Here is a 72,089-nt window from a genome sequence, read left to right as displayed (position 1 = left end):
CCAAATAAATTGCCAAGGAGAAAGTTTCTGAACACTCAACAACCAAAAATTAATTTGAAATCTAACACATAACGATCCCCGGTTGGCTGCGAAAGCGCCCCCTTGTATTCCACTGCCTTCTCTGCATGTACAGTGTGTACACTGGGCATGTTGTCCCACCACACAATACCAACGAATGTTCATAACTACCACATGTGATGAACTGCAGTGTTTAGAGCAGACATACTGTTTTCTGCTCTCACAGAAACATAATGCTTTAATTCCAGAAAACAAATGTTTTCCCACAATGGTTCCTGAGCATGTAAATATCAAATCAGTATACGCTTGGATTGTTTTGTATTGAATGATTTGTTTTTTCAACATTGCCCTCTGGGTAGTTGACTTGAATTTCATTTTAAAAAAATCACTAAGTGGATTTTGGCTTTGAATTAGAAAAGAATTTCCAATAATTTCTGCAATGGCCCTGAACATATTTCTGCCATTTGCCCTGTGAGGAGAGAAATTCCAAGTGATGTTCTCAGCATTGATGCTTACAAAAGCAAAATATTGGGCAGCTCTGAAAAAGTTTAAAGATACTCTGTGTCCTGCAGGATCAGCCAAGATTTCATTCTTTATGTGAAAATAAACAGGTACGTTCATCTCATTTGTATCAAATTGACCTCCTCTTTAATTAGTGGAGATTAGATAGATAGATAGATAGATAGATAGATAGATAGATAGATAGATAGAGGCATATTAATATATATGATTTAAATATATATTTGATATATATTTGACTTAGTGGAGATAGATAGATAGATGATAGATAGATAGATAGATAGATAGAGGTATATTAATATATATGATTTAAATATATATTTGACTTAAAATAAATTTATTTATGATTTACCAGCAAATGTTTCATTTGTATGCCTATTTTATGTAGCTATATACCAAGGTCATATAAAAAACATCTTGAGAAAATAGGAGCCTGGAGAAGAGAAAGCTGAAGAGGTCTGGACAGAGACCCCCACACACACTCCCAGCGGTTCCCAGCAACAGACAGGAGCTTCCGTGAGAACAAGGCTGCTGAACCTTGACGAGTGAGGAGCACCGTGTGTAGGAGGCGCTTCTGTAGCCGGGCTTTTGAGTTGGGCCAAAGAGCTGAGGGGGTTTTGGCTTCTTGAGTACCTCTGTTGAAATTCCCTGGGGAATTTTGTTTTATGAAATTCCCAGCAACTGTGAACCTCACTGGCTAATGATTCAAAGCCTATAGAGCTCCCTGGTAGGTGAAAAAAAAAAGTGTATTTGAAGTCTGCTGGAAGACTTGTGGGAGGGAGTTGAGTTCATCCATGATCCCCATTATATATTGACAGAAGCAACCTCTTCAGTTTTTGTTGCCAATTACTTTTGCTTCCAAAGCCAAAGGAAGTTATTTGAGGTGAGCCTTTTGGATTGAGCCCACCTATCACCAGGATCCCAGATGGTGGGTTGTGCAATTTTCAAGATTACCTTAGAAATGATGTTATAGGCTAAATTCTTAACACCAGAGGTGCTGGCGTATATCACGGCACATTTGATGAATATCAGCACAGAATAACTTCTGACTAACAGAGAAGTGGGTGAAGGGTTCGATATTAACAGATAGTAGAACTGCCAAAGCGGGGAAAGGTTGTTTGTAACGGCTTTCCAGTCAAAGCCTTCACAGTACCCCACTACTGTGGGTGTATCTAAACTTCTTTGTCAGTTTAAGGAGGATGGCCTATGAAATTTACTAGACTAAGATGGAGTAGAGGATGCAGAATAGCTCTTCAGCAAGTGACATTTGTAAACGGAGTGAGTCCTAGACTCAACCCTCAACTTTCTGTATATGTGTGGTACTGTAGTTAAAGAGGTCCTTCCACGTAGCAGCTAAGAAGCAACTAAAACCATTCGAGGTGCCCCCTGAAAACCATTGTTTAGGAAACCCTTCTGAAGGTTTTCCTCCAAGATGCTCTCACGGTGTTCTCTGATTTGCTTCTGAGGTTCGGGCTGTCTGGATCTTAAACCATTCCTTCAGCCCTGGACACTTTAATAATTATATGATCTTGTTTAGGTTCTTACTGAAACAAACCAACTGTATTGTAACATTCTGAAGACAAGGAGAGACATTTGGATGTGGGCTGTGTATTTGACGATATCAATAACTTACTGTTAGTTCTGACAAGTGTGGCAATGGCCCTGTGGCTATGTAGGAAACCACCCATATTTTGAGCAGTCCACACTCAGATGCACAGGGTGAAATGACATGATTCTGGGCTTTGCTTTAGTATACTCTAGCCAAAGAAATTAAGAAGTAAGGAAAGGCCATGGATAAAGTAAAAGTGGGAAAATGGTGTTAACTCTGGAGTTTAAGCAATAGCTATTTTGAAGTTCATTATATTTTATCTTCCCTGTTTGGGGACATGCTTGAATTTTTTTTCTTAGAAAAATTGCTTTTTAAAGGAAATAAGGAATCTCATGCCTATAGTCCCACTATTCAGGAGACCGAGGCAGGAGAACACTGAAATAGTATTGGATACAATGAACCCAATGTAGGCTACATGTTCCAAAAAAATCAAAAGCAAACTAAGATGGACAGAAAGACAGAAACAAATACAAATTTCAGAACATCACCTAAAAGACAAAAAGTAATCTGAGAAACCCATTTCAAGCAATAATAAAAGATGCATATTGTTGACAGATAAAACCATCAAAATCCTGATATATCCGAGTGCCCTTCATGGAGCCACAAGTCAATAGCGCAGTGTCAAATATATTTCAGTGCAAAATATTGAAATACAAAAGGAGTAGACATATAAAATTTCAAGTTTTTATCATTCCCTTTAGCCTAAAATAGCCTACCTCCATTCATAAAATATTTCCTAAATTTATATTGCACTTAAAATTAACAATGTTGCAAATTCCTCCCTTCAGGGCTCAGGGAACCCTGCAGAAGCGGAGGCAGAAAGGGTGTAATAACCAGGGCGGATGGAGGACACACAAAAAGACAAAGCCCTCCAAATCAACTTGATCAGAGCTCATATAAGCTCACAGAGACTGAGGAGGCATGCACAGAGCCCGCTCAGCTCAGCACCAGGAGCTTTGCGTGTATGTTATGACTTTCAGTTTAACGTTTTCACGGGATTCCTGAGCGTGTGAGTGAGTAGTTCTCTGACTCTTGTGCCTTCTCTTGGGCTTTTCTCCTTCTCTTTGTTTGTCTTGTCCAAGTCCAATGTGGTAGTTTTTATACTATCTTATTGTGTTTTATTATTATCCTTAGAAATCTGTTTGTTTTCTAATGAGAAGGGGAAAAAGGAAGTGAATCCAGATGGGAGGAGACGTGGGGAGGAACTGGGAGGTGTACAGGGCAGGAAAACTATAACCAGGGTATATTATGTGAGAGAAAAAAATCTATTTTCAATAAAAGGGGAAAAAAGAATGTGAAACTCCAGAGGCTGCAAAAAAATGTTGTATTTATTGATTTAAATTTTTAAAGAAGATAGATTTGTTTCTTTTCCTTAAAGAAAATGATACAACATCCTTGGATTGAATAGTAATAATAATAATAGTAACAAGCCGATGTGAGGTGAGGTGGGGCCAGGAAGAAGGGAAGTTGGGTGAACTGCAAAATGGAAGCGAACCTCATATTTTGAAAGCGTTGTTTTCTGGCAAGATTCACAATCTTCCTCCCACACCCTGGTGTGCGGCCAGCGTCTGGGGGAAAGTATTGCCACTCTAAGCAAGATTCTGAAAGAAGCAGCCACTGGTGGGGGGTCTTTCTCAGGCTCCTCAAAGAGTTCTAAAAGCATTGAAATCTGAAGAAAAGCCACATGTAACAGTGTGACTGAACACAGGGAGGCATTATGCTAAGTGCAGGAGACAACACCCACCAATCCATCAACTCCCCCTCGAGTACAGAATGCAAAATAGCGAAACTCACAGAAGTAGAGAGAACGGAAGGAACGAGATGCTGGCGAAGGGTAGAAAATTTCGGTTCTACAAAGTGAGCAGGTTTGGGACGTCTTGTCTATGGCACGGCAATTGTATTTAACAACACGGTAGTGTGCATTTGCTATTTGTAAAGAGGGAAGATCTGCAGTGTCCTTGGCATACAGAACCAGTAAAGGCAATCATGTGATATGATAGGTAAGCTAACTAACTTGTTGGTGGTAATTGTTTAACCATATGTGTAGCGGGAATCTTAAAAGTTCTTATTAATAAAATCAAACCTGAGGCCAGGTATTGGGGTAAATGCTGGAAGATCAGAGAAGCAGAACAAGCCACAGCTACCTCACCTCACCAGTTCCTCAGCTGATCCTGTTTCCTCAGACTGGAACTTCTGAGTCCTCATCCAGAATGGGTCTCAGCTGAACTGCTTCTCAAAAGCCTGAAAGCTTAACCAGCCAAATGCTTCTAGTTTCTGGTCTTCATGCCTTATATATTTTTCCTTTCTACCATCACTCCCTGGGATTAAAGGCTCGCTTTCTGGGATTAAAGGCGTGAGTCACCATGCTTGGCGATATCCTTGAACAGATGGATTTCTGGCTCTGGAATGCTAGGATTAAAAGGTGTGAGTGCCACCATTTTCTGGCCTTTGTATCTAGTGGCTGTTCTGTCTCTGACCCCAGATAAGTTTATTAGGGTGCACAATATTTGGGGAACACAATACCACCACACATATGTGTATAGATCAAAACATCAAGCTACAGTGTTGTTTTTATCTAAGTTGTTCTATTTACCAATAAAGCCTTGGGAGTCAGATGTTGGGGTGAAAACCTGCGAGATCACAGAAGCTGAGAAGCAACCAGATCACCTTTCTTTTTGGCAGGAAACCCAGCACAAGAGCTTCTCTCCACCCATCCCAAACCAAAAAGGACTGCTAATCTCTAAGTCCCTCCCTACTCTTTCCTGTGTGCCTCTCTATCCATGTCCCTGGCTCCTCCCTATTCTCTATGGCTAATTCCTGTCAACTAGTTGCTGGCTCCGCCCCCGATCCAGGGTTAATTTTGTTAACACAGTCTTAGAGTTTCACAGTGCAATCAAATATCCCACAACATTATCTATATACCTTAAATATATTTGATTCCTATTTTTCAATTATACTTTAACAAGACAGAAAAATAAAGACTGGGAAGAGATGTGTTCATCCAACCTAGCATTGGCTTACTCCATCTTTTATGAGCTGGACAGTCCTATGCTGCTAACCCCTCAAGCAGAGAGCTCAGGAGCAGGGGGCTAAGTTGGATAAAATATTGCATGGAGAACAGTCAGATATTTTTCATGCCTCACAGTCTCAACTATTCCTCCAGCTTTGACACACAGCCAGCCCTGGGTGTCAAAGCACGGATCTCTTCGACCGGCTCAGTTGAGAATTTACTCAAGGTGATGATTTAGCATCTTGTTAGACGAATGGATGTGTGTGGACCTTTGGACAGTAGAGCTTTGACACTAACATGTGGAGCATTGAGGACAGAAATGGAGGTTTCCCTAGTTGAAGAGAAAAGGTGAACTTGGAGGAACAGCGAGAAAGCATGGCATTCGGTCAGCCAAGTGCAGTTGTGTGTAGGGATTCCAGAACGGGGGAGTCATTAGGCCAGTGCACCAAGATTGTAATGTAGACAGCATGTGGGGAAGGGAGGAGGTCCAGCTGAGGAAAGACAGAGGAGGGTGAGGTCGGGAGGCTGATGGCCAAACTAGAATACCAAAACAGAAACATCGTGTGTCATGTAATGTAGTATTGTGGTTTAAATACGAAATGTGCCCTTCCATCCCTGCTCACGTGTTGGGAGATCCTCAGCTGATGGCACTATTTGGAGAAGCTGTGGAAATTTTACCAAGTGGGACTGAGATGGAGAAAGTAGGTCACTGAGGGACACGGACTTGAGGGGTCTCTTGTCCCCAACCCCTTCCCGTCAGTCTCTGCTTCCTTTGTATAATGAAGTGAAGAAGCTCATTTACCATAAGCTCCAACCACCGTGTTCAAAGTGGATTAAACCAAGGAACCATGAAATGACCCCTCTGAAACTGTGAGCCAAATAGATCCTTTCTTCCTTTAAGTTGTTTGTGCCAGGGATGTAGGAAGGGGCTACTCTAGATTACAGTATTGAGGGTGTTAAAAACAGGACCGAAGATGTCCCAGTGAAGAGAAGCTCAGTAGCTTCAAATAAACAGGACATGCTGGAACAGTCTACTGCGTTCACGCCACCGGGTGTTTGAAGGTGTATTATGTCTTAGGGTTTCTATTGCCGTGAGCATGGCAACTCTTATAAAGGAAAACATTTCACTGGGGCTGGCTTATGGCTTCAGAGGTTTAGTCCATTGTTATTGTGGCAGGAAACATGGCAGTGTGCTGGCAGACATGGTGCTAGAGAAGTAGCTGAGAGTTCTACATCCAGATCTTCAGGCAGCAGGAAGTGAAAGCCACACTGGGCCTGGCTTGAGCTTCTGAGACCTCAAAGTCAACCCCCAGTGACACACTTCCTCCAACAGCAGCACACCTATTCCAACAAGGCCACACCTCCTAATTGTGCCACTCCTTGTGAACCTAAGGGGGCCATTTTCTTTCACACCACCACAGTATATCTCTATATATCCATCGTTTGTCTGAATTCTCATAGTAAGTGATATTATTACTATCCCACTCTAGAGACTGAGGCTTGGGGCGGTTGAACATGAAGCTAGCTAAGCAAAGTCAATATTTTCCTCTGGATGTGTGTACCTACTCTTCTTAATGAATTGCTTCTTAATGATGCTGGGATGAGTGATGACGATGGAATTCTTATTAGATAGTGACATCTATAATAATAGGAACCCAACCAACTCTTGAGAGGTAGGATCGACAAGACTTGGTAAGCAGTTGCCCATGGAAATACTTGATTCACCGTGTTGGTGAAAGAAAAAATAATATTCCACTAATCCATATAAAAAGCCAAAGGAAGGTTGGCTGGAATATAAAAGATTACTAATTTGCCTTTGGCTGCATTGAACTGTAAATGGCATTGATTTGTTTAGGGAAGAACATCTTCCTGAAAGCTGGAAAATTAATTCTTTTATGGAAGAATATGAAGCTAGAAAGGGAAACTGGAATGTCACGTGTAAGATATAAAGGGTTAAATGGGCAAAGTTGGGGAAACAGAAGATCAACCCAGACTTCCTGTTCTCTCCGCGCAGAATAGAGATGGCTTTTTCCTCAGCCATGTCTTCCCGAATTATCTACCCCACTCAGAAATGAAACAAACACAAGACCAAGTTTTATGAAAAGCCACGTAGAATAATTCCTAAACCTCCCGTCTCTGGGAGGAAAAGAGGCGGGTTTTGTAAAAATCGGGATTCTAAATAAACGTACCAAGAGGCAAGCTGCTCTGTCTCTGCTTTGCGTTTCCTGAGGAAATAGAGTGTGAAGGCCTGGGTCTCCCTGAGAGCCACCGCACTTCCGACCAGGGCCAACACAGCTCAGGAACCTTGGAGGTGAGGCCCTGCAGGGGAGGAGTAGTCCATCCCATCTGTTCTCTCCTGCACCAGTCTGAATAACAGAAAGGGCAACGAGAGGACAAAATTCCACCGGGGACCTCTGCAGAAGGCAATAAATGTCGGTGTCAGCAGGGAAGAAAATGAAGCAAAGGCAGGCCGTCTGTGCGACTTGTAGCTCACCACCTCATCCTTCTTCTCCAACAGACAGGTTCCCATCACCACGCTGACCTATTCATCCCTCTGGTGCGCATTTTTGTGTCAGATTGCGTGTTCTGCATGCTTCTGCTGTGAGCATCCGGGGATCACAGTGGAATGGCTGGCTGGGGTTACAGGAAGTAAGCTTGCTGTCCGAGAACTTTACAAGCTTTACAGACAATGCAAAAACACAAGTAATCCCCTGACAGAACACGTGTCCCTGCCGTGACAGCGCTCCCGGGGACGCTGACTGCCGAGATGAACCTCGTGCGTGCGAAGGGAAGTCCGGCTAGGTGGGAAACATGACAACCGTCTCAGGGATTACTCGTGAGTACCTACTGCATGCCAGCAGTCAGCTCACATGCCATCTGGGGAGACAGAAAAATCGATGTTCCGTGGTTGGTTAAAGATGCTGACAGGCCCATGTTCCATGAAGGAGCCACGGAGCAAACGGCAGCATCCGGGCTGAGAGAAACTAAGTCGAGTTCTTTGCTACATCCCGGAAGTAAGAGCGGGCATGGACTCTCGGACCTGCATCTCTGGTGCTATTGTGACCTATACATGCAGGGGGGAAAAACATGTCAAAGTGGTTCACACTTGTAATCCCAGCTACTCAGAAGGCTGAGGCGGGAGGGTCATGAGTTCAAGGTCTACCTGAGTGGCAGAGTGAGGTCAAGGCCAGCATGAACAATGTTGTGAGACTTTGTCTCAATATTTAAAAAGCAGAAAGCGAGCTGGGCATGGAGCGGGGAGATGCTCAAGAGCTCCCATCCCTAACTAAGGAATTATTGATAGCTGGTATTTTCTGGTAGGGGTAGAAACACTTTTTCCTTAAGGCTGTGACCCCTGGTGACTTGGCCGCACCCCAGGAGATGGTCCCCCCCATCTGTGAGCATCTGGGCAGCATAAATTGAACTTGACATGTTATTAAGACAATTAAAAAGTACATCAAGTTGGGAGGGGAGGGAGGGAGGCAGGTTGGATCTGGGAGGAGAAGTTATGGGGAGGAGTGTGGGGTGAGTATGACCAAAATACACTATATGAAATTCTCAAAAATAAGAATAAAAGCTTTGAAGTGGGCTAGGGATATGGGCTAGTGGTGGAACACTTGCCTGGCAGGCACAAGACTCTGAGTTCAGTGCCCAGTACCGCAGAAAAAGTGCGCAGCTCCTTTCCCGAGTGAGGTCACCTTGTAACCGGGTGCTGCATCCCTCCTCACACCCTCTTTAGCTCTCCTAGTAACCCTCTCCTGTCAGGAGCAGCACGGATCTTTCCTGTTTGCATGCATTATGTACCAGGGCTCAGTACACACTGCCTGACCTTACCTGACCAGTACACACTGCTTGACGTTACCCTTGTGAGGTACATTCATGATGTTTTCTCTATAGAGGGTTTTTCTTTCCACTTTTGTATTGAGCATTGTGTAACTATAACCCAATATCCTCACTCGTTCTCAAATGGACACCAGGGCCCTTTCTCCTATTCTTTTGACAAACTGTTTTTCCGCACAAACATTGGAGAGCCATTTGTTACCGGTTTAGACCTAAGGCTCTTGCCTGGTATTCTTTTGTTTTGATTCTGAAATTTTATTAGGCTATTTAGCTTTTTGGTTGATTAAAACGGTGGAGGGAGATGTGTGTTTTTCTCAAACAAAAAAGACAAAGAGCAAAAAACAAAATTTCTTTTTTTTTAAACAATGCTGTTAAGGACGAAGGATTTTCTTCCCTGGCTCTTTAGCCAGGCCTGTGAACCGAGTCAATGGGTCTGTGTCAGCTGTGAGGTCTGCTGATCTAAAACAACATTGCGTGTAGATAGAACTCTGAGTTCCCAGCCTGGCTCAGACTTCTGGCCTCACTGGGTTTTCTTGGGCTGCCACCCAAGTTCGTCAGGAAGGCTTCTTCTCCACGGGGGTCAGTGAAAATCACAGCTCTGGGGAGCTTCGTCTGCACAGCCAGTGCTTTTCATCTTGATTGCACAATAATGGGGTTCTCGAGGTTGCGGTTTCCTCCATATTAACCATTCTCCCAGCGGCCACTCTCCGGAGTTCTGAAGAATACTGTCAAGTGATGATCAAGGGAAAAGGGGACATGACCAGTTTTACTTAAAGACAGACATAGAGACAGTCACCCATCACGCGGGTCTTCCTGTTTTTCAGGCATATGACATCCATAGGATGCCATAGCAACGTCCATAGAAGTACATGCCACCTGAGCAGGGCCATAGGGAGTAAGGACAACTGTCACTGGATCTTGTTCCTCTCTGGTCAAGCTATGTTGACCGCCGGTGCAGTCGTTCAAGGCTAATTTCTGAGTAATAAATTAGACTATCCAGCTGTTGTTTTCTTTGGTTATTGAAAGAGCCTGACATGCAATAATAATGTCAAATATTTACTCAACACTGGGTATGTGTGTCAGGTCTTATTATGCATGACAAGGATCCACAAAATAGATGTGTATTGGTTACTTCTCTTGTTGATATGGTCAAATATCCACCAAGAATTAGCTCAGGAGGAAAAAAAAAATATTTATTTTTGCTCCCAGTTTGAGAGCACAGTCCAGCACGGCAGTGGAAGCTTCTCGTGGCCATGGCAACAGAGACACCAAGTTTCTTGCTCACATCTGAGTGAACCAAGAAGTAGAAAGGGGCAAGACACAGGGCCAGACTAAGACCTCAAGGCCCCAGCTCTGAGGAATGCAGCTCCTCCAGCTAGGCCCCCACTTCCCCAACGTTCTAAAGGTCCAAAAGAGCTCCACCAGCTGGAGGCCAAGTATTCAAACACACGAGCCTGTGGGAACCATTTGACATATAAACTATGACCCATCCTCACATCACCAGAGGCCGGTCTCCTCCTAATGGCGGCCTCAATACCATCCCCTTGTCCTTCCCATGAACTTTCTTCCTACAATTAGCCCTTGTCTCTCCTGCATAATGAAAATTTCCCTCTTTCTTGGATGGTTTCCAGGACCTGACAAACACGTCCTCCTTTAAAACAAAAAGAAGAATCCTTTGACATTCTATCCCCTCCAGACACGGCCTTATTCCTCAACTCAATCACAACACAACCTCTTCCTGCAAACGCTGTCTGCGGTCACTGTTGATCTTCTAAGCACCACCACCAGCACCACCTCCACCACCACCACCTCCACCACCACCACCCCACCCCACCTCCACCACCACCACCACCACAACCTACCACCACCAACCTCCACCACCACCCACCACCTCCACCACCACCTCCACCACCACCACCACCACCTCCACCACCACCACCACCTCCACCACCACCACCACCTCCACCACCACCCCACCACCACCACCTCCACCACCACCACCACCACCACCACCACCACCACCTCCACCACCCCACCACCACCACCACCTCCACCACCACCACCACCACCCACCACCACCACCACCTCCACCACCACCACCACCCACCACCACAACCTCCACCACCACCACCTCCACCACTTCTACCACCACCACCCCACCCCACCATCCCACCCCCGCTCTTGCCTCCACCTACTCTACCGGCATTCTTTATTTGCCTGCTCCTTCAAGGCTGTGAACAGTCTGCTTTGCCCAATCCAAAGGCCCCTTTGGTGTGTCTCCATTTTGCTCATCTTTTCAAAAGCATTTGGCCATGTTGACTGCTCTGTTTCTTAAATCTCTGTCCCTAGCAGAGACTTCCCACAACACGCTTTCTCCTCCTTTTCCCCCTCTAGGAGCTACCTGTCGAGCCTCAGCCTTCCTGATTTTCTCTAAACGTTGGAATGACTCTAGGCTGTGTCCCACATCTTTCCCAGTGTCCAGCTAGACTCATCTTTCTGGGCCAGCCCTCTCAGGTACCCCTTCTTCGTGCTCATTAAAAGCAGCCTAAGACTGGCTACGGTCTAAGTTACATCCAAGTATCTCCTGTCTCTGGCACATCACAATCTCAGCTCTGATTGAGAAAGGAAAGTTCTGCTCTCCGCTGTAGGAACTTCAAGTGTAGAAGCTCTGAACAGAAGTTACCAGAAGATGGGCCTTCCGCTTGAGAGACAGGAGACCCTCACAGTCAAATGACAAGTTGAGGAGAATCAAGAGGCTGGAATTTCAGTCAGGACCCAAGAGGTAGGATCGTCAGGGAAGGAAGCTAACAGCAGCAGAAGATGCTAAGCCAGTGTTTCTCAACCTGTGGGTCACGACCCCTTTGGAGCCAAATGACCCTTTCACAGGGGTCACATATGAGATATCCAGCAGATCAGGTATTTACATTACAGTTCGTGACAGTAGCAAGTTTACCGTTGTGAAGTAGTAACAAAAATATTTTTTATGGTTGGGGTCACCACCACAGGAGGAAAGGGTCACAGCATGAGGAAGACTGAGGACCACTGTTCTAAACCTTCCAGAGGAAGTAGGAAAAGGAATGAAAGCAGAGTGCCAGACACTGAAAACAGTTCAGCCATGTCAACATTTCACCCAGAGCACTCCAAAATGAGCACAACTCACTGAAGATCAAGCTTGAAAGCTGTCTTTATACCAACACAGTCCAGTTTAGCAACAACAAAAATGCCAACCACTTTTAACAAAATATATTTGAAGCATGTAAGATGAATTAATAAAAATCAATTCACATTATCAATAACAAAAAACCAGAGTCAAATATTGGGGTGAAAAACCAAGAGATCAGAGGAGTAGGACAAGCCACAGACAACCTCACCTCACTGACACCTCAGTCTCCAAAGAGACTGTCTACCCAAGCCTATATGCCTTTCTGTCCTGCCATCTCATTTCCTCTCTTTGCCCAGTACATCACTTCCTCTTCCTGCCCAGCTGTCACTTCCTGTCTGTCTGTACAGACCTCCAGACCTTTATGGTTAGTGCTGGGATTAAAGTTATGTACCACCACACCTGGTTCTGTTCCCAGTGTAGTCTTGAACTCACAGGGATCCAGAGTGCCTTCCAAGTGATAGGATTAAAGGCATGTGCTACCATTGCCTGACCTCTATGTTTACTGTAGTGGCTGGCTTTTCCCTCTGATCCTCAGATAAACTTTATTAGGGTGTACAATATATTGGGAACACAATACATCACCACAGAAGCATGAACAGTTTTGATCTTTTATAGGCATAATACAAAAGCTTTTAGTGTTGCTCATTGTTATATCATTGCATATGCCTGGGCAAGTCTCACAACCTGGCTGGCCTTCATTATCTTATTTCTGAGCTATGAATAACTATGCCCTGCCTATTAGACAAGGGAGCTGATGTGGTTTTTTTGTTTGTTTGTTTGTTTTGTTTGTTTGTTTTGTTTTTTTGAGACAGGGTTTCTCTGTGTAGTTTTAGGGCCTGTCCTGAATCTTACTCTGCAGACCAGGCTGACCTCAAATTCACAGAGATCCTCCTGCCTCTGCCTCCTGAGTGGTGGGATTAAAGGGGGGGGCCCCGCACGTGCGAGACACTATCTTTAATATTAAATTATTCACTACAATATTGGAGAAAAGCTTGTCAAGTAATAAAGTAAGAAACAACTTCTATACACTGGAAGAGACTGGAAAGGATGAGATAAAAAATGAGAAACTAAAATTGATCTGTGAAAAAGAGAAATGGAGAAGTTAGGGAAGACTACATTTTAAAATTTGTAAACTATGATGACGCCTCTAAGCTGAAAAACAAACAAAAAAAACTTCTAGTTGGAGGAGAGGACATGAATAATTTCCTGACTGGTAGCAATCGTGGTTCAGTTGAAAGAACAGTATTGAACTTCAAATGAAAACAATGTTGGAGAAGATAAGCACAGGGCACATCCAAGACGTGGAGGGGGCAAGCTGTGGTGGCAAACTCACTCCAGTGCTCAGGACACTCCCTGAGTGAAGGGGGTGGTTCTAAGTAAGGAAATGCATGCAAGGAGAGTCTAGATGAAATCCCCAAAGGAGCATTATTCAAAGAAAGATTAAGGCACATAGATACAAACCAAAAAAATACTTTAACAGTTGCTTTTTATAGGTACAAAAAATATTTTAACAGTTTCCCTTTCATAGATACAAAAAATATTTTAACAGTTTCCTTTTCATACATACAAAAAAATATTTTAACAGTTTCCTTTTCCACGGTCTGCTTTGGAATTCACCCAAAGCCAACTGCAGGCCTGCCTGTGGAGATCCTGTCTCTCTTCTTACATCTCCCCGCTGTCTTTCCACCCACAGCCTGTGTTTGCAAAGTCTAAGAAAAAGGGAGTGAAATTCGAATCACCTTATTTCCCTGATGACTGGCCTTTTGGCTTAGGGTTCTGAGCTGGGAGACGTGGCTGAAGTGAGGTTTGTAGAATGCGGGCTTCTTGTCTGGTTGATCCTCCTGTGGGCTGTGGCATCCTTAGGTCCCCCAACCTACCACATCAAGTCTTGTTTAGGTACAGAAGAGAAAGACTCAGCAAACATTTGAACAGTTGGACCCTGCTGTGTTCCTTCTAAATAGTCCTCAGTGGAATTCTAGCAACTTCCCAGGAAATAATGAGTACTTCATTCTGACTGATGCCTCCTGGGTGTGTGTTCACCGGGAACTGGATCCAACTAGATTTCAAGTCTGCATCAGCAAAGACTTTATGATGCATCTGTATTATAGAATGCCAACGATAGTGTAACTAAGGGGAGATCTTGTTTATAAAAGTTTATGTGACGATATGTCTGTGTGTTTGTCTGTGTGGAAGTGTGCACACATGAGTGAAGGTGCCGGTGAAGGCCAGAGGAAGGCATTGGATCCCCTGAAGCTCCAGTTACAGGCACTTGTGGACATGTGCATGTTGATATCTCAACAGCATGAAGTGCTCTTAACTGCTGAGCCATCTCTCCAGCCACAGTAAATAAAAGGCATTCTAAACTGCTCAGCAAGCTAAGTTGCTTTCAAACATTTTAACAGTAAATATCCACACACAAGAAGCCACAATGAATACAAGTGGTATTTCTCTGCTCATTAAGACGAGCTCAGCCTGGGATCTCAGGAAACATCTTCCTCGCTATGAGTGCGGACCGTCACATACACGGGTTAGCTCTAACATGGCTTCTTTGTATTATTTTAATATTTCAAGTCATTCCCTAATCTGGCCTGCTTTTCACACACACACACCAATATGTCAGGTTCTGATTATGACTTACAAAACTATAGAACAAGGCAGAAAAGAACATTTGCATCTGATGTATATAATATATATTATATACATAGAGAGCAAGAGAGAGAGGAAGAGAGAGAGAGAATAAAAGCAAGTTTCCTGCCACCATAAAGTTCCTTCTATATCACCATGACCCACAATCTGGGGCAAGACAACACACCAGCACACATCTGGAGATTCAGCAGCCTCATGGGGCACCCAAGGAGTTTGCGGGGGAGATCCCAAGCGGTCGAGAAGAAGTATGTCATATCTCTACCTAGAGAAAGGAAGAGATGTAGCACAGTCAGGAGTCCCACGTTGTCACAGATTTTAGCACAGCCCAGGAGTCCCACATTGTCACCGACTTTAGCACAGCCCAGGAGTCCCACGTTGTCACCGACTTTAGCACAGCCCTGGAGTCCCACGTTGTCACCGACTTTAGCACAGCCCAGGAGTCCTATGTTGTCACCGACTTCAGCACAGCCCAGGAGTCCTATGTTGTCACCGACTTTAGCACAGCCCTGGAGTCCCACGTTGTCATTGACTTTCACCCGTGAACTTACATTCCACTGGGCTCCCACCCGCCTCCAAAAAGCGGGCCGTTCTATTCCCAAATTCAGCTCAAGAACTTATTTCATCAAGATAAATCTTCTGAGAAAAGCCACCCAAGACAGAGAAACTTCAGACCCAGTGAGGACCAGAGCTCTTCGAAGATGAAACTCACCTGACTCGGAGAAGAACATTTGCCCTACATGTTGTCTACTATTGGACTTGAAACAGTTTACAGTCCTTTGGTTATTGAATCACCTCCCCGGATCTGCATCCTTTCATTTTCCTTGCAATAATTACTTCATAATCCTATTGTCTGTATCCGAGGGATTCAGGTTAGGGTGTGACCAAAAAAAAAAAAAAAAATCAAACTTAGTTATTCAAGCTCCGTACCCCTAGAGTGACCTTATTCCTGACCAGGGTGCTTCCTTGGTTCTGAGGCAGGAGAATTAAAAACTGCGGTGGAGGAAATTCCAGAACTTAACATAAAAGGCGGCAACAATTGGAAGCCTGGCAGCCCTCAGCCTGCCTGGGCTTCACTCAGCCAAAGGCGCATGCCCAGAAAACCCTGCTGTTAAAAGAACTTGACAGATTGGGAAACCGTGCTAAGGATCCATAAAAGGTCACTGTGGACCTGGCTTTGTCCCTTTTTTTGTCTTCTTGGACCCGGGCCATGGATGAGAGGTGGCACACCTCTAGGCTGTCCCATGTGCCCCTTCATAAACCGTCCCCTTTCCCGTAACTACCCACGTGTCCCTGCACCATTTGTTGTAAAGCAAGGAGCCGGGAGCTCCAGCTGGGGCCTTCTGCATCTGTTAAAGATCCGGGCCAAACATTATCTGCAAAGACAAACTGAGGCACTGCACTTAGGTCTGTAATGCAGCTAAGTGGTCGACTCTCAATGTCGTGATTCGCTGTTCATTTCCCCCATCCCTCTTCCCACACCGTTCTTGAATTATACATTCTCACTTGGATTTTCCAGCCCCTAGCACAATCCTGATTCACTGCTTGATTCATCCTCCCTCCGGGAACATGAAGAAAAGACAGTCATTGTGTCTAGTTCTCCTTTTACACATTCAAGATGACTTAATTTCTAGGTGAAACCGAAACTGGCCGCCTCTTGATGAGTGTTAATCTTTATTTTGACCGCAGAATCAACCCAATGGGCCATCGTGTATGTAAGTGCACCCGCAAATCAGCCCGTTAAACGGACAATGCCTGAAGCTGTAGATACGCCATCCACACTGCACGCAGCTTTGTTCGTTTGTTTAGTCTGCAGCAGGGATCCAACTGCCTCTCCTCAGTCCAGAGCGGGGATGCTGAGACCTTGTACAAACAGCATGCAACTTTCCAAGCTTCGGGAACGTCCGACTGAAGCTTTGACTGGAAGGAGCCTGTGGTACGTTTGCATGAGAAGCTGTTATTTAAAACCTCTTTCACATGTGATGAACTCATATCCACAATGTTTGGGCTCAACATGCATGAGGACTTGGCAGGAGTCTGTGGGAGGCGTTCCCTGTCAAGGGAAGCAATAGAAGGAAAAAAAGACTGGATCACATGTTCTCTTCTCTCTCTCTCTCTCTCTCTCTCTCTCTCTCTCTCTCTCTCTCTCTCTCTCTCTCTCACACACACACACACACACACACACACACACACACACACACACACACACACAGGGTTTCTCCTATTTAAAAATAAAATAGAGAATAATGTCTCCTCTCAGTCACTAATCCTTAGCTTCCTACTATAAAGTGTCCCAATAAAACATGATGAACACTCCTGTATTTTTTGAAGAGCAAAGTAGTTAGATGTTAACCAGGATCCGTTTTATTGTTGTTATGTCAAAGTCACAGAAGTTTAAAATGCCCATGGTTTCTGAGTTACCCCACACACGGCATACATTTTGTTTCTTTCAATGACATCTGAAAGCACTACACATTCTCCTCTGACATGGGGCTTTCTGGGGCCTGCATTGTTAGCTTTGAGGCCGCTGGCCTTTGGTATTTACCAGGATAATATTGCCTTGAAACACAGGTCTAGGATTTTACTCTCAGCTGTAGACGGCTCTTCCAGAAGGTTGCTGGAAAGGGTTAGACGGGTAGTTTATGCCTGAGGCTCTCATCCTCACGGAGGTGGTGGTCTATCCAAGGTTCCGGTTGAACCTGTGGGTCATTCTGGTTAGAGAGCTGTAATGGCTGCAAGAAACGCAGGCTTAGGCTGCCTTGGTGAGCCACGGAGGTTTATTTCACTCTTGGTAGGGGACTTAGCAGGGTTTTCAAAGACTATGGGGATATCTAGTTTTGAAGGAGCAGGCAGCCTAAGGGGATGCAGGGGACATGCCGAAGGCTGGACAGGAGTGATGTTGGTGAGTATGGAAAAGAAGGAAAAGTAAAAGGAAGTTCTTTAGGAAGAAGAACTGATACGTCTTTTGTGAATTAGCTTTTGTGTTACTGTAACAAAATTCTCAGGGCAGCTTGGGTATGAAGAAAGGACATTTCTTTAGGTCAGTTTAAGAAACTCAGCATTTCAAGATGAAGTTGCTCCATGATTTTGGCCTTTAGGGAAGGCGATAGATGACATCACATCGAGTAGGAGTGCTGTGGGAGCAGAGAGTCACATTTTAAACCAGCAGAGACTGGGGCAGGGGCAGGGGCGGGCTTGTGCTTTTTAAGTAGCCATTAGTGAGAATTACTATGAGCCAGACATGGAAGTTCACCTATAATCCCAGAACTTGGAAGACTGAGATAGAAAAATTATGAGTTTGAGGTTAGCCTGGGCTACATAATGAGAGTCTATCTCAAAGCAAACAACTACCATAGGGTTGCCTGCTGTTGGTTTGGTTGGTTGGTTGGTTGTTTAGTTTGTTTTTGTTTTTGTTTTGTTTTGTTTTTCCTTTCTTTCTTTCTTTTTTCTTTCTTCCTTTGTTTTTTTCTCTTTTGGCTCTTAGAAGCCTGACACCCAGCTCCCAAATAAATCACATGGAGCCTTATTATTTCTTATGAATCCTGGCCTTAGCTTGGTTTGTTTCTAGCCAGTTTTTCTTAACTAAATTACCCCATCTACTTTTTGCCTCTGAGTTTTTACCTGTTTCTATTTCTGTATATCTTTTTCTTTCCTTCTTTTTCTGTGTCTGGCTGTGTGGCTGGGTGGCTGGCCCTTTTTTTCTTTCTCCTCGATCTTCCTTTCCAAATTTCTCCTCCTATTTCTTCTCTCTGCCTGTCAGCCCCGCCTATCCTTTCTCCTGCCTAGCTATGGGCCATTCAGTTCTTTATTACAGCAGTCAGGTGTTTTAGACAGGCACAGTAACACAGCTTCACAGAGTTAAAGAAATTCAGCATAAAAGAATGCAAGACATCTTTGCATCATTAAACAAATGTTCCACAGCATGAACGAATGTAGCACATCTTAAACTAATATTCCACAACAAGTTACCCTGATCTCTTCTGAGAGCAGTGGCCCCAGGGACCTGATGATCCATCTCTTAAAGGTTCTACCAGTCCTCTGTATCAGCTCTGAGGCCTTGGACCAAGCTTCTAACAGATGAACCTTGAGAATCACTGAAACCACAGCCAATCAGCAGCATCTTCATAAGAGAGCAGATAAAGGGGATAAGTGAGCCACAGAAGTCACTTCAAGGATTTCATCCAGAAGCTGAAAGGAAAGACCTGTTAGGAGAAGAAGCCTGCTCGCAACAGGTCAGATAGAAGACTGAATTCAGGGAATCTTAAAGCTTGAGCAAGTCCAGCTTCCTTCTGGCACAATGGAGACAAAGCTGAGGCCCAGCCAGAGAGGAGTGGACACAGAATTTAGTTTTTTCAGCTCGCTGGCAGTCCTTGGTCTCTTGGGGTTATTATACAATTGTCTTATGAATAAGCCACAAATCTTTGTTGTTGTTGTTGTTGTTACAAATAATAGAAACCCCAACCTAATTTAACTGGCACCTGTAAAGGAAATGTGTGGGTTCACCTAACTGTGAAATCTGGAGGCTTCAGGTAAGGCTTGATCTTACAGTTTAACAAAGCCCCTCAGCCCCTGGTTTCTTCTTTTCTAGTCTCTGCCCTGTATCGTTTATGGTTCTAAGACAGCTATGAATGCATCTCCAGGCTGTGGAATTCCTCACTTACATCCAGTAGGAAAGAGAAGGCACAGCGTTCAAAGCAGAGCCCCTGAGATTCGCTCTAATTGGGTTTTCTGAGTCTTGTGTCCACTCAGAACCAATCACAATGACTGCTGTTGTTGGTTTATTTGGGTCTGAGTGGCTGCTGGCCTGGGGTGGGACTGGAGATAACCCCAGCTACAGGGGTAGTAGCAAATTCCCTGCAGTGTGAAGTCTCTTGTCGCTGCCATGACTCTGGGCATTGTGGAGAGTTTGGAAGACCTTTGAAATTTGCTTCGAGATTACTCCCAGCTTGGGAATTTTTTTTTCCAGCAATATTACATAAGGAAGTCTTCAGCAACCACCAGTCCATGCTCCTGAGGGCCGTTTGACCACAGAATGTCTTCAGTTCAAAACACATTACTTGTGGGAAGAAAGGCACCACCCAGCACAGACACACCCGTCCTAATGTTCAGTAAGTTTAATTTCTGACTTCTAGGCACTTCCTCATCAGTGCTGTCAAAACATAAGGAATCCAGTTTAAAAAACCTGAGGCGGAGACCACAGTCCAGCCCCCCAGAGCCCCTGGAACAAAGATGTCTGAGCAACATGTCTGAATCTTGTCCATCTGGCTGGTGTAGACAGATGATATAACCTTTAAAACATTGCCACTCACCAATCAGAACAGACAAACAGACAACCCAAATGGTCACTGATCCTCTAGGTTACCTTTTCTTACCAGGTAACTATCAGTTTTGCTCTGCTGATTGGCTCAAGAAAACTCAAGGACACAAACTCGTGTGAAATTTTCTCCTTCTTGAAAGGACACTAATCTCATGACAAAGCCCTTGTCCCACAGAGCCTCACCTGGTATTACCACTCACTCCTCAAGGGCCCCATCCCCAAATACCACCACACTGGACCTTAGAGCTTCAACATATGGGTCCAGCAGGTGCATTAGCATTCAGTTGGCATCATTATAGGAGAGACTTTTCATTCCTGTTCATCTTAAGCTAAGGTATTGTTAGTGTGATAGGTTTGCTTTGTTTGTTTGCTTGTCTGTTTGTTTGTCTCTGGAAAAGAAGAGCCAGGCTGTATGACATTCCCTTGGGGATCCTCTCCCGGCTGGATATTACAGCAGTGTACATGGGAGAGAGTCTCCAGATGGCCACGTCAGAACTTTACACTGACACTTAATGATAAAGTTTTCAGATCAGGCCAGGTTCTCACCCATTACAGTCAGTAGCTCCACAGCAGATGTGGGACCAAGAACTACTCCAGTGACCAGAAGCCACACCAATTTCCTGTCTCTGATCTACCCCTACTCACTCTTATATCCCCCAAACTTGACTACAGAGCTGTCCTTCTTTCTGACAACTGTTAATTGCTGCTAGAGTTTGAGGTTGTATCCCTCCACGCCCAAAAAAAAAAAAAACCCTGTGTGTTAATGACTTGGTCCCCAGTGGGTACTATTGGGAATTAGTGAAGCCCTTGAGAAGTACAGTTTTGTAGCAGGTCCTTGAGCCATGGAGGGTGTGCCCTTAAAGGACACTGTGGCAGGTTGACATTTTTTCTCTCTTTTGCTCTCTGATTTATGATGTAAGCAAGTCCCACCCCACACATTCTGCCACATGATCTGTTAAGATCAATCCACATGAGTCTGTTTAATGGATAATTGGGATTCATTAAGATATAAACTGGGCAAATACACTCACGAATACAGAACCTAGTAAACAGCTGAAGTTATCCTCTGTTCTGCCCAGGAGTGAATGCACCTGGCTGTCCAGTGTCTAAGCACACCAAGAAGAGTAGCATGACCCCTTCTTCTTTCCTTTTAAGAGGTCACGTGCCCAGGCAAGAGATCATGTATGCAGACAAAAAGCATCACTTCTTTTGGGCTAGATAGCCCAAGGTCATGGATGGAGCAAATATCACTACACTTCCCATTATGAACCAGGTAGAATTATTGTTGTAAGGCCCCATCTTTCTTCTGGAGGCTTCAGAGATCACTGTTTGGAGAATTTATTGTTCAATGTGGAAAACTTAAACATTATTAATATCAAAATGAATGAAGAAATGTTCCAAAGAGTCAAGAATAAGTATGGTGAGAAATAGAATTTTGACTCCAATAGTCCCTAGATTTTTGGTTTTCTTCTGTCCCACACCAGGTGACTCTTCTGATCTGAGACAGAATTTCTTGATTTTTTCCTTTTAAAAACATGCTTGGGCTTAGAGAAGGAGAGAGCCACAGTCCAACTCCAAAGCCAGCTTTGATTTATAATTGAGTCAGAGCCACAACTTTTCTAGGAGTAAAGAGATATTGATGTTTAGGCAGTGAGATATTGCTATGTAGAGTATATTGGTACCAATAGGTTTGATTATTCTTTACTTATAATTTTTTTCTGGATAGCCTTTCCTTCTGCTTTAGATGTCTAGAAGTCCAAGGCCTTTTGACTTCTTGAAGGTTGTTATTTCTATTATCCTATAAAGACAGAAAACCAGAACCCTGCCCCAACCCTTGTTTGCTGAGTTTTCCTTACAACTTGTAGAATTGTCACATCGGTGGATGAGTCATATTTCTCCTTATCAGGTTTCTCCTGTTCGAATCAAATCTTTATTAATTTTGATGTATCCATAGCTTTTTCATACTTCAGTTGGAAACAAAAGCAAAACCCCTTCCCCAACATAGGACATGGTTTCTGGTTTCCATTCTGAGGTCAACCCATCTTTGAAAGCAGACAGGCTGATTTTAGCTTAGTAGTTGTTTTAACTTTTTTATTATGTACCTTGGTGTAAGAGTGTCAGATCCCCTGGAACTGGAGTTACAGATGGTTGTGAGCTGCCATGTGGGTGCTGGGAATTGAACCCGGGTCCTCCGGAAGAGCAGCTAGTGCTCTAACCATAACCATCTCCCCAGGCCCCGAACTTGTGTTTTTGATATGCTAGTTATTCCAGGTGTTTTGCTGCAGTCATGTAACACTGACTAACAGTTTCCCAAAGGGGACTATATGAGAGTGACTTCAGGTATAGATGGTGGGACCATCTGAAAGGGAAATGTTCCCGACAAGCACGTGTGTTTTCACACTCGGCCCCTCGCTGGTAACAATCTTTGGAAGGTTGTAGAATCTTTGAGACATGAGGCTCTAACTGATGGGCATAGGGTACTGAGGGTGGCCCTTGAGAATTGTAGCCCAACCACGCTTTCAGCCCATGCCTGCTTCCTGTCTCTGCTACGATGTGAGCAGCCTATAAACTGCTCAAGCCAAGCATCACAAGGCAAGCCCTGAAAAAAGGAAAAAGGTTATAACTAACATAAGAAAAACTATATACAAAAGTACAATAACTATATACAAAATATACAAGTAATAAATACCTAAACAATGTCTAGTCCGTTTGTATTTGACAAATTCAGAGAATTATCTATCCTATTTTGGTAAGTCCAAAATGTATCTAATTCACTTTCTATCCTAACTAATCTTCAACTATAACTAACTAATCTTCAACTATAACTAACTAATCTTCAGCCTGAGCCCAAACCATTCCTACCATAATTGGCTATATCCCCTGAAAGAGGAGATGAAATAAATCTTCCTCCCTTTAAGTTTCAGCTGTCAGATATTTCTGTCACAGCCACAGCAGAAGTAAGAAACACAGATGGTGAGAAGTCTTAGTCAGGCCGAGTCCAGGCCCTAGCACATCCCCGGGTCCCAAGGTCAGCGTGACAGACTGCAGACGGAAGTTCCTCTGTCCTGCCTAGCCTCACTGTCTGGATGAAACTCTTCACTTGTGGTCCCGCAGCTGCTTATAAAATAATTACTCAGAGGCTTATATTAATTACAGACTGTTTGGCCTATGGCTCAGGCTTCTTGCTAGCTAGCTCTTTCATCTTAAATTAACCCATTTCTATTCATCTATGTTTTGCCACATGGCCGTGGCATTACCAGTCTGTTGACATGTTGCTCCTTGGGTGGTGGCTGGCGTCTGCCCTGACTCTGCCCTCTTCTCCCTGTATCTCTCTTGGAATTCCCACCTGACTCCGATCCTGCCTTACTACAGGCCAAAACAGCTTCTTTATTAACCAACAATGGCAACACATATTCACAGTGTACAGAAAGACCATCCCACAGCCTCAGACCTGAGGATTTGTTTTGCCCCCAATCCTGGCCCTTTGACAATGACATCATCTTCTCTTGCTCTTTTTCAGTTGAGAAGCATACTTTTCAGCATTCTCCCTGACCCGGGATGTTCTTGTCACGTGAATTGTTTCTGTCTTCCATGGCCTCTGAGAGACAGTGCAGGGCACTTAAAGCAGATTGGATGACTGGTGGCTTTCACTCATTCATTATTGCCCAGCACCACGGCCATCTTTCCAGGTTGATCTTGATCCACGACTTCAACTGTTCTTGGGGCACCAGTGGATTCTGAAGTCTTTCTCGTCGGTTACTAGAGTAGCACAAGCCACCTTGTGAGGAAGACTAGAGGTAGCCAAACATTCACTGAAGGAAAAGCTAAGCAGGTCTAGGGCAGTCAGCATCTTCACATTCCAAGGTGGACACCCAGCCCTGGGAGAAGGGATTCTACTCTGTGGCTCCTTGAATGCACAAAGCACCGAAACCTCTCCTTAGGGTTTTTTTTTTCTTCTTGAGGAGGATGTTATTGGCCATGTGTATGCTTGGGTGTGTGGGTGTGTGGGTGTGTGCACACTCAATCACTTCTCCAGTACCAGCTGTCAACAGCAACCCCCAAGTACTGGACACCGAGTTTTCCTCCAGTTTCTCAAAAATGACCTTTTTCCTCCTCTGAGGAGCAGCTGATGTGCTTCACAGAATCCTCTCTGTCCTCCCCTGGCTCAGACTCCCCAGTGCTCTGAAATCTGCATTTTTCTGACTCTCCCACCCACCCTCTCTGGGCCAGTCTCCCAGGCTCCCGTCATGGTCATGCAAAGTTACTCAACACCCAGCGGGAGCTCACTCACCAGAGCAACAGAAGTGTGGTCCAAGGGCTGGTTCTGCACTGCCACCATGGGGCAAAAAAGGACTGAAGCTCCCAGGCCTCCGTGCCCAGCCTGGGTTACCTTCTCCCTGCCCCGACCCCACCCAACACGACTCTGTGCCCACCACATACCATTTACCTTCCTGACCAAATTTAGGAGTCGGGTAGAGAGGATTCTATGCTGTAGTCTGTCTGTCTGTGATCAAGGAACATCAGAGCGTCCCAACTTAACTCTCCCAAACTGGCTCTCTTTTTAATTCCTCTGCTTTCTCTTTAATACCATTTTCTCTTTGATGACTCGGTTTATACGGTCTGAAGAAACGGGTTTTCTTTAAGGCGGTCTGAACTTACTCCGTCTATCTAGCCTCTTCTTCTAACTACGTAAAAACAGTGATGCCATCTCACTGCCCACTTCCTCAGAGCTGGGGTGAGGTGTAAGGACCGAAATACACATCAAATCTCCCACATGAGCCTTATCCATAACTGGAGTTCAGCTCGCGTTAACAGCAGCACTCTTGGGCCTACCCATATGTTTACTATGACTAAAGTCAACGCAGATAAGAATGCTTCTCAATCCTGGATGCACGACACTGCCACCCGGGCATCTTTGCAAAGTACTTATAACTGGGATCTCTGTGCTCTCCCCTCTGAGCTATGGGAGTGTCCAGACTCCCCTGGTTACTGTTGGATAGTTTGTAACACATTCAGTTTTCTTCCCCTTTTTCTTCTCTGTCTCCCCTCTCCATGAATTGTTAGGGTCATTTATTACCCAGAAATAGACTGTCATACCCCCTCCTTTCATAGTGTGACCCTCTTCTGTCCCTGGCCTTCATGATATTGTCATTTCACATAACTTTTCTGACCAGAACTAAGAGGTCTTAAATGTGTGCCCCTAAGAGTGTGAGTGCTTAAGCCTCATTTGATGGGTGGCTGAGTCCATAGGCTTTGCTAAAGCAAGAATGCCTTCCAAATAGTAGCTAAAGCTCAGTAGAACTGTCCTGAGCTTTCGTCTCCTAGAAAGCAAGCTCCCTCTTCAGGACCCTGGACAATCAGGTGATAGGAACACACAGTAGGGCTCTTCTTCCTCTCTCTACGATGGCCTTCCCACCAAGTGTTGGACATGACAGATGCTGACAGGTCCTTGCTCTTTAACAGTAGATCCTGCTTTTAAAGGGACAACCTGGCAACTCATGGGTCCTTGTGTTTGGTCCTTTCTGATTGCGCAAAGAGAAGCAAATGCCATCAACACTTTAAAACATATACTTAAAAAATGAATATTGAGCTAGGCGGGGTAGCAGACACCCATACTCCCAAAACTTGGGAGGTAATAGGTCAAGTGCTAAAGGTCATCCTCCAATACGTAACAAGTTCAAGATTATCCTAGGCTACATGAGACCATGTCTCAAAATAATAATAGCAACTTTAAAAATAGTATCTATCCACTGGTAGACATTCTTGACATAGCCACCTTTCTTTGGCATTATAGCTACACTTTTCACACGTAACTCTTTGGAGTGTAAGGACGGGAAAAGCCAGCTTGTGCATGCGCATTAGCCATTACTCCTGTTTATTTGATGTGCATCTACTCATCATGAAGCTAGAAGAAAACTCATCAGCACTGCCCTGATACACTCAAAAGCTCTTTGGATGCAGGGCATAGCAATAAGTCCAAGCAATAAGATTTAGGCATTCCACATTTTATTCCTGACCAATATTGTAATCAGCTAACTTCAATGAAACTGGAATAATAAATATTAAAGAGAAAATGGAGGAGTTATAAAAGAGCCAGTTTGAGAGATTTAAGCCTGTATGCTAAGTGGATTGGTATAGATGGGACACTCTTATGTTCCTTGACCACAGACAGACACTGGCATGGGATCCCCTCTACCAAATTCCTAAATTTGGTCAGGAAGATAAACGGCATGTGGTAGGCACAGAGCAGTATTGGGTGGGTTGGGACAGGTAGAAGATACCACAGGTGGAGTGTGGGGCATGGAGTTCCAGTCTTTCAGAAAAGAAAACAGTAGCAAGAATTAGAATCCAAGCTCCACGCCTTTGGCAACTGTGACTGAGTGCCTATTTTTTGACAGAGCCAGCAAAATCCCAGCACTCGGGAGGCAGAGGCAGGCGGATCTCTGTGAATTTGAAGCCAGCCTGGTCTCCAAAGCAAGTTCCAGGGCAGGCACCAAAACTACACAGAAAAACCCTGTCTCAAAAAAAAAAAAAAGAAGAAAGAAAAGAAACGAAAGAAAAAAAATTCCCGAGTTTCTTTGAAGGAGGTATTGCATTGCTGTATCTTATCTTAACCAGACTCTAGTCTCCTAAGGAAAGTAGAATAAGTGCTCTGAGAAAGTCTCGAGATTGCTAACACCCACCACACTGGGAGGCACAGGCCCCCAAAGGTCCCTCCTCAGGGCAGGTGGCACAGCTTCATTGCCTGTGCCTTAGGAAAGGAAGGCATCAGGGCGGTGTGACTGCCGAGCAGCACTGTCCTCTCAGGGCTAAAGTAATGTTGCCCTCAGTTTACCTCATGCCTCCGAGTTCTTTCTTCGTCTCCAGGCAGCCACTTTGCACCTCTACAGCGAGCCAACTCCTTCTACTCACTCTAGATTGAGAGATTTTCCAAGACGAGGGCTTTCAAGATTTCAAACCCGGACAGATGTGTGCCACTGAGATGCGACAGTCACCTCATCATTCCCAAGGGACTAGTGAGACAGCTGGATCAGCTCCTGGCCTCCACCCTGGAAGGAAAGAGGCACCCCGTATCTTCTCAGTGGAAGACCAGAGGACAGAATAAGAATATGTTTGGGATGGGCGAGTCAGGCAGTGATTAATATGGATTTAAGAGTCTTTCTGTGATGCTGATAAACTGTCCAGCACATACAACCAAGGTAATTGCATGCAAAGCCGGGGGAGCTGACGTGCACAGAAAATACACAGCTGTGAATAATTTGCTCATTCAGCAGAGCCCTGGTCTCCCAGCAGCAAAGCCTGGCAGCAAAGCCTGGCTCTCTCTCCCTATCACAGAGAGCCACATAAAGCTGGTGTAGACTTGAAATTGCTCCAGCAGATTCTCCAGGAGTAGTGAGAACCACAGAGAGTTTCACATCGGCACCACCAGTTCAAGCCAGGGCCTACTCACAGCTTCTCTCGTGAATATTCAAGGGAAAGTGTATTCATAACTACTTTCATGAATGTCAGTTTTGCAACAGTCCTGTCTGTGCGTGGAGCCTGACCGCTGTCACAGCTGGGATTAAGATCACAGATTTCCTGAGTGTTTTCACTGGGGAAATCCCACTGGTTTCCTATTTCGCCACTTCAAATGTGACTCTCACCCTTCCCGGGACTCCAAGAAAACCGTTCAGAGTTTGAATATTGGGTGTGACGGACTCCCCTAGGCGTCTAGTCTCTCAGAGCGATTTTTATCAGAGGAAGACAAAGACTGATTCGGTCGACGTCATGGGCCATCAATAACGTTCACACACTTTCAGCTGAGTCTTCATCACCAGGCTCTCCACCTTGGCAAAAAACGGGCAGACTGTCGCATCTCAGTTGAGCGGATTCAGTTACACACTTCTCTCTGCTTTTGTCTCCCTAGGCTTGTAGCTCAGCCACATTCCTGGTGAGAAAGTCTGCATCGAAGAAGATAACCAGGCTGTCACTCTTACTAAGCAAATGTATTTATTTTTTTATTTAATTTTTTACTAAGCAAATTTAAAGGTCTTGATTCTTGCTCTTCCTGCCTGATGAGGTCACAACTTTAGATTACCTTCGTTCCTGCCCTCCATCCGCTCTCCACTGCATTACGATGCCCTTCAAAAGGTCTCTCCTTGTTGCCTCAACTGAAGAGGTTCACGTTCAAACCTAGGTTCTCCTCAGCTGTGTGAGTAGAATGGTGTTCTCCACCCCCCAACTTTACGTCTACTTGTAGCGCCAAAGTTTTGAAAATAATAGTTTTTTTCGAGACAGGGTTTCTCTGTGTAGCTTTGGAGATCTCTGTCCTGGATCTCACTCTGTAGCCCAGGCTGGCCTCGAACTCACAGAGATCCGCCTGCCTCTGCCTCCCAAGTGCTGGGATTAAAGGTGTACGCCACCGCCACCCAGCTGGAAATAATAGCTTTACAGATATAATTAAGTGAAGGTGGGAAATGAAATCACCCTATGCTGGGGGAACCGAAATCAAAAAAAAGAGTGCCCTTAAAACCCTCCCTAACGCGACTCCCATTCACCTTGCCGGTCTTAGCCCCATGGGTCGCCCGCACTTATCCACTCCTGGTAATCTGGCCCTTTGCTACCCAAACACTTGGTTTCTATTGGTCCCCCATGCATCCCTGCCATGAGTCATTTCTCTCCTTGGAAACATAGGATGGATGTTCCTTCTCCTTCCACACAAGCCTGTCCAAACGTCGCTGATCCTTCAACATACTATCTGAATCTCAAAAGGTTTTCCTGATGTAGCCCTACAGGGTACATCGTCAGAAAGACGCCAGCCCCATTCAGATGTGGCCTCATGCTGTCCTGGTGTTTTGTCCTGTGGTCTGGGGGTGTGGGGGTAGTCCCCACTGGATTATGTGCTCTTGGAGAATAGAACCTGGGAGTCAGATTTGGAAATCATTCTTGGGCTTGTCTGTTTGGTTTTGCTCTGGTGCTGTTTTGTTTTCTGGTGTATCCCTCCAGAGCCTTGAGCAATATACAGAGTAAGTGATGTTAGAGTAAGTGGCAAATAGCCCGTGTGACATAAACAGGCGAATAGCATGCTACTCTTCCGGAGGGCAGTCTCCCCATCCACAACCGGCAGCAAAGCGGGCTCTGTGTGACTTCCTGGCTAACAGTTGCAGACGGACTTATAGGCAGTGAAGAGGGGAAATGGCGGGTGCATTTCTCAGGCTGCACTGTCCTTTTGTTTATAAAGACTTAGGAGATGCCTATGAGGTCACCAGACATAAACGGGGATGTTCGGAGATCCCACAGGTGAGGAGGGTCAAGAAAACCCTTACTTGGGTCATGGTTACTCTCCCTGTCACCTCAGGAATTTCTTCCTGATGGATTGCCTGGAGTCACACTGAGTCCAAACCACACAACAGGCACAGCTGTGCACAGCCACACACAACCACACACAGCCACATACAACCACACACAGCCATGCACAACCACACACAGCCATGCACAGCCACACACAGCCACATACAGAACAGCTACACACAGCCATGATCAGCTACACACAGCCACATACAACCACACACAGCCACATACAACCACACACAGCACACACAGCCACACACAGCCACATACAACTGTCAGCATGCACAGCACACACAGCCATGCACAGCCACACACAGCCTGCACAACACACACAGCCATGCACAACCACACACAGCCACATACAACCATGCACAGCCATGCACAGCCACACACAGCCATGCACAGCCACATACAACCATGCACAGCCATACACAGCCCCACACAGCATGCACAACCACACAGCCACAAACCATGCACAGCCATGCACAACCACACACAGCCATGCACAGCCACACACAGCCATGCACAGCCACACACAGCCATGCACAGCCACACAGCATGACAGCCACATACAGCATGCACAGCCACACACAGCCATGCACAGCCACACAGCATGCACACCACACAGCCATGCACAGCACACGCACCATGCACAGCACATACAACATGCACAACAGCACAGCCATGCACAGCACACAAGCATGCAGCACACAAGCATGCACACCAACAACATGCAGCACACACAGCATGCACAGACATGTATCAATGGCAAGTGATCGTTCTAAGCAGAGTCGTGTGTCCAGCTGAAGGCTTGCAGGTTTTGCTTCAGAGACGTGGCTGAGGGGTCTGGGGACTCAGAGTAAGCCCTTTAGTCTAGGTGCCAGGAAGAAATGTGCACAGGCCTCACCTCCAGTGTCTCTCAATCCTTTCTGCCCTTTAAAGTTACCTTCTATGTCCCTGATACTGGTTCTCGTTCTCCTCCTCTCTCTCTCTCTCTCTTCTCTCTCTCTCTCTCTCTCTCTCTCTCTCTCTCTGTGTGTGTGTGTGTGTGTGTGTGTGTGTGTGTGTGTGTCTGTCTCTTTGTGTGTCTCTCTGTCTCTGGTTTTTTTGTTTTGTTTTGTTTTGGTTTTTTTTTTTTTGGGTTTTTTTTTTTTTTTGGTTTTTTCGAGACAGGGTTTCTCTGTGTAGCTTTGCGCCTTTCCTGGAACTCACTTTGGAGACCAGGCTGGCCTCGAACTCACAGAGATCCGCCTGCCTCTGCCTCAGCACTGTGTGGTAACAGGCACTTTGCATCTAACAGTTTCTACACTGGGTTTGTTTCCGTGCTAAAACTGGAAGACCTGAAGTTCAAGGACCCAATTCTAACCCACAGCCAAGCCAAATCTGTGGGCGGGAGGTACTTCCTGCCTGACTAGATGTGCTCCTCGGCCATCCAGCTGGGGCACAGGAAGAGGACACCCTCTCTGCAGCTCCTCCTAGTGAAATTCTCCAGGCATCAAATAACCCAAAGCTCAAACAAACCGCTGTAGAGATTTTAAAGCAGGACATCATCCCAGTTCATCATGGGATGCTTGAAACTAAACTAAGAAATGTCTTCCGTCTCTTAGGAACAGACTGTGGAGAAAATGGTGACCTCCACAAGGTACACACAGAGTTCTCTGGAGTTCTTCCTTCTAGGGCAGAGAGCCAAGCACGGCCTAGCCAGCTCCTTCCCTACCAAACTTACTTCTAAACAGTAGCTCACTGTAACATACTTCATTCTATTTTCTGAAGCCCTCCTTCAGCCTTGTGTATTGGCACACGCTAACTATTAGCATGCCAAGAGAAAAGGTCCCTCGCAGTCTGGCCATTTATGGACACAATACTTGGGAGAGAAAACCCTTCAAGTTCTGTCCTGTAAATTAAGAAATTTCTCTGTGTGGGCTCCTGCTGAATTATCACCAACACCATGTGCACAGTGCAGTCACGTGACTGAATTCCTTCCAGATCTAGCTCCATAATTCACTCTTTGCCACACGGTCCCCTATTCTTAAACTTGACTTTCCTTAGTAACTGTGGAATTTTGATTGTATATAAAAAGAAACAAGCCGTTCACTACTCCAAGACATACAACACTGTGAGAAGTGAATGTTGGCTTTACAGACTATAGAACTAGGATCCATGACAGCATCCACAAAGGCTGTGTGCCCAGGTCAGGTCAAAGGTCTTTTAGCTCCTCTTTCTGTATTAGTCATTTACTCAATGGGGTCGGGAGTTTGCAATCGTTTTTAGTTTCTTCTAAGGCCCCTTCTTGGTACCTCAATAACAGACACATGGATGGGTGGGTAGATAGATAGATAGATAGACAGACAGATAGATAGATGATAGATAGATAGATAGATAGATCGATAGATAGATAGATAGGCTTGTGAGTATATAGGTATATAATATAATATCATGAGATAAATTGTTCCCCAAATATTTATACATACAGACCCTAGACCCTTGTACCTCAGGAACTGTATTTGGAAATAGTGTCTTTAAAGAGGTTACTAAGGTCAAAGAGATAAAATAAGTGGTCTTAATTCAATTGAACTGGTATCCTACTGAAGAAGAAATTGAGACCGCAGACATACAGAGGGAGAAGACAACTGTTAATAAATGAAAAGAGAGAGTTCTTAAGAGCTGTCAATCCTACCAACACCTTGATCTTGAACTTCCCAACCTCCAAAAGTAGGAGACAATAAATTTCTGTTGTTTAAGCCACTCAGTGTGTGATACTGTATTATAGAAAATTAGCAAACTAAAATGATAGGTAGGTGGATGGATGGGTAGACAGACAGACAGACAGACACATAAATAGATGGATAGATTAGATAGATAGATAGATAGATAGATAGATAGATAGATAGATAGATAGATAGAATCTGGAATTAATATACTCATTCTACTAAAAATTATGGTAGGGCTTGGGGGATTGGCTTGATTGGCAAATGCCTGCTTCACAGATAGGAGGATAAGAGTTAAACCCACAGCATCCACATAAAAAGTCAGGAATCACGGCAAGAGCACTGGGGAGGCAGAGACAGGAGGATTCCTGGGCTCCCTGGCCAGCCAGTCTAGCTTAATTAGTGAGCACCAGGCCAACGAGAAACCCTGTATCAAAGGAAGCAGACGGCATCCCAGAGGATGACGCTTGAGCTGAGGTTGTTGTCTGTGTGTACACACAGGTGTGCACACACACACACACACACACACACACACACACACACACACACACGCACACCCTACCCTACACATGCATATACACATTTTTTTAAAAGATTGTGATGCTCATGGGACCGAGATATAGCTCATGAATAAAGTGAACGCTGAACATGCAGAAGGACTTGGGTTTATCCCCAGCAGCACACAAAAAAGACTTTGGTTCCTAAAATGAGCAAACTAAGAAGCATCTCTTTTCGCAGTGCTGGTCCGGCAGTTCATAGGTCCTTTGTGGGTGCTTTCTGCATATTACAATGACTTGGGGGGGGGGGTGCTAAAATGTAATGAGTTGGTTCAGAACCCCAGGTCCTTACTTTCTCAAGCCACACTACTCTCTCACCGCGTACTGTCGCAAGGGCTCTCGAGAAAAAGACGAAGAAACTGAAGAGTGATGTAAACGCGCTGCCAACTGCACCTTGACCCCTCCTAGCCCCAGTGATCGTCTATGGCTCAGAAACCTGAGCACCTCTGGCCCAAAGCAGCAGGGTAGCCAGCTTGCCTCTTTCTTTCTCTCTCATCAAGACCTTAACAATGCAAATGTATAAGGAATTAAGATTCCCACCCCCTCACAAAAAAAAAAGGAAAAGAAAAAGAAAAAGAAAAAAAAACCACAGGACAAGCTCAAGCTCCTTCTCCAGTGGCTTGGACCCGCTGCCCTGAACCCTCCTTCTATGGTCTTAGCCTGTTCTTGCTGAGATATGGCAGAACAGGACCCACCCATGATAACAGATCTTGCTCTTAAGCATCTGGGACCTGGGAAGTATTCCAAATGAGAAAAGGAGGAAAAATCAAAGCGTCAACGCCATCAGTTTTTTTCAAAGCCTTCTCTTCGCCTCAAGAGTTGCTTCCCACTAGCTGTGAGCCTTGCTCTATTTCCCCAGCCACAGAATAAGGGAGAGAGGGAGGGGCACAGAAGGAGTCGCCTGGAAAAGACACTTGTTTGCAAATACAAACGGGACGTCCTAGATTTGGATTTTCTATTAAGTTGTGTCTCATCAATAGCTCCCAGCCCAATGCCTGCTTATAATACAAGCTGATCAAATGTTTAAAAGGAGGGAGAGAGAGACAGGCAGAAGGAGGGGGAGGGGAGGGGAGAGGGGAAGGGAGGGATGGAAGAAGGGGGAGGGAGGGATGGAGGAACAGGGGAGGGGAGAATAGAGAAAGGAGCTGGGGGCGGGGAATGGAGGAAGGAGAGAGTATCCAGTGATTCCTCTGGAGAATTTTTATCTGTTCAAGTAGAAGTTTCAATGACTGTTGATTGCACCAGGCTGAACCCTTCAAGTTGCAACAACCATATATTTATGGGATCAACCCAACAGAAATGAACATGCATCTTAAATGCATCTCACCAGCAAAGAGCTCTCAGAAACAGCCACCCAGCCACATGGCCAGGAGGGGTGACTCTCAGCACAGAGGGTCTGAGATCCTGCCACCAGTAAACAGCTGAGACAGTCACTGGAGGGGCTTTCCCAAGTGCTACTGTCACAAATAGTCAGATTAATATAGGGGCTTTTTTTGTATTTATTCAGAAACAGTCTTGCTCCATGTGAAACATTCTAGTTGTGCTATCTACAAACATTCCCAGGCCATTCCTCTGAGCTGCTGTCCCTAGATCAGTCTTGAATTCCATTTGGTCTGAAACAAAAAGAAAAGCAATTCCATATTGCTGTGCTCCCCCAGGGAGCGCTGGGTGTCACTTAAAGCGAGCGGACGCTGTTTGCTATTTCCTTACGCTACCTAACCGTGATAAGAACTTTTTCCTTTTCATTCCCTTTCCCACTAGGCTGTTAGAAGGCCACCCATTGCTCTGACCTTGAAGGAACAGCCTTTTGCACATGGTCCACTAGGTTTCAACAACTGTGGAGTTCTACTGAAAGTCGAAATTTTGCAGTCAGCGGTCTGGAGCCCTTCCAGACCCATCATCCTTCAAGGACCCAGGAGCTACTCCAGATGGCTGTCAGCATCCGTCTTTTCACTTTCCAGCCAGCCGTCAGGGGTGGAGGTGGGCTTGTCTGTTTGAGCATACCCATCCACTTCCCGATTCTATTCAAGGAGTCATCCTTCATCCAAATCCGTGCCCTAGAATATCTACCAAGCACGTCCTTCTTCACAAAGGGGCCTGGGTGCAAACAGCAGCGAGCGTGAGGACGGGACATGTGAACGGCCTGGGTGTGGGCTTTCCCATCCTCGCCGGAGGTCCACTGAGCCTCCCCGTCTGCAGATTGGGGCTGAGCGCTGCCGCACATTGTTCATATAAAGAAAAAGCGGCTGTTCCCCCTGACTGGCCCTTCCCCGCTCCCAATGTCCGTGACCAACAACAGCCCCAAGACTCTAATTGCCGCAGCCTATTAGAAATAATGAGACTTAACATGGCAGACGCCAAGGGCAAAGTGACATCTTGCAACATGAAAGGTTAATATCAACATATACGGCTAGGGAGAGCAAAGGGCACAGCAACTGGTAGCTCATTACGACCGACTAACCCACACCGGGAACATGTCAGTGCCGCCCCCCGCCCCCCACGAGGCTTTCTCAGGATGTGACAGCAAAAGTTACAAAAGATAGGGACCAGCCTGTGGAAAGCCCTCAACTAATGAGCGCTGAAAATCGTTTGAAATATCCCGATGACCTCACGGACGGTGATGTTGATTTATGATGGCTACAGGAAGCTCCTTTCTTGTCCGGCAGCCCATTGAGAAGCTTTGCCGAGATGTAACTAACAGGCCGTGAAGGTGTCTCCATCTTCGCTGACATGGCCCGTGCCTTGGACAAAGCAAACATAAAAGTTAAGTCCCGCCCCACGCATAGGTTGGAATTTCGTTTCTAGACACGGTCTGGAGGAAAGAGGGCCCGGAGGGAGCCGTCAGCTACCATTCCTGCTGTTGCGAGGGGTGTTTGTGAGGATTTGTGTGACTGACCGCATGACTGCGCTGGGGGGGAGCCAACAGCGAATTGAGGTCTTGAACACTTGACAGAGCAAGCCCGCGGCTCTGCGGCGGAAATTCTATAGAAACTTCGGGTGTAATTAAGTAAAGTTTCCCAAGCGTCTATACCTCAGTCACGCAATGCCAGTATGTGGCACAGGGAAGGATTCCCACCACATCAGAATGCATCTATAAACAATGGAGACATTTCAAACGCTTTCTGAGAGGGAGACGTTCACAGAAGACAACAGACCGCTCTGTTAACCATCATTTAGAACCTGTGCCTCTGCCAAGAAATCCCTATCGTGGACAGCCCACCTGTACCTCACAAGAGAGATGAGACGTGCATCCTGTTTGGCTTTCTTAGTTCCTCTCTAGTAAAACGGAGTAATGCCTGCCCACTGGTTGCCTCACTTAGAATGACAAAGCTCTTTGGTGGCCAGATCTGCTATGGATCATGGGTAAGCTGTCCCCTCAATACCCAAATGGTTGAATGCTTGGTCCACAGCTGATGCTATTATTTTAGGAGATTGTAGAGTCTGTAGGAGGTGGAGCCTCGGCAGAAGATGCGAGTCACCGGGGATTCAGGTATTGAGGGTTGTGGCCTAGCTCCACTTCTGAACTCAAGTCCAGTATGTCCTCTGCTTCCTGACCTAGCAGATGTGAGCAAGCTACCTCAGCCACCTACAACCATGGAGCCACCTGCCACATCCACAAACATGGAGGCACCTAACTGTGTCCCCTCAAACAGTGAGCCCCAATAAATCCTTCCTTTCTGAGCTGCTTTCTGTCAAGACGAGAGCAATAGAATGCAAAGACTAGTAAAGGACATATTTGTAAGACAAAGTGTCTAGTAGTGGTTTAGTATTGGTCACTTAGGTGGTAAACACTTTTGTAGGAGCAAATAAAGATGACTGATAAGCGTTACGAACACAGACCTGGTACCAGCTGCAATGGGGTTAAAGTTGGATGGAATTATATGAGTGGGGGATACAGTAGAAAGGCTAAAATAAAAATTATAGATTAAATTCACAAATTGATCGGGACCCAGCAAAGAGTTTTAAGAGCCAGAGTTCTAACCTTAATCTACTATGCACCAAAACTTACATGTAATTTTTTTCATTCTTTGAAACAGACTCCAACACAGTTTATCAGGCATTGGGTTGAGTCATTTCCTTGGTTTAGGCCAACCTTAGACTTGCCTCCATGTATCTTGACTGCGGAGGCAAGCAAACCCAAGATGTTACTATTTCTCTTAATGTGAAGTCCTACCCTGAAAAGGGAAAACATTTATATGAGAATAGAGGACTGAAACAGCCCCAATACTAACCTTTGATTTCTAATACATACTAAGTTCTGTTCCTGCTAGGACAACAAACTCATTCTCCAAGTGGTGACTTGAGGACTCGGCAGCTTCTTCCATTTTGAGTCTGTCGCCGTCTTCAATGTGGACTTTGTAACACACTTCCACATGAAGTATATATTCAGAAATTAAAACAACATAAACATACATTTTAGGCCATAGATGAGGACGGAGACATGATATGAGGTAATAACTGCGCCTTTGAAGTGTTTGTTTTCAGTGAAAAAAAAAATGAAGGAGAAGAAGAAAGGAGGAACGGGGAGGAGGAATGAGAAGGCTCTGGGGGTTCTGAAGAGTTGTCCCCAACTTTCACCACAGTGATTAAGCAATCACGAGACTGCCGGTAGTTGAGAATTAGTATCAAATACCTCATCCCTCCTCCTCCTCAACTCCTCTGGCCTAAATGAGAGAGAGAGAGCACACGCATGGGTTCAAAAGCATTGCACTGTTAAAATAGCAGCAACCTTGGCCAAACTCTGCCCAGGTTTCAACATGACCCCTCGCAAACTTCCTAGGTGTTTCTGTGAAACCTGACAAGCCGATCATAAGATTTATGTCGGAATCCAAAGAAGCAAGGCGGGTCAAAATAATTTTCATAAAGAATACCGTTGAAGGACTTCTAAACGTCAATGAACCCTCTCAAGGTGATGGTAATCCAGACTGTGTGGTGTTGTTCAAGGACAAACATGTACATTGTTGGAATAGGGCAGAGCTCGGAAATAAGCCAGCTGACTTTTTGTTTGTTTGGTTGGTTTGGTTTTCCAAGACAGGGTTTCTCTGTGTCGTTTTGGTGCCTGTCCTGGAACTCACTTTGTAGACCAGGCTGGCCTCGAACTCACAGAGATCTGCCTGCCTCTGCCTCCCGAGTGCTGGGATTAAAGGCGTGCGCCACCACTGCCCCGGCTGCCCGTTGACTTTTAACAAAGATGACAGTGCAACTGAATGGGGAAAGGAAAGACGGCTGGCGATTTTTAAGGTGAATTTGATATAGAACATAAAACACACAATTATGCATGTTTTTTGAAATATCTGTCCTGCTGATTATTATATACAAGTCAACTCAAAATGTAGTCACTCCTAACTACTTACAAAAATAACATTGTATGAGTTCACATGAATGCTATTAACCATTTTACTTGTAATACCCCAAATTTGGAAATAATCCAGTGGCATCAACTGATGAATGAGTGAATAATTATATCATGATAATGGAATACTGTTTATCATTAATTAAGTGAGAACTACACATAATTATTTTATATATAATTGTTATACATTTTATATATTTATATTATATGATTTAACCATATATATAAAGTATTGTGTTATTTATATTATATATTTTTATATCTTTATAGAGAGAAAGCGAGAGAACATGACTGAATCCAAATCATTGTGCTGAGTTACAGACAAAATGAATAATATGGAGTTCAACATTCATCCTAAATGCAAACCTAAAAGAAATGGTTAAATCCACCAGAAAACAATTACATAAGAATATTCAAAGCAGTGTTGCACATTGCAGCCCCAAACTGGAAATCACCCATCAACACTGAAGGATTTTACAAATTGTAGGAGAGTCCCTAAGGGAACGCTATATAGTAAAAAGAATTGTTCACTATGACCATTGCAATGCATTAGATATTATAAAATGTATTGAAAAAGACAGTCAAAGGGGGCACATAAATGTGATTCATTTACATGAAGGAAAACTATCACATGCTATTAAAATCACGGTAGAGGGGCTGGAGAGACGGCTTGGTGGTGAACAGTATTGCTGCCCTTCGAGAGGACCTGAGTTCAGTTCCCAGCATCCTCATCAGGCAGGTCATAACCGCCTGGAAGTCCAGCTCCAGGGGACCTGACGCCTGTGACCCACACAGGCACTGTCCTCATGTGTACATGGCCACATGCAGACACTCACGGCTACACGGGATTTACAAATAATAAAAATAAATCTAAACCAAGTCATGACTACCCTTGAGGTGGCTGAGAGTGTCACATGGTGCATGTGGGGAGGTAATGGTTCTTTGTCTTAGTGATGCTTACAAAAGAATGTTTCCTTCCGGGAAATTCCTTTAACTGTAGACTTACTACCTGACCATTGTCTGAATTCATTTTTTTATTTCATACACAGAGAGAGAGACAGAGGGAGCAAGGAGGGAGAAAGAGAATGAGTCCTAAAATCTCAACTTCTTCATCATTTACCGTTTGCGTGTGACACTTTGGGTTTGTAACTGTTCTGAACTGTATAAAGTGTCACAGGCTCAGCTAGTACCTGCTGTGCTACAAACCACTAACACCAATCCTTCCTTCACAGCTGTATTTTCCAGTCTGCTCCCTAAGATCTCTTGTGTCCCCTGCTCTGTCCTCTTCCTAACCGCCAGCGACTACCTTCTCTCTCTCTTCTGCCGTATCAACTTTCCCGGTTAGTGCAAGTGAAGGAGAGCACGTGTGTGTTCGTCTTTAGTGACGGCTTAGTTCACTTGAAGTGATGCCCCCCCACCCCACCCGTTCTTCTGTGGTGCTAGATAACAGGGGCTTTATTCTTTTTCTTTTTTTCTTTTCTTTTTTTTGAGACAGGGTTTCTCTGTGTAGTTTTGGTGCCTGTCCTGGATCCCGCTCCATAGACCAGGCTGGCCTCGAACTCACCGAGATCCACCTGGCTCTGCTCCGAGTGCTGGGATTAAAGGTGTGCGGTGTGCGCCACCACTGCGCCCGGCAGATGTTGTTCTTTTTATGTCTGAATAATATCCCGTTGCGTGTATGTACATTTTCTTTATCTGCTCACCTTTGAATGGTCACAGCTGTTGTGAATGCTGCAGCAATAAATATGGACTTAGATATAAGTCTTTGATATAATGATCTCATCTCGGTTACACATCATTTTTAACAGTATACCCCCATAAAAGCCAGTCTTAGGATTAGAAAAAATTGTACTTCTATTAAAAGTGAAGACAAGAATTTTGTGGAAATGCAGGATGTTCAGGAAGAAAAAGAGGACATCAGGATGTTTCTAGGCAAATACGTATGAGTCCATCATTACAACAGTCATAGATCATAATAATAAAAGGAGAGCTAAAGAATTTGAAGGAAAATCACCTGTGAATGTGGGTATAAGAAAATAAAGAAGTAGAAAAGGATGAAGAAATGTGCAAATAAAACTTAGGGCACTAGGAAGCAAGAAAAGCCGGGAGAATTAGGTTATCAGTAATGGGGGTGGGACTTGAGAGAGAAGTTCTAGGTTCAAATCGTTCATCTTCTTCTTTGCCAAATGAGGCTGCTATTGACCTACCTCATGAGGTTACTTCATGTGACCAGTAGCTAGCCTGTGGCAGAGAGTTCTGGAATAAGATGTGTGAGGAAAGGCCACAGGTTTCAGGGGGTAAGAGCTAGGACACCCAATAAGGGCAGAAGCAGAAGCAGAAACTCAGCATGTTGGTGGTGAGCAGCCAGGGTCCGAAAGGCCATGAGAGGGTCCCCCAGGGCACTCCTATGGGGAGACGCTCATATGAAGCCAAGAGCGTGGTCAGCTTCCAAATACACGCCTATGGAAGCTACATATTGCCTGGGTGGGATTCATCAGTTAAGGACCTCCAGGCACTTCATCCCAAAGGAACAGTATTGTTCACGTGTGTCTAAGGAAGCCGTATGCAGACAAACACTTACAGACACAACCTTGCTTCTCGCATTAGATCATTTCTCTAATAAAATGTTTCTGGGAAAAGAGAAGGGGTAAGGGGGTGGAGGAAGAGAAGCAGGGAGGGGGAGGCGGAGTGCTTGGCAGGTGTTCACAGAAAGCCAGCTCAGCAGTTCTACTTAACGGGTCTTTGGCAGTGATGCCATTGGGCGAAACACCATGTTGTAACTAATCCTACTCCGTTCACACAGACTCAGCTTTCCCATTAAAGGAAGGAGTGTAAGTGACCTTACACCAAATATAAGTAACTTTGGCTCAGGGATGCGGATTCAGTGGTCCCAAAGAACATGTTCCAGCATGGAAATGGCTTTGCGAAGATTTTATAGACACCGAACAGAAGGAATTCACAGGTCAAGGTAGTGGTAGGCAGGTAGGCAGTTCCAGTAAGGGAGGAAACCTGCTCCAAGCCCCACAGGCTGCCTAAGAACATCCATAACTAAAGAATGCCATGGTCTGCTAGGGTACTATATTCCAAAAGGCTTTGCCTGAGAGTCACAAGACTGTTAGGTCACACACAGAGGGGACAGTGGGTGGCTGACTGCTGAGGAGACTCAAGAAAGCTGAGAGACAGGTAGTGGTGTGCTTTAAGCACTCGGGAGGCAGAGGCAGGCAGATCTCTGTGAGTTCAAGGCCAGCCTGGGCTACATGAGTGAGATCCAGGAAAGGCCACACTGTGAAACTCTGTCTCGAAAAACTAAAAAAAAAAAAAAAAAAAAAAAAAAAGCCAAGAGAATTTTGATTTGACTCTGGATTTGAAACATTCCAAACTTCACAATTGTGAAATTTTAATCAGTTACTAATCCTTGCAGAGTCTTTTGGGTGGTTTTATTACATTTTAATTAATTTGTTGATGCATGTAGGTGCCACCACGGTATGTGGAGATCAAACGACTTAAAGGAGTCAGCCCTCTCCCTCAGTAATGGGGGTCCTGGGGTTGAACTCGGGTCTTCAGGCTTGGTGGCAAAGACCTTTGCCAAGTGACCATCTCATCTTCCCTTGCAGAGTCTTTAACAGGTGTGGCTTCACTTTGGGAACTCCAATCCACCATTTTTACCTAATCTTCCTAATATTTCCCAGAGTACCTCAGCTTTTCATGTTATTTCCTTCAGAGACACATCATCTGAACTAAATTTACTGAAAATTTTGGTGCCTCTACATCCCCTGGGAGCAACCGTGTCTTTTTTCCAGCATGAATATATGTCATTAAAATTTATTAGATTCGTTGGCACTCTTAAATCTTAGAAAGCCTTTCATTTTAATTGTGAGAAAAGAAAAAGTAGGATATGAAAAATGGAATGAGCATTTTTATCCTCTGTGATGATATGTGATTCCAAAGAGGCCCCCCAAAATTCAGGCAACACACGTATCTTCAGAAATCTTGCTGTGGGCTGGGCATGTGGCTCAGGTAGGAGAGTACTTGCCCAGCATTCATGAAGCCCTGGGTTAGATTCCCAGCATTGCATAAGCCAGGCATGATGGCACAGGACTCCACTTCCAGCTCTCAGGAGGCAGAGGCAGGAAGATCAGTACCAGGAACGCAAGGCCATCCTCGGCTACACAGGGAGTTCACAGTCAACTTAAGTTATGTGAGGCCCTGCAACAAACGAATGAATGAAATCTTGCTCTGGCCAGCACTGGGGGAGGTACTGATAAGCCCAGGGTTTTGTGCAAAGCTGGTCCTTATGATTTTAACTGAAGCTGTGACTGGACCCCAAAGGAGAAATGTAGGATGGCAAAGAAATAAAGCTATGCATAGCACTGCATAAAATTATAAATTTCTTATAGTGAGTATCCAAGCAATATATTATAAAATTCATTTTAAAAAATATCATCTGGGGCCTGGAGAGATGGCTCAGTGGTTAAGAGCACTGGCTGCTCTCCCAGAGGACCCAGGTTCAAGTCAACACGGCAGTTCACAACTGTCTGTAACTCCAGTTCCAAGGGATCTGACACCCTCACACATATATGCAGGCAAAACACCATATTATTTGGCCAAAAAAAATTGTTTTAGAAATTCACTCCTAGAAGATGTTTAGGAGAAGTCTAGTGTTTTTAGTATTGTTTCTAAAAGCAAAGAAAATGTAGAAATCCTAATCATTAGAAAAACGCGGGAGTTGGGGATTTAGCTCAGTGGTAGAGCAGGCCCTGGGTTTGATCCTCAGCTGGGGGGGGGGGGGGGAGAAAGAAAGAAAAATGCTTTCTTGAGTAGAGATGTTAATAGCATAAAGTATCAGTGGCCATTAAAATGGTAATTGTGAAATCTATAAACACAAGGAATGTTGTATATATTTTAAAACACAGTAAGTGGGATAAAGAGGATATTAAAACTTGCACACGTTGATTACTGTAAACTATCATATGCACATTGACAAGAATCAAAGTGAACACACAGATGCAAGGGTTATGTAGGGTGAGATTACAAGCAGGTATGTTTTCCTTCTCCCAAAAGTGCTCCAAGATGGCTTCTGGACAGACAGAGGACGTATGCGTTCCCCATTTCTCCTGCTTGGCAGAAGTGAAAACCTTGGACATTTTATACAAGAAAACACAAGGAAGAGGAGAGAGAGAGAGAGAGAGAGAGAGAGAGAGAGAGAGAGAGAGAGAGAGCAAGCAGAGCCACCTGGAGACCCATGGAATGACTTCATGGTGAGCTCTAAGGATTTTACTTTTCGCCTCATATATTTCAGACCTGGAACTGAAGAAGCCAACAGCCTCCCAAATACCAATGGGCACAGGCAAAAAACAAAACCAAAAACATACACAGTCATGGTAGCTTCTGCCTTTAATCTCAGCAGAGTCAGGAGGATTTCCATGAGCTCCAGGCCAGAGATATATAGTGTGACTGTATCTCAAAAAAAAATTTTTTTTAAAGACACCCCAACAAATTCCTCCTCTCCGGCATAGGCAACAGGGAAGGAGAAAGCTAGAAAGATAAAAAAAACTTTGTGACCACTTAGAGCAGCGGTTTTCAACCTGCGGGTCTCGACCCCTTTTAGAGTCAAACAACCTTTTCACAGGCATCATCGAAGACCATCCCGCATGTCAGATATCTGCATTCCGATTCATAACAGTTGCAAATTTGCAGCTATGAAGTAGCAATGAAAATCATTTTATGGTTGGGGATCAGCACAACGTGAGGAACTGTAATAAAGGGTGGCAGCCTCGGGAAGGTTGAGAACCACTGACTTAGACCGTGGCCCTTGATTCCAGCCCACAGCACAGAAAAAGCAAGACCCACTTGCCCTCACACAGGCAAGAGCTAAGTGAAGCCTAAACTCCCAGCCTTCCCAGGCCTGGTCAAGGCTCCTCAAAACCCCTCCAAGGTGCTATGAGAGAAAATCGAACTGAGTACTAGCCCTCAGCTAGAGTAATGACGCAAGCCCCAGGAATCCACCTGTCTCTGCCTCCCCAGCGCCAGGATCTTCGTCCACCATCCTTGACTTTTTACATGAGCTCCAGGGATGGCACTCAGGCAGTACTGTGTGCCGCGCAAGCACAGTACCTGCTGAGGCTGCTATTTTGTGAAAGAAAATTCCGGATCAGTGCTGGCCTCTGTCAGGACGTTGTGGTGGCATCGGGAAGAGTGAGCCAGGCGGTGACCGGAGGGGAAACAGTGCCTGTGGCCTTGGGCTGAGGTAGAGAGGGGTCCTCGGTCCCCATCAGGCTCAGGATGATTGGTTAGCGGTCCCCCGGGACTGCTGTGCATGGAGCCTGGAATGTTTTCCATGCTGAACACAGTCCGAGTGCCTCCCCAGATGAAGCCGCCGCCGCTGGAATCCAGGGCTGTTTTTTTAACCCTAACAAGATCCGTCATCATTAAATGTGACTGAAGCTAACCCCGTTTCTTTTCCTCCCAGCCTCACTAATGGGGGTCAAAGGTCATGTCAGCCTTCACCACAGGCTCCCGGGGGCTCTGGCTTTTGTTTCCTGGGCCTCCTAGCGAGGATGGACAAACAGCTTCGTGGCCCTTGGAAAACACACAAGGAAGCAGCAAACCGTGATATTTAACCAACAGCCCCCTCCGAGGGCGGTCGCAGCTACAACCACTTGGAGAGAGTTCAGCTCTGTGTGCACACCGACAGCCCTGGAGAAGGGAGAGACGGTCTCTCTTAACTCCTGGTGTGGCAAGGACTGTGGTCTTTACAAAGACAGCTTGCGAACAAAGCCAGGCTTCATGGAGAAACAGCTTTCCTTCCGCATTTCTAAGGGGATGGCTTGGGTGCCTTTCTGAGGACCAGGCACAATACCCATTTTTTAGTAAAACTGGTCCCTGGTCTTTTCATAGACACTTCTGTGTTTTCCAGCACTGGGATCTAGGTGGACGGGCAGCCAATGCTTCTTCTCACTTGCTCCTTGGCAATTGGTGATGTAAATGTATATGTTACAGATGCATTCCACAGCCATGCACCACCCCACCAAAACAGCAAGACCTTGGCAGCCCAAGTTGGCTTTTTTTTTTTTTTTTTTTTTCTTTTTTGATTTGGGATGTGCGTGCACATTTCTCTGAAGAAACGTCAGTAGGTCAGGCCAAGCCTCATGTCCCCTGCCCTTGCGCTTAGAAAACTATGGGTTTGAGGATAGTGAGTTTGGGTAGGGCACCCCTCCTTTCCAACAAACGTAAACATGACTCAGAGTGTAGATTTAAACCTCGAAGTGCTTTGACATAAACCAAAGAGGAGGCCAGAGCTTGGCCTGATCAGCAACTCCGCTCGCTGTTGGGAGGCCCCGTGGGTCAGAGGTTGCATGCAGTCTACCTTTAGCCTGGCAGCTTTCTCTCAGCTCGGCAACATGAGAGGAATCCCCATCCCAACCCTAACCCACCTCCCAGCCCCCCGTCCCTCACTCCCCTATCCCTAACCCGGACACACTCCTGCCCAATGAGATTTCCTGCTCTCTACCTGTCCTTATCCAAAGAGTGTCTCTGGGCCTGGAAGGCTGACCTTATCTGAAAGCTGTCTCTAAGCCTGGATGCCTGATTTATCTCTAGAATGACCCTTGGCACAGTGTCCTGCCAGCGATCCTTACTCCTGCTGCACATATGGTCACTAAAACTTATCCTAGAAGCTTTGCTTTAGGACCCTGTTGCCACGAACCCGCCTTATGATAGGGGCGTGCCGCTTAATGCAAATTGGGGTTTGTCCCAGGCTTCCCAATCCTCTATATTCTCTATACTCTGGAACAAAGCTGAGCTGATTCACTGAAGTCATCTCCCGGAGGGCTGTCTCCACTGTACCCACAGTCGTCCGAACCCTGTTCCCCACTTCGGCTCCCTCCACCCTCCTGGACCAGTGCACCGAAGGATCCCGAGGAAGAAGCAGAACCATATCCACCCCAAAGCCGCTGTCTCCACCCAGGAGTGCATGCACCCTGGAGAGGCTGTGTAGAGCGCAAGGCCGGAACCACAGCTCTGTCAGATGTCTAGAATTAGTTGCCTGAAGACCTGGATACCTAATGGACCACTCTACAGGCTCCAAAAAAACCTACCTCAGCTTTGTCATCTGGGAAATATGACTCCCTGATTACACCTCCCCAAAGAAGTGACAAGGAGAAAAATGTGTCACAGAGAGGAAAGTACCGGCAGGGCATGCGACCACCCCTGTTGTGTGGGGGGCCACCGATCGCAGTGATTGTCCTTTTACCAGATAACTTTATTAATATAGATCGCATACTGTGTAATTCACTGTGGAAAGTCCACAGCCAGTGCTGGAGAATTTCCACACAGCTGGACAACCACTGCCAGGGCGATCATTAGAATGCATCATCCTTGAAACACATTTCGAAAAAACAGATTTTGCATGTCCTAGCCATTTTATATGAACTGAAATACATATATGAGTACAGGAGTCTTCCTGGCTCCGGTCTTTTAATGAGCATCACATTGTAAAGGTTCATCGCTATTTCATTTCTTCTTGTTACAGCATAACATTCCGTCTGATGAATACACCGCTACCATATTGTGTCTATCCACTTGTCAGTTAATGAGTATTTGAGTTGTTCCTATCTTGGGGTTATAATGCATAATGCTGCAATAAACTTTCATATACAAAGTTTGGGTTTCTTAAACGAGGGGTGCAGCACCTCGGACTGAAAAAGCCCATGTTCTCTCATGTGATATTTTCCTGTGATATTCCAACACACAGGTTAGAGCCTGCCGGCAACTGAGGAACCATCAACCACATTTTTTCCTAAGGAACAGCCAAGTTCCGCAGCCTCTCAACACACAGCAATGGAGGCGTGCAAGTCTAAATTTGAAAGAGAAATACTCCAATGGGTCACGCTAGCCACGTGCTACAAAAATCTGATTTTTCTTTCAAAAAGAAAACTGTGCGTGCTGTATTTCCCGACGAATCTGTCTAAATCTGGAGCTAGCTGTTTGAAAAACTCTAAAAACGTCTTACTTCGCAGGAAAGCAAACTGAAAGCGAAAGTTGCTCAGTTTCCTCTTATTTCTTAGCTTCGTTTCTACCTCCCACCCCCCCAGCTGTCAACCTTCACGCCATTGCTCAAACAGCCAGACAACAGTTAGGAGAGATTTCTCAGAACACGGAGGGAATGTGGATTCCGTCACTCCGGGGGGGATCTGGGCCGTTTCTAAGTTTGTGGTTTGCGGCAATGTGTTTAAAGCAGAGGTTATTAGGCACTAATGTTGCATAGGCTTGCTAAATGTTCTGCATTTGCCAGTCACACAGCCAGATGTGGACCACATCAGGAGAAACATGCATGGCCGCGTTTTTTCCAAAGCTAAATTCTAATATATGGGGGAGAACATTGCATCTGTGTGGAGCCAGAACAACCTCCCTCAATGCTAATCCCATCAACTTGTGTTCCCCCCACACAAGAAACCCGGCAGTAAGGACCCTAACTCTCCCCAAAACACCCCTGGAAAGCAGCACTACCTCTTGTCTCTTGGCCGACCTATTTTTCTCGAGCATCAAAAGTTAGTCTTATACCATTCAAAACCTTGCTCAAAGCCCCCCATTTCTAAAGAGCTGTCCCCTTGAACCTGCTCTTCTCCTTGACTATGTGGACTTCTTTGCAGTTATCCATCACTGATACCACTATTTCCCTTCTAACTAGAAAGTCACAAACATCAAATTCGTGGCCCCCCATCCCCACCCCCCCACCCCCGGAAGCCAATGTGTGGCATAAGCCGCTCTTCTTCCCTCCCACTCCAGCTGTTCATCTCTTCACCCTGCTTTGCTTTTTCCATCCACGTTTCCTTTATTGATTTAGTTTTACATCATACCATGGGTTCCTTTTGGGCCAGAGTGTCAGTGGGATTTTTTTTTTTTTCTATCTAAGCATAAATTTGTCTCCTAGCATACACATGTCCTTTGTGAAAAGCTAAACTCTCTCTGCTTTAACATGCTCCTCCTGTGGGGAGGAAAAGACCCCAGAAGCAAGCTATCGTAGTCCATGCTGGAGTCTGAAGCTAACACTTCCTATTCCTTCTCTTATATTGAGAGCAAACACAAAAGACTCTTCCTTCATAATGTGTGCAATTCAAAATCATCGCTCTCTATGTGAAGAACCGTATAACCAGAGAGATTAAACAGATGATGTAGTGCTACCCACATCATAAGGCAGAGTCAAGACTTAGACTCAGGCCAAGCCCTGTGACTGTGTAGAGTGTAGAGTGTATGACAGTTTGTTGTGTTCTAATTGATTGTTAGAGTATGACCAGAACATAGTGGTCCAGGATTGAATGAAATTCTAGAAGCAAAACCATCAAAAGTGAGCTTTACAACATTGGTACAAATAGTTTTCATAAGACACTAAGGAGATGCTAAATGGGTCTGTCTGAGAAAGACAAGACAGACCTCTTAAGTGATGAAAACACTCAGAGTTTAGGGTAAACATAGCACTAGAAGAAGTTCCATGTGTTTATTTACACATTGGATAATGGGGAAGGATGGATGAACACACAGTTTGGTCATACGGGTCCAGGGAAGACTGATCCAGCTGTAGAACCATCATGATTATTCTGGACCACCCGCCTTGGGTGTCAACAAGAATAGCCCTGTGATTATCTCCAACCCCAACTGTTCTGAAAAAAAAAAAAATGGGATAGATAATTTTGGACTTTTCAAGCCAGAGTCGTAATCTATGTTCACTGAGAATCTTCACACAAGCTCTCTCCATGTAACAGCTTCCCCCAGCTTCCTTGGGTTTCATGCCGAAAACATCCACCACGTGATGGAGCAATGTAACTGCATATGTCTTCCCTCTAGATCATCAGTTATTCCAGAAGCATGCCAATATTTCAGAAATGTTTCACAAATGTCCCTTCTCCCCCCCCCCCAACTCCCCGCAAAGTTTGGATTCAAGTCCAGTGAAAAGCTACACAGAATAACCGAGGAGCTTGGGCGGTGGTTCTCGATTTACACCAAGGGCAAAGACTTCAAAACAAAGCACTCTTAGGAAGGAATGAAAATTATGACATACTTGGGCTGGAGAGATGGCTGAGGTTAAGAGCACTGCTTGGCCTTCCAAAGGTCCTGAGTTCAATTCCCAGCAACCACATGGTGGCTTACAACCATCTGTAATGAGATCTGGTGCCCTCTTCTGGCCTGTGGGGATATGTGCAGACAGAACACTGTATGCATAATAAATAAATCTAAAAAAAAAAAATCATGACATACTATAAAATTGAAATCATGGAAGTGGCTGTTGCATGGGCATGGGCAGAGACATAGATGAATGCCCAACCGGCAAACTAAAGGACTAGAAACAGAGGAAGAGAGGCAGGGGCATGGGAGGGTGGCAGAGAACCCCTGTAGATAACTCAGAAAGCAAGAAGTCCCCAACAAATGCTGCAGGGCCATTGGTCACTGCATGGGCAAAACGTATGACAAAATTAGGCCCTGCTTCACACCACACAGGAAATTCAAACCCTTCCCCCTTAACACTTAGCGCTTATATATAAGAGGCAAAATGGTAACGCTATTTAAGATTATCTAGGAGAATCTCAATGGTGTAAGTTTCTTAAAGAAACACCAGTGCTAACTGTGAAAAAAAAAGTGGCCATAGTCAAACTGAGAGTTTTGTTTGTTTGTAAAGATTTATTTACACTGATTTTCATGTGTGTGTTTGCCTGTGTGTATATATATATGTATGTGCACTCCTTGCATGACTGGTGTCTGCAGTGGCCAGAAGAGGGCGCCCCACCTCCCAGAACTGGAGTTAACAGTTACTTATGAGCAGCTGTATGGGTGTTGGGAACCAAACGTGGGTCCTCTGTAAGAGCAGCAAGTGCTTTTAACTGCTGAGCTATCTCTCCAGCCCTGACAATTTTTGTATCACAATAGACTCCATGAAAAAAAAATGATTAGAAAAAACACCAGCCAGGAGAAGATATTTGCAATATATATATAACCCATAACCTGCCGGTAGAAGGTTACTTTCTGAAAATCTCTTCTAACTCCAACAAATAAGTTAATAAGTACAAAACCAAACTATCCAAAAAAGAAATAGTACACACACACACACACACACACACACATACACACACACGGGGGTGGGGGACCATAGAGCATGAAACATGAATGGTTGTACACACACAAATAATATTGAGGCTCCTTAGCAACAGAGAGTTACTAAGTAAGACACCAGTGAATGTCATTTTTCACCCACATTTTCACTGGATTGGCAAAAATCAAGAAGTATGACCGCACCAAGAGTTTGACACAGTTGTGAGTCGACTGCAATTTTCAGACACTGTTAGTGGGAGTTGATATGACCAGAAGAAGCTGGGCGTTCACATATTAGTTGCCTAACAGTCCTACCCTAGAGACACACTTGGGTACGTGCACAAGATTTATGTAATGCTGTACTGCTAAGGAGAAGTTCGTCTGAGTCATTTTGATACCAAGGACTTAGAGAAATAAGGTTTAGAATGCTATCAGCCGAGAGGGGACTAGAGAAGATGAACTAAGAGGAAACCCATCAGCTAACGTGACCGTGACCGTGCTGAGGAACCCTGAGGGAAGGCTCACAGGCACTGCTGTTGCTCCAGGGCTCTATTTTAACTGTGCGACTCTCAGTTTTGCATATATTAACTATGGCATGAGAATTTAAATAATGGAGGAAATCAGGTGTCCAGTCTCCTCTGACAACACAGAAAGAATTATTCCAGTTACCCATGATTCTTCTCGGGCTCACAGATTCCCAGACACAGAACATGAGGAGCAGTGCAGGCAAAGGGACCATCCCCACCCTTTGTTAGTTAAGTAACTGGGGGAATTCTGACAGAGAGGTAACTGTTCTGTAATTCCCTGGCAGAGTCAGATCTGGCCAAACCCAGATCTTCCAACATTCTTTCCTGATACCAACCCTGAGTGTGTCTTTTGCCCAGCAGATGATAAACAGAAGTTTCCATCCTTTATCTTTGTGTCACCCAGACCTGGCGTGGGACCTAACAAATTGCCTGTCCCCAGGAGTATCTGCCTCCTGAATATAATGGCATTCCTGAGGACTTGATCATAAGGTTTCTCCACAGTGGCTACAAAAAAAAAAAAAAAAAGTGTTTCTGTTTCCTGGCTCCATGTCCTCAAACCAAACAAAGCCTCCCAGAGCCCAGGCAGAAACCACAGCAGCATAAGTGTCATTAGTGGGCACTGCTGGAAGTCACATGTGTGAGCATTCAGAAGAAGAGATCTGTGAGGAGAAAAAGTGGAGAGTGTTTTTTTTTTTTTTTTTTTTTTTTTGTGGTGCTCTTGCCCCAAAGGAAAAGTCATGACACACAACAGAATCCACTAACAAGAGTTTTATCAAGACAAAGAGAAGGGGATAGATGTGATCAGTGTTGGTTAAGCTGCGGTGGCATTTGTGGCTGGGCGGCGGCCACGCCGACAAAAGAGAGCACTGGATGTTGTGGTGGCGGAAGAATCGCGAGCCATGGTTACCTTTCTAGAGCTTTATTGGGAAGAGAGGGAGAGGGAGGGGGAGGGGAGAGGGAGGGGGAGAGAGAGGAGAGAGAGAGAGAGAGAACAGAAGGAGAGAGTGTGGAAAGAGAGGGCACACCCGCTTTTTAGGCTGGGATGCCATCGCAGGCTGGTGACATAATTAAGGACATAATTCTTACAATCAGGCCTGACACATGTGAGAAAGAGACTGGGGGAACATGGCACCATCTTATGAAGGCCAGGTCACCTGCGCACACAGTCCCACAAGCAGAGATCACACGGTCACATCCGCGCAACTAAGTGTCCCGCCAGGCATGCACGACCATGGGGTGTGGTTGGAATTCTTATCAGAGAGCCCTGAGCACTGGGCAACACTTGACAACTGATCCCAGCAGACCAGTCTAGAGTGACTGGCTTCTTCAGCTAAAGGTGCGGGTAGATGCAGGGGAGGGGAGCCAGGCGCGGTGAATGTGTCTTTGTTGTGAAAGGAGCAGCCAGAATTGGTGATTCAGCTGTAGAATGAGCAGAGTGTACAGTTTCCCTTTCATTTCTTCTGTATAATAGGTTCACAGGGCTCTGATTATGATGCTGAGTCCCTGAAAGCATTACAGTTTCCATAGGAACGTTACAGTTTCCAAGTCATTTCATGAACTTCGTCCTGAGCCTGAGGCTTCCCACATGTCCGATTCCCATGGTCAGACTGCCCTTGGAGATATCATTGTTCCTTCACTCTTGCCGTTTCTAGACCTTCCCTGTCACCGTGAGGAGCTAAGACAGCAGTGGTTGGGGTCTGTGACTGCCTCCTTGAGCAAATCCTATCTGGAATAGGTGTAGCTAGAGTTTTCCTGCCTTGCCCACAGTCAGGACAAATCTTTGTCTCCCACCAGTCCCACAGCCGCTCAGACCCAACCAAGTAAACACAGAGACTTATATTGCATACAAACTGTATGGTCATGGCAGGCTTCTTGCTAACTGTTCTTATAGCTTAAATTAATCCATTTCTATAAATCTATACCTTGCCACATGGCTCGTGGCTTACCAGTACTTTACATCTTCCTTGTCCTGGTGGCAGCTCCAGGCAGTCTCCTTCTGCCTTCCTGTTCTTTTATTTTTCTTCTCTGTTAGTCCCGCCTATACTTCGTGCCTAGCCACGGCCAATCAGGTTTTCTTTATTGACCAATCAGAGTAACACATTTGCCATATAGACCATCCCACAGCACAGCCAAGTGCAGACCATCTCAGACACCTGCACTCAGGCCCATGGTCCTAATCGTCCTCTATGTGGACCTGCTGGGTAAAGCCATGAGGAACCCAAGAACAGGCTCCCACAGGACATACAGAACATCCCACAGCAAATAGGCTCTGAATTCTTAGCCCTGGAGCTAAAGGTGTCGCTTGTATTTTCTGAGATGGGATTGCCCAAGGTGGGCAAAGTCTGGATGGCCGTACCTATTGGGGGATATTCGATCACATCGTGAACCCTGAGTCTGCATTTGCGTTGGTTAAATAAAATTAACCTTGGGTCAGGAGGCTGAGTTAGCAACTAGTTGACAGGAAGCAATCATAAAGCATCAGAGGGCATCGGGGAGACAGAGAGATGCTTCCAGAGGAAGTAGTAGGGGGGATTTGGGATGGTGCCACTTCTTTTTTGTGTGTGTTGGTAGAGTGGAAGGACAGGCTTTTTCAGAAATGCCACCAAGGAGAGAAGGTCAGCTAGTTGCAGCTCAGCCTCTCTGAGCTAGCAGGTTTTCACCCCAGCCTTTGAATCATGAGTCTTATTTATAAAGAGACCGATAGAGATTTAGTCAAAGCTACCTTTGGCGGCAGCAACAGGGCCAGTGCCTGCAGGAACAGAATTCCCTCCCACCAGGCTGTGACCTGTGCAGCTGGGCCACCGCCAGAGAAGCAGGCCAGTAACTGCAGAGTCGCAATTGCTGGCTCAAAATGCAGTGGATTGTGGGCTGGAGAGATGGCTCAGAGTTAAGAGCACTGGTTGCTCTTCCAGGGGTCTTGAGTTCAATTCCCAGCAACCACATGGTGGCTCATAACCATCTGTAATGAGATCTGGTGCCCTCTTCTGGTCTGCAGGTGTACACGCAGATACAGCATTCATATATATAAAATAAATAAAAAATATATAGATTAAAGCATAGCCACTAGGCCGAAGATAAAACAACAGATGCCCACAAAGCATTCAGTGTCTCTCTTCTTCCTTGTAGAATGCAACAATTAGGAAAAAAAAAAAAAAAACTAAAGTAATATCTGTCTCCTCCATCTTTTTTATTTACTTATTTATTTGCTTTTGGCTCTTTTGAGGCAGAATCTCAGTGTAATTCAGGCTGACCTCAAACTCATGAAGTAGCTAAGGATGATCTTGAACTCCTGATCCTCTCACCTACAGAAGTGTGCCGCAATGCCAAGCTCCTCGATGTTTTTGTTTGTTTGTCTGATTTTAACAAAGGGGCTATTGCAGATAAATTAATTTTCCAGAAGCATGAAAGGCTAAGTTAACCTCTATCATTTTATTATTAGTCAATGACCACCAACAGTAGTATCACTACCATCACGATCATAAACAAACCTTTGAACACAGGCACTATATTGTATGTCTGTTGTCATCCAAGGACCATGTCCCAAGTGATGCAGAAAGTACAGGTTTAAATTCTTTTTGATTGACATCATATCAGAAACAAAAAAAAATTTAAACAATTTTTAAAGAATATAGAATCAAACTGTAGCTCCCCTGTTTGAGAAATTAAGGTGTAAATAGCCAACATGTCAAGGTTTGAAGTCTCTGAACTAATCAGTGGTCTTGCCTTAAATACCTACTCAACACATGTTGCCTAATAAATATTTCTATTATACAGACTTACTCTTCACGATCTGTTCTGGGGGACAAAATTTTTAAGTGAAAAGCAAAAATGTATACCTCTCAATTTTCTCCTAAACCAAATGATCAAAAAGCTAGGGTAGGACTGTGGAGCTCGCTTGATGGTCAAAGTGCCTGCCATGCACGCACGAGGGCCTGTGTTCAACCCTCCAGAAGCCACGGTTCACAAACAGCTGCATGTGATGGCCCACACCTGTAATATTAGCACTGGGTTGGAGATGGAAGACAGGGCTTGCTGACCAGCCAGTCTCGCTGAGTCAGCACGTTCAAGGTTCAGAGGGAGACCTGTGTCAAAACAAGGTCAGAGCAACTGAGGGAGATATCTGACGTTGACTTTTGGCCTACACACACACACACACACACACACACACACACACACACACACACACACACGGGAGTGTTACTGCATGAAGATAAACAGTCATTGACTTGCAAGGTACTTGTATGCTTCAAAAACAATTTCTTTAACCACTGTGTAAAAAAGCACCTGTGTTTAGTGATACGATTTTTTGCATCCCAATAGGTCTCTACAAATCAGACCGAATTAGAAGAGCCCAGGTTTAATGACTAAAGCATTCCCCGGGTAGTTCTCTCCAGAGAAGATGGGAAGAGACGAAAACCACGAGACTGTTTTTTTTTTTTTTTTTTTTTTGAGGGGGGGGGGGATGCAGCTTAAATACCCTGTGGGAGTGGTCTTGAGCCTTTCTGGGGGAGGAGCTGCGTTTCGTTGGGCTTTGAAGGGGCGGGTTTGGGGAAAGAGATGAGGGAGGAGAGTTGAGGTGAATCTTCCACCCAAACATTCCAGACTCTTTGGGTATAGAGATGCCAGGGTGCCAGGGGTTGAGGTGGCTCTTCCACGCAAACATTCCAGACTCTTTGGGTATAGGGATGCCAGGGTGCCAGGGGTTGAGGTGGAGCTCTCCCCTCAAACATTTAGGAGTTTACATTTAGACTCAGGCAATCACCAATGTGTTTTTCCTCCACAGGGCTCTGCAGAGAAACATCAGAAATAATGCAGGGTCTCTTGAGGGTGGGAGAGAGCTAGAAGAGGACAAAGAAATTGTCAAAGATCAAACTTCATTCATTAAAAAACTGACCAAAGAAAAGAAAAAGAAAAGAAAAGAAAAGGGGGAAAAGAGAACAGGGCTCACAACAGTGTTTGGCTGTGTGAACGACAGGTACCGCACAGGGCAGACTAGCTAGCATTCCCCCATCCTCAGGAAGGCCAACCATTGTGGAAGTGAAAACAATCCAAATTCTCACAACACTCCCCTTTGGGGGATAGTAGAACTCCCATGGGAAGCCTTTGCGAGAAAGTCTCACCCAAGGGCTTAATTCACTTCCGAAAGGCAGGTCCCGGGGTGCTGCAGCCCTCCTGCATGGGTGTGAGCATGGGCAAACTGCCATGGCGATGTGTTTAGACAAATCGTAGGGCTTGGAGCTGGCTCCAGATCAGACAGGGCGCTCGCTACACACCATGTCTCTCACCCTTGCAAAGAAAGATTTTTATATCACTGAATCAACGTCATATAAGAAACCAGGAGGGGAGCATTCTCACGGTCGGGGGCCTCCTCAGTGAGGCTTGTCTTCCCGGGACCCCCACAGCACTGGGTGACGGAGGCCATTACCAAGTGGATCTTAGCAGAATCAACAGGCAGTGTGGGTGACAGGACCCTCCCATTGAGAAGTTCCTTTTCATTGTCCAAGGAAAACTAAGTGTCCCAGAGAACTGTCGCTGGCAGATGGAGCTGAGAAGAGAGAGACCCTTGAATCCTGATAAGAAAGGAGAGATTGAGAGGCAGGAGGATGCTATGAATGGGACTGCCAAATTTCAGAGCCTCGCTGGCATCCTGAGGGTGAAGGCTGCTTGCTTTGTATTGGTGTTTCAGTGGCAAATATGGGTGGCCAGGGAGATAGGGGTGGCTGGCACTAATGAAAGCCTGCTTAAGGATGTAGCCATCTTCAGAATCCAGCACTCTGAAGTACTCACAAGGAATTAACTATGTGGTAACTGGTAACTCTGATAGCCTAATTGAATGGAGGGCATAGATGTCAAAAATTCAAATACCTCTTCTGACAATCACATAAAGGTCTCCATGTCCTCAGAAAGGCAGAGATACAAGTCTTTGATGGAGAAATAGCTTTGAGGTACCTCTGCCTTTTTTCTTTTAAGAATTATTTATTTATGAGTATGGGTGTTTGCCTGTGTGTATGTCTGTACACCACGTGTGTGCTTGGAGCCCACAGAGGCCGGAAAAGGGCCTCAGATTCCCTGGAACCGGAGCTACAGTGGTTAGGTGGGTGCTGGGAACCAAATGAGGATCCCTTGCTGGAGCAGCAAGTGCTGTTAGCCAGTGAGCCATCTCCCCAGTCCCAGGTGCCTGTGACCTTAATGTTCTGCTTCTGGAGTTAATCAAACAAGATTCTTTATCCAGGAGTAGATGCCAACCAGCGTTTCTGTTCCCAATCAAACACAGGTGTTCCTTGAATTTCTTTCCAAAATCTGTCTGTCTATCTATCTATTCATCCATCCATCCATCCATCCATCAATATATATCCATCCATCTGTATCTACCTACCTACCTATCTGCCTATCTATCCATCCACCCAACCATCTATATCTGTCTGTCTGTCCATCAGTCCATCCTAATAAAGACTATTAGGATGCAGCCTCTAATAGTCTTTTCCCGGGGTTTCCAGAAGAGACACTACCAACGGCGAGAAATAATCTGAGGGAATGAATCTAAGTACACTGAGCTCTTTAGTCCATTCACTTTATTCTTCTAAGATAAAAATCTCTCTACATAGCTGCAATTCTGTCCTCATACTTGGCTCCTCTCTGTTCCTTCTCCTCTTGTGCTTTCATTGTTTGTGGCAAGCCACAAGAATATGAAATAGGGAGTCCAGCTGTAAATAATAAGCTATACTTTGACCAACCAAGCATCCGTCAAATGGGAAGCCGTTTATCATGGAATATTTGGTGTTATACTCAACCGCTCCTTATTGTGAATTTCTTGTGCTCATAATTCCCATAGAACATGTGTGTGTGTGTGTGTGTGTGTGTGTGTGTGTGTGTGTGCATCCTGCTCTGTCCAGTACTTGGATAAGGTCATGTAGGCAGGGCTTCTCCCTGCTCCCTTTTTAGCATTTGAATGAGGTATCTGCCTTTTGCAAATATTCCCTTTTTTAGCTTCATCCAAAGATAGGGTCAGCTCCAAACAAAGCATTGAAGGACAAGTAAGGAACAGAACAGCTACCAGACCACCTGCTAGGCGCCTGAAGCCCCTGAACTAAGGTAAAAACATGTCCTTTCAGAGGCAACCTGGCTCCTAGATGCACAGCTTTGTTTCTTGTGCAGATGAAGCTCAGACCAACCCTTGCCTTCAGGCCTAGTGGCTTTCCAGAGCAATTGACTGAGGACAAAGACGTTCTTTGCATAATCAGATCTAGTAAGGACTGGAGCAGAATTCCAGAGGCAGGCAGGGAGTGGCGTGGCCCGAGAGAAGGGAGAAAGGCAGAGTTTCTGTAGATGGTGAGTCAGAACGGCTCAGGCTGAGGCGTGAGGAGCAAGGAAAAGTTTCTTGTAGATTGTAGATGAATCAGATCAGGAGAGGAGAAGAGGAAGCAAAGATGGAGAACGAAGGAACAGGGGGCAAAGATGAGACCAAAAGCATAAGGGCTCAGTCATTACCAGGGCTGTGAGAGGACAGAAGAAGTAGGTACAGTGAGGAACTGAGAGTCGGGATGGAACTGAAGCTGTACAGATAGAACTTTGTCATAGAATAATAAAGTAAATGGACAAAAGAACGTGGTGTACATAGATTTCTTTTCCTCAGATACCCCACACAGGACGCTGTAGCTAGAGTTTTCCTGCCTTGCCCACAGTCAGGACAAATCTTTGTCACCCGCCAGTCCCACAGCCACTCAGACCCAACCAAGTAAACACAGAGACTTATATTGCTTACAAACTGTATGGCCGTGGCAGGCTTCTTGCTAACTGTTCTTATAGCTTAAATTAATCCATTTCCACAAATCTATACCTTGCCACGTGGCTTACCAGCATTTTCACATGCTGCTTGTCCTGGTGGTGGCTGGCAGTGACTCCTTCTGCCTTCCTGTTCTTTTATTTCTCCTCTCTGTTAGTCCCGCCTATACTTCCTGCCTAGCCATGGGCCAGTCAGTGTTTTATTTATTGACCAATCAGAGCAATTTGACATACAGACCATCCCCCAGCACAGCCAAGTGCAGACCATCTCAGACACCTGCACTCAGGCCCATGGTCCTAATCATCCTCTATGCGGACCTGCTGGGTAAAGCCACAAGGAACCCGAGAACGGGTTCCCACAGGACATACGGAACATCCCACAGCAGGACGCAGCATCTTCCCCAGGGAGGAATTTTCTCAGGGCTGGAACTTGGGAAAATTCCATTAATAGTTCTAAGTTCTTTCCATCTCTTTCTTATCTTCGTCTTCTTCCCTGTCTCCATTCTCGTCTCCACCTACTATCAGCAATCCTCTGGCCCTGCCACTTTCTGGTCTGGTGGGGTAAGTCTGCTCAGAGCTAGGAAACCTGCATCATAGCCTGATGCACCTGGTATGTAAAAACCCTTTTGTTCTAAGTAAGTTGCTGGAGGGTGCCGCTTGGGCTGTCAGAGAAAGGGGGAGGGGGTCTGAGCTTAATTTTGCACAAGAAGCAAAGCTATGCACCTAGTCGGTGTCTCCATATGGAGACAACCCAGGGGGTAGTCTGGAGAGTTTATTCTGTCTGCCATTTGTCCTTGGATGCGTTTGTCTGGAGGCTGGCCCTGGCTTTGTGTGCTTGCGAAAGGAGATAATTGCAGAAGGCAGACATCTGAATTCTAATGCTAAAAAGAAGCAGAAATCCTGGAAGCAGGAAGCCTTGCCTGAGTGACTGTATCCAAATACCTTAGTTGTATGTGCCCAAGGAATGATCAATCTACACTGTTTAGAAGTTCTTAGGAAAAGAATCAACTGGGAAAGCTGCCATAGTGCACATGGAAATCAGTGCAGGAACCAGCTTTTATATATATATATATATATATATATATATATATATATATATATATATATATGCTAATATCACCAAGACTCCTTGAGGCTTGGCCTTTTCCTCTGGAAGAGCCCTGCTTCTCCCAGGTATTAGCTATGGTCAGCTGAATTCCTGCTTTATATTTCTGTGGCCCAAGGCATCATCCATCCATCTATCTATGTATCTATGTATCTATCTATCTATCTATCTCTCTATCTATCTGTCTAACCTCTCTGACTCTTCCTATCCACCATGAGATGAGTAAGCTCTGCCATACGCTCCCTCCACCATGATAGGCTACCACATGGTTGGCCCAGAAACAACAGAGCAGGCCATGCCGAACCCACTGAAACCATGGGATGAAATCAAATCCTTCTTCCCTGAAACTGTTCTGTCCGATATTTGTGGTCACGGTGATACAACAAGTGGGTAAATGTATTATCAAAGTGTCTCCCCAAGTGGCAGGATGAATATGCACCCTACCAGAAATCCCCATTGCTCTGTGGCCTCAACGTTTGCCAGGAGGTTTTGGATTCTGGCCATTACAATGCATGTGCAATAGTAGCTCATTGTTTTAATGCTGTGCTTTTTTATACTAGACTAGAACATTTTTCTAGAAACTGCACTTGTTTTCTTGTTTCCTTCTTTCTTCTAATTTCTTTGGATGTTGTGAGATCCCGTGATGACTCCTGTCTTGGTTAGGGTTACTATTGCTGTGATGAAACGCCATGACCAAAAGCAAGTTGGGGAGGAAGGGGGTTATTTGGCTTACACTTCCATATCATCGTTCATCGTTGAAAGAAGTCGGGACAGGAACTCAAACAGGGTCAGAATCTCGAGGCAGGAGCTGATGCAGAGGCCATGGGAGGGTGCTGCTTACTGACCTGCTTCCCCGCTTGCTTGCTCAGCCTGCTTTCTTACAGAACACAGAGCCACCAGCCCAGGCATGGCCCCACCCACAATGGGCTGGGCCATCTCCCATCAATCACTAATTAAAAAAATACTTTACAGACAGATGTTAGGGAGGCGTTTTCTTAATTAAGTTCCCTCCTTTCAGATGACTGTAGCTTGTGTCAAATCGACATAAAACTAGCCAGGACAAGGATCTACCCTCCTCCTTTTCCTTCTGTGGTGTCTTCCCCAACTCCCATGCTGTCCAAGCAGCTATCTTTTTTACTTCTTCACCTTAAGCCAACATTCTTTTTTTTTTTTTAAACTTAATGTGTTTGTTTGCATTCATATCTGTGTGAGGGTGTCAGATCCCCTGGAACTAGAGTTACAGACAGTTGTGAGCTGCCATGTGGGTGCTGGGAATTGAACCTGGGTCCTCTGGAAGAGCAGCCAGTGCTCTTAACCACTGGGCCATCTCTCTAGCCCAAGCCAACATTTTTTTTTTTTTTTTCTTTTTTTGTTCTTCTAAGACAGGGTTTCTCTGTGTAGTTTTGCACCTTTCCTGCAACTTTTCCTGGAACCTTTCCCAGGCTGGTCTCGAACTCACAGAGATCCACCTGCCTCTGCCTCCAGATTACTGGGATTAAAGGCGTGCGTGCACTGCTGCTGCTGCTGCTGCTGCCGCCGCCGCCGCCACTGCCACCACCCAGCTTCAAGCCAACATTCTTAAATGTTTCTGTACTGTTCTCTGACCTTGTGGCCTCATCATGATGTACTGTCCTTAATGTCCCACCTCATGGCCAAACCATGGCCTCTATAGTAGTGCTCCCCATTGTTGGTTAAACGGCGAGCTCCTGGCTGACCGCCACCGTGGCGGCAGCGGCCATGCTGCGGAGGAGAGTGCTGATCGGAAGAATCACAGGCCATGGTTACCTTTTTAGAGCTTTATTGGGAGAGAGGGGGGGAGAAAGAGAAGGGGAGAGAGAGGACAGAGGGAAGGAGAGAGCGGAAAGAGAAGGGAGGGGCGCACAGAGGGCCCGCCCACTTTTTAGGCTGGGACGCTGTTGTAGGATGCTGATGTAATAAAGGACAGAATCCTTACACCCATTCTCCCCCCACCCTCCAGTAAATTTCATTGTCTGATTTTTTTTTAAGGACTTTGGAGATGACTTAGCGTTGTCCCTTCAGCAGACAAAGGAAATGAAGCTGAAAAACTGAAGCTGGCCGGCTCAGGAAGCTGAAACAGAAGATCTGTTTGGAAGGCACAGTCTCATGTTCACACCTCTCAGTGAACTAGGTTTCACGGCAACAGGCTAAATCCGTACAGAGCCCAGGTTCCCCAACACCTCCTCTTCCTGCTCAATGACCATCTGGGTTTCCTAGAACCAGCCTGATCTCTAACACTGGGGAGAAGTGGGGCCAACCACCCAACATACTTGATCGCTGCTCCGTATTTGAAGTTCATGGCCACCAGAGTGAGTTTCCCTCACCACGGGTTCTTCCCACACCTGCTGTGAAGGATACAGCTCTGAGGGCAGTCGGAAGCCAGGGACTACCTGTAGCTCTGAAAGGAAAGGTAACCCAATAGACTTCTTAGGGTTCTGTTCTAGGAGGGGATGGTTTCCCCAGCAAAGTGTTACCGTTCTTGCTCGGGGAAAGTTTTCCCTAATGCAAGTGTAACGACTCTGCTCCGGGAGGGTTCCCCCAGCCAAGTTGTTACAGCTCCGCTCTGCTCCAGTGAAAGTTGTTATATCTCTGCTCCACTCCTCTCTGGGGAAAGAAAGTCCTTACAACACACCTCATTCACGAGACTTATTGGGAGAGAGGAATCCAGGAGAGTGGCTGTCTCTGCCAGGGTGGAAAAAGGGTGGCCCCAAACTGAACTGGTCCAGGGCTTATATAAAGGGCTTCTTAGGAGTAGAGCTTTTCAGGGTGAAGACTTTCAGGCTGGGGATTGGTAGGATCTTAATTCCTAAGCTTGGTTGGTTTTCATGCTCAGGGATTGGTTAGATTTCAAGTCCTGAGTTGGTTAGGGGCAGGGTGTGTTTCCTTGGCTCTGGTCTCAGGGACAGGGTGTTCCTTCACGGGCAACAGTGAAACAGGAGCCTACACACTGACAATGTCTGCCAGCCCCGGGGCACCTAGAGGGGCTCTCTAAAGACAGGTGTTCTATTCCTGGGAACATTCTGCTTCTAAGAGCCCAAGGGCCCTTAGGAATTTGGAACAAGAGGCGTAAGGGATGGGATTTAGAGAAAAGCAGGGAATCCTGATGCAGGGCCTGAATCTCCCTTCCGATGGAAACACTATGGCAGGGGAGAAAACAGGGTGCTAAAGAAAAGGGGGGCATTGCAAGTGGGGGAGGGGAGTCAGAGCTGACCAAGGTATATTGTATGCATGCGTGAACTTGTGAAGTAATGAAGCAGAGACTATCAAAACTAAAATGTCACAAGAAACCTCTCTTATGTGTCATTAATGCATGCTAATAAAAACATTTTAAAAAGAGAGTTCTAGAAATGAATTAGTAAAGGTATATGTCTTCCTATGGCTCTGATAAAATGTTTGCTGGGAGGATGCTAAGAATTCTATTCCAAGGCAATTCATTCAATAACATGCAACAAACTCTTCTGCCAACACATCATGCCATCTGATAGCCCAACCAGCAGCACACACACACACACATACACACACGAACACACGCAAACACATGCACACACTCAGCACATACATAGCACATGTACAAATGAACACACACAAACACACGCAAACACATGCACACACTCAGCACACACACTCACATACACAGCAGTGTACAAATGAAAACACATTCACACATGCGCACGCACACGCACACACATAGCACACAGCACACTTATACATGAACACACACACACACACAAACACATAATTTATTTTCACTTCTGAAGGGAAGGAGAAAAAAGTAGGCTCTTCTCCTCCAATCACAGGGAGATGGTTTTACCTTCCTCTGTTGCCCAGGACCTTCCCAAAGCACAGCATAGCCACATGTGCAGTTTGGAAAGGACGCCATGTTCCTAACTACGGTGCTGACCTCCACTACACCCCATCTTCCCTCCGCCCATATGAAAGCACCCGAAGGACATTTTCTATGAATGGTACGTCTTCTGAAACTTCTTCAGATTGCCTGGAAAATATTCCTGTTTGAATCAAAGACCGTGTCCTTAGCACAAACCACAGCTGACCATGGTGTCTACAGAAGATCTGCATGGTGGCGGTGGCGGGGGAGTGCGGGGTGGGGGTGGGGGTGGGGGAGTGCGGGGCCTCTCACTGGAGGTCCACCCACCTTCTCCAGCTGTCTGGGTGCCAGAGGTTTCTTGGAGAAGCACATTCCAGATGATCACCAGTAGCAGGTTTTTTTTGAAGTGAACGGCAGTGACCCACCTTCTTGCTTCCTCCCTACAGGTAATTGCAGGTACTTACTACCCCTCATCCTCAAGCCCTGGACCATCAACTTCTGCACAGCGTTCCCAAGAGACCCTTCAATTCGATGAGATTCTTCCTTGCCACTGGCACGTGTGGGCTGGACCTTGGGTTTTCAATTGCTTCCTAAGCTTTTTCTCCAGAGCTCTGAACTCAGTCTTCCTGTCCCATGCTCCTATGGCTTTCAAAAGAACTATCTTCAAGGGAACCCCATCCCAGGCTCCCTCCTTGTTCTGCACCCTATCCTAGAACATGTGACCAGCACCTCAAATCTAGCAGCCCAAGTGACTCTTGTGTCTGCCTCTCCAACCCAGCTGGAACTCAGGAATAATATGTATTTCCCATGCCCCACCCCCTTCCTTCCACATGCCGGGGATGGAGTGATGTGCACGCACACATGGATGGATGATCACGGCATTCCCTCTAACATCCCCGAACAATGCAGGAAGTGAACGTGGTTAAACCTTTGACTTAAGTTGGATGAACGGTTCAGCCCTTGTTTCCAGAACTCTTCTGTCACCCAGAAAGCCTGGGAACCAGGAGGCTGCCGCACAAACAAGATCTTAAAGGTCACGTGGCCGGCCCCGTCCAGCTGCAGGGCACCAGCAGCTGTGGCTGAGCTCTGGACAAATCCTGGGATTATTTATAATTGAAAATTATAAATGGAGTTTATTATTCTCCACCTCCACGTGCTTCTGCTCCAATCTGACACATTGCCACACTCCCAGCCGGCTTTCTCCGTCCCCTGATCCTAGAGTACCTATGCTCGGCAGACTGCCTCCCCCTTCCCACTGAACCAGAGAACTGGAGACCATCTGCATGCCTGCCGACCACAGCGGAGCATCAATGACATGCTGACCTATCCCAGACTTAACCCCGGCAGGGCCCTGCAGAAGTGTGAGACAGGTGATCTCCGAGGCCTTTGGAGTCCCAGGTAGGAACCTAATTCTGTTCCCAGCCACATGGTGCCTCCTCCTGTTCCATGGTCTTGACTGAGCCAGCCCATCCTGTGGACTTGACCAGCTCTGTGGCCTCTCCATTACACATGGCAAGGCCAGGTAACAAAGATAGTGGACCCATGGAGAAGGTGTACCCTGGGGAGGCAGACAAAGATCTTCTTAGCTGGATTAATTAAAAAAAAAAAAAAAAAAAAAAGTTTTGAGCCTTTGCTTCCAAAAAGAAACCTTGTTGAAAAACCAAGCAAGACATAGCAAAAGCCAGGAAGAGCCGGCCCCAACCTCCCCGTCCCTGACTACCACACTCTCTGGCTTCCCTTCTCTTGGGGAAGGGAACATTTTCAGTTTGCTCTTTCCTTATTTCACTTCTATTCCTGACAGGTAGAGAGGTTCCTGACTGATCTGGGCCCAAATATGGTAGCTGCAGGGCTCCTGACCCTAGCAGAGGGGGACCAGCAGGTGGGCCCTCTCCTGCCCATTCAGGAAGGGTGTTGATGGAAAGAAAAACCACATAGAGGAGGGTCAGAGTGTTCTGTTCTTGCTCCCTGCAGGCGGAAGCACAATACAGACAAGCTTAATCAAAACGGGGCTTTAATAGAAGGATGCTGGAAAACAGAGAGAGAGAGAGAGAGAGAGAGAGAGAGAGAGAGAGAGAGAGAGAGAGAGAGAGAGAGAGAGAGAGAGAGAGAGAGAGAAGGATGCACACACACTACCTAAAATTGCATCTCAGTACCACAGGGACACTTCTTCCTCTGTCTCTTTCATTCTCCAGATAGGTTTTCTTCATGTGACTCCTCTCCCCACCCCTACCCCCCACCCCCGCATAAGATGCCTTCATGGGCAGCGATTCTTAGAACAAAGCGGCCTCTGACTGGCCAGGATTCTGTCACGTGCCCATTCCTGAACCAACCACCGTAAGTAACCAAAGGAATGAGTGCAATGCCCCCCTATGGCCAAGGCCATAGCGTTACGGTTTGCAGCCCCTTCATAATCACAAAGAAAGGTCTCTGAAGAAGTAGTCTCCTGTACCCAGGCAAAATAGATACTTCTGTTAATGGTGGGGATTGACACGGGGTCTCGTCTGAGCAGAGGCTGTCTCGGAGGCTTGACTCCTTGACCCAAAAGAATATTTCTAGTGAGTCCAGCTTCATGAATTAAGACTGAGGATAGGAGAAGCTTGCAGAGTTCGCAGACCACCCCGGAGGGCGCCACCTCCCTTTCCTCCCTCTGCAGTCTGGACACCGGGCACTCATTCCTATGCGTTGCTTCTCCTTTTAGGCTTAATTCCACTCGAAAGGACTCTTGGTCTTATGCAAGGGAGCCAGGAGAAGTCGGTTGGTTCCGCGGGTAATAAATAACATCTCGCTCTGAGAAATGCGATGCCTGACTCCACCAAGTCACTCGGGCAACCGCAATCTGACACAACAGAAGCCTTCCTTGTGAGACCGCAGATACCGACGCCACTTCCCTTTTCAGAGGGCTCCAGCTAATGGCTTTCTGTGCTATTAGTGGAACACAGCCAAGCGATCTTTGATTTGTGGTTGCTTGATGGGGCCCTGAGAGGAGAGGCTATTTCCTTGCAAGGGGGAATAATTGCCTGGGAATTCTTCGGAGTGATATCATTTTTGCGGAGTTGGAGGGAACATCAATTTTCCTGACACTGGGTATGTTTTTGCAGAGAGGAGGCAGCAGGGGGGGGGGGTTGTCTTTTTGAGTTCTGTCACACAAAACCCAAAGCCACAGCCCAGTAGGTCAAACCACATAACCTTAAGCAAAATATCAGTCTTCAGACTGTATCTAAGCTCATGTGATGTGTGAGTGGGGTGTGGGGTGGGGGTGTGGGGTGGGGGTGGGTGGATACCCACGTGTGGAGGGTGTATTTGTGCATGGCATGACAACCTCTCATGTTGTCCTCAGGTGCCTTCCACCTTTTGTCTCTCTCTAGCCTGGAACTCCACATGGGTTAGGCTAGCTGGCTCTCAGGCTCCCAGGAATCACCCTGCCTATGACTCCCATGTTACAGCACCAGGATCACTGGTATGCACCATACGTGGATTTTGACCTTGGTTCCGGATATCCGGATTCAAGTCTTCCAACTCGTAAGGCAAATGCTTTTACCAACTGAGCCCATCTCCCCAACCCTCCTATGAATCTTGAATTCATTCCAGCGTCTGTGGGGCAAGTCAGAGAGAGAAAGAGAGAGCACCAGATACTCTTCACTCCCAGGAGGGAAGCCAGCCTTTTGCACAGGACAGTTGGACAAACAGCCACATGCTTCTGGCCCCACTTCAGGAGACCTTGGCACCATCTGCTCCACGGGAAATGACCATCCAGCTCAACACCGTCTGATGGATGTTTCACAGGTCAGAAGAGTGACCACCAGCAAGACTGTTTGTTTGCATGCTGGAAACCCTATCTTTCTTTTGAAAGCCTAACGACCAAAGGTTATCGCGGGCTTGGAAGGGACTTTTTCTCCTTAATGAGCTTTCCCTTTCCGAATAACTTGAGATTTGCAGGAAGGGTTGCTGATGCAGTGCAGAGAAATCCCGCATCCCTCCATTCTGCGGATGCTCACAACTTTCACTCCCTTTGTCAGAGTGGGAAAGTTAGATGCTATTGAGACTCCTCAGGTTTCCTACCCATGCCCCCAGGTCCTCATACTCTTCGAGTCACAACTTCTTAGTCTCAGCCAGTCTGGGACACTGTCTGACTTTCCCATTTGCCATAGTCTTCATGGTTTTCAAGGGCACTGGCCCAGGATTTGGTAGGACATTCTTCAGTTGGTTGGTCCTGATGCTGTCACAGGCTAGGGCTGTGAGTTTTTCAGGAAGAGGTGCCTGGAACAGATAATTTTTAGAAAATGGGTAGCTCAGAAGTTACCAGTGTGTCTTAAAGTCAAATCCCATTTTGTCCGTTCCAGCCTGTTTTTTAATCATGTCACGTGCTGATTTTGAGATGAATTTTTCCAATTCAGGTTTCCAGCTTCTTTACATAGACACCCCACCCCACCCCAGGCCTGTGCAGCAGCCAGAGGTGGATGCTAAAAAGCAGGTGGCTCCTTTTGGAGGGTTGAGCACATCCTTTTTGGGTCCTACCTACAGTGACCCCAGCACCAAGCTCAGCATCAGCTGCCATGGACCTTACGTAAGGATTCTGTCCTTAATTACATCACCAGACTGTAACGGCGTCCCAGCCTAAAAAGCAGGCGGGCCCTGCTGTGGATATCACTCTATATAAATCAAACACTGATGGCCAGTGACCAGGCAGGAAGTATAGGCAGGACAAGGAGAGAGGAGAATTGGGGAAACAGGAAGAAGGGGGAAGAGACACTGCAGCCACCGCCAGGACAAGCAGCATGTAAAGACGCCGGTAAGCCACCAGCCATGTGGCAAGGTATAGATTTATAAAAATGGGTTAATTTAAGATAAAAGAACAGTTAACAAGAAGCCTGCCACGGCCATACAGTTTATAAGTATTATAAGTGTCTGAGTGATTATTTTATACGTGGATTGTGGGACTGCGGGGCTTGGTGGACGCTGGAGAGAAGCCCTCCAGCAACAGGGCCCTCTGTGCGTCCCTTTTCTCTCTTCCTTTCTGCACTCTCTCCTTCCGTTCTCTTCCCTCCATGCAGTCTCTCTCCCTCTCCCTCTCTCTCTCTCTCTCTCTCTCTCTCTCTCTCTCTCTCTCTCCCCCCCCCTCCCAATAAAGCTCTAGAAAGGTAACCATGGCTTGTGATTCTTCCGATCAGCACTCTCCTCCACCGGGATGGCCGCCACAGGCAGCAGCCAGCCACAAGCACCGTAGCATAGCCAACACCTTACCCATGGTGCTCTGCTGAAGTAGAATTTTCTACAAGTCTGTCATACTGCCTTCATAATGGAAAGTGACCCAGAGGGTCTCCTAAGTCAAGAAAAATAATGCAAGAGCAAAAGATAGGACAGTTGAGTCCCAGGAAGATTTCATTTTCCGGCAGTGTGAAATGGTATGAATGCACCCTAAGAACCACATATGAGTCTCTATCCTCCAGTCCATAGAGCACGGCCTTCACGCCTATTTGGCAACAGAAGGGAGGGACATGGCTCAAGGGATGCTGCCTGAGAGGAAAGTAATTAACGAAGGGCTATGACAGTAAAAATGCCCCCTCGCCTTGACTTCCCTCTAAGACCCTTCCTAAGCTCTCCCTGGGGCACAGCCACTCACTGGCGGCCATGTAGCCCTACCTAACCTAGACAGGGATCTTTGGTACTGCAAATCCCAACTGAGAGGCCTGTGTGAGGCCTGGGGAGAGACTTTCTGACTTCCTCTCTTCCCCTGTGCACCTCATCCGTGCCTCACTCTCCCTCCATCACTCCTTCCCTTATTTTGTTTGAAGATAGTGTTTCCTGATGTTGTCCAGGCTGGTCTGAATGCCTAGGCTCAAGCAATGCTCCTGCCTCAGCCTTCCCAGCCAGAGATTACAGGCTCATAGAACTGCCCAGCTACCAATGCTATCACCGAATCTAGAAACCCATCACAGAGGCCAGAATTCTACACCCCAATCTTCTCTTCTCAGACAGTAATAATAACCCCCACTTCCTCCTTTTCCCCATACTTCCCTAGTACCCTAAATTTAGGGTCCTCACAAGTATGGAGGTAAACAAGTACTGTACATGGATGCATGTGTAAACTCTCAGGCTGTACATGTGTGTGAAGGGCCAGAGGAGAGTGTTAGCTAATTCCTGGCCATCTAACCTGTCCAGATCAACTGCCCTCTCAAAGAAATTGCTTTGGCCTATGACCTGTATCTCAAACCTGACCCTGCCCTCTAGCCAAAGCTGACTAAAGGCAAAGCTGAGGACACCTGACCTAAATCTGCTTATCAGTTGACAGACAAGTTGCTAATGGTGTGTCCCAGTATCTGAGCTCTCATATAGACAATAAATCAGAAGACAAAAATGGTTGAATTGGAAGATTATGTGGGGTCAGAGCTGGGACAGCTGTGTTGGTCCATTCCAAGAACCAGAATAATCCAACAAAGCAAGAGGAGCTGGAAAGGAAGACTCGGGAGAGATCATCTGGGCCTCGGAACTTGAGAGGACAACCAAGTGCCCAAGCCCCAATCCAAACCCCAATGGCGCTTCCTGTTCCTTGATCTTTGTCTTGTCCTTGGACATCTAGAGATTGCTCCTGGGCATTATACAAATTCTTCACTTAATCTAGAGTAGGGTGGGGCTTAGGGTGTCTGTTCCTTCTGTTAGGATCCTGCTCTCACTCTTCGGGGTCTAACGTCTTACGTCATCGACATACCCAATGCGTGGTCACGCAATCTCCGCCTTAAAAGGCCACACACCGACCCCCTCGCGCTCTCTCTGCGCTCCTCTTTCTGTTTCCTCTCTGCTCTGCTCCCGTCATTTTTCTGTCTCTCCAGGCCTGGTTTCTTTCCAATAAAGCTCTTTCTAACTCTGGTAGCTTTGGCTCGTGGCTTTTCCGCCACGGCCGCCGACCTACCAGCGTCGTTTATCCTTTCACCTTCCACAAAAGTCATCTTTCCTGGAGACGCTGGGAAATAAGACAGACAAGCGTAGCACAGGGAGGCGGAGAAAGCACCCATCAGGACTGAGACCCTCGCTGACATCAGAATAGAAGGCAAGACTCTCCTCTGGCCCACAGCAAACTCCGAACTGATCGTGGTAGGCGCCCTCTCAGGGATAAACATGCAAAGATGCTGCACAGGGTGAGTGGGAAGAAGGCAAAGTTTCCACGGAAGTAACCCTCAGCTGACTGGCATGTTACAGCAGGAGCTGAGGGCCAGCCATTGGTGGTCAGTCCAGGAAGCCTCCTGGTCCTCTATAGAGACTGGCTGGCTCTGGAGGGCTGGATAGTCTACCAAGCCAGGACATGGCCAAGCTCACAGCAGGCCAAAAATGCAATCCAACCCCATGAGCAAAGGACACAAGCAGGAGACAAGAGACACTGCCAACCTGAGGCATGGCCACTTGGAAGAAAAGAATTCGCATCCGGGACTGAAAAGTGGTTCGGATGATGCTTGTTACAAAACTGTGGACCCCTGGGGCTTTGTGGTTCTCGTTTGCCTGCCTCGGAGGACCTTGTGTTTATTGGTTTTCTTCTGTCAGAGGCAGAGTCATCAGTTTTGTTTGCCATTGTTGAAAGCCGTCTGGATTCCACACAGCACTTGAAGCAAAGGAACTGAAACAGCCGTTTCCAGGCTGTGTTTCATCCTAAGCACAGAGCAGTATTGCTATAATGGTGGCTTCCACGCATCCAATATTTACATTCTTTCCAACTTGGAAACTGAAAAACGATGGGAAAAAAATGAGCATTTATTGTGGGGGCCCAAATTACTCAAGGTCAGAGAATCTGAGCTTACTTTACCCAGCAGGGCTGCATAAAGGGATGAATTGGCCACAGGCGTGAGTTACCAGGTGTTTGGAAGGGTCTACACTTGGCTGTATGTTGTGCTTTGATCTTGAAAGGGGGAGGTATTTGCTCAGCCCATTGGCATTGTACAAAAAGCCCTTTGGAATAAACCTCGAGGCAACTGGGTATTGACCCAGGGCCCTCCCGAAGCTATCCTGTGTCTCTGTCTTTCTTATTGTCTTTTTCTATCTTTCTTTTTTTTTAAGATTTATTTATTATGTATACAGTGTTCTGCCTGCAGGCCAGAAGAGGGCACCAGATCTCATTACAGATGGCCGTGAGCCACCATGTGGGTGCTGGGAATTGAACTCAGGACCTTTGCAAGAACAGCCAGGGCTCTTAACCTCTGAGCCATCTCTCCAGCCCCGTCTCTTTCTATCTTTCTGTCTATCATTTCCTCATTCCTCTCTCCTCTCCCAAGAACCCTTGGACAGGTCGGAGCTGGACTCCGGCAGACTCCCACAATTTATTCAACGGCATGTGGCCCTGTGTGCATGCCACACACAGCACAAGTGTGAGGGGCAGAGAACAACTCTCGGTCCCCTCCTTCCACCTTTACGTGGATTCCTGGGGTCACACTCAAGCTTTCCCAACATGTTCTTTCCCACTCAGCCATCTTGACTACCTCCACCTTCATTCTTCAGGCAGGGTCTCCCACTGAACCTGGAGCTCGTGGATGGAGTTACGGTGGGAAAGCTTGCTCATTGTTCCTGAGGGAGACATTCCATCTCCAAAGGCTATAAGCAAATGTACCTTTTACTTTGAAGAGAAAATAGTATCTTCCAAGGCTGCTTCTCAACATCCTTGAAAAGGCAGTCTAAAACAAGGGGCAGACAGCCCTGCCCT

This window comes from Peromyscus leucopus, chromosome 22 (assembly GCF_004664715.2).
Source record: "Peromyscus leucopus breed LL Stock chromosome 22, UCI_PerLeu_2.1, whole genome shotgun sequence".
NCBI lineage: Eukaryota > Metazoa > Chordata > Mammalia > Rodentia > Cricetidae > Peromyscus > Peromyscus leucopus.
The sequence above is the reverse complement of the archived record's forward strand: the minus strand, read 5'-3'. Positions refer to the sequence as shown.